The sequence below is a fragment of the Phacochoerus africanus genome, chromosome 6 (genome assembly GCF_016906955.1).
Source record: "Phacochoerus africanus isolate WHEZ1 chromosome 6, ROS_Pafr_v1, whole genome shotgun sequence".
In the NCBI taxonomy this organism is placed as follows: Eukaryota; Metazoa; Chordata; class Mammalia; order Artiodactyla; family Suidae; genus Phacochoerus; species Phacochoerus africanus.
The window spans coordinates 110,705,853-110,766,800 of NC_062549.1; the positions used below are offsets into that span (position 1 = coordinate 110,705,853).

Sequence of the window (60,948 nt, forward strand, 5' to 3'; positions counted from 1 at the left end):
GTGTGGGTGGACTTGGAGGGTAGTGACGCCTGAGGAAGTGACGCCGCTTTGAGACCAAAGGGGTGAGTAGAAATTGAGTAGGATGGTAGGGAGGGAGGGAGGAGAAGAAGAATGTTCTGGCACCGAAAGTGGGTGGAGCATGTGCGAAGGCTCTGAGTCAGGAAGGAGATGGTGAGCTTGAGGAACTGGACAAAATAAAAGCCAAGGTGGGCTTTGTGGGTCAGGCTGAGGATTCCAAACATACCTCCAAGGAATAAGAATCCCTGGGGTCATCCCAGCAGGAGACGCTGATCAGGTCCGCCCCCAGAAGCTGGAAGGACGTGGGGAACAGACTCTGGGCAGGAAGGCCACCAGGAAGCTGATGAAGAGCTTGTCTAGGGCGGAGGGGGTGAAGGGGGCACTGTGGAGAGAAGGGATTGAGTCTGAGAAACAGCAGGGAGGTGATGGGTGAGATTTGGAGGGTGGGGGAGCTTGTGGAGAGAGAGAGAGAGGAGTCAAGGATGAAATACCAGTGAGGTGGTGTCTGGTCTACGTGTAAGTTACGCTCTCGTGGCCAGAGGAAACCAAGCTATGGCCAGATCCAAAGGCAGCTCAGAGCAGGTCACTGGGGATTAGATTGGACGGTGGGTGCCTTTGAGAGAGTCACTTCTCACAGCTTTATATCTTGGTCTGTAACATGGAAACAACCTACTACATACATTGGACAGCTTTACATAGAAGTGAGTGGTGCCTATGATGTGCAGCAAATAAGAGAAACGCATAAAGTACATGGGGTGTTGGCAAAAGCGCTACGAAAAACAAAGTGGAGAGAGGGGACAGCAGAAGGAAGCGGTAACTTTTTAGGGAGGATGTTTAAGGTATACACTCAGAAATGGGGTGATCCACGTCCTGGGGAATCTGAGAGAGGGGCCCCTTATGAAAATGAACATCAAAATAGCTTATTATCTCAAAGGTCACAAAAGTGTGTGGCCACATGAATTGATTTCTAGGCCTTGCAAGGGGCAGGTGTGAGTGAGGCGGGCCCAGAGCATGAGTGTCAAGCATTTCTCAGTAAATTCACCACTGCCCATGAGTAAGGGCGCTGTGGGCGGGCGAGAAGGGGACTGTGGGTATCACCAACAGACCCTGTGTTCTGTGATTTACAGTAAATCATTCAATTACTCTGACCCTCCATTTCCTGATCTTGAAATAGAGAAAATGACATCACGTTCTTACAGGGTGTTAAGGCGTAGGCAAGGCGTATAAAGTCCCTGGCTCATAGTAATAAGCGGTAGCTATTATTTTCGTTTTTATTCCTACCTGACACAGATGGAGAAGCACGGTCCCAGCCTTGGGGAGGGACCAAAGTAAAAAGTGGATTATGAACCCCAACAGCAGGCAGGCCCCCACACGGCCTGTGAATTGGGGTCAGTGGCTCCAGGATGCACACGCTCTGTGTGTGTGTGTGTGTGTGTGTGTGTGTGTGTGTTTTGACCCATGGAACGGGTGTGTGACTCTGGCCCTTATGTGCTAGACTCTGGGGCATAGCCTTATGGAGATCACCCATCCAGTGAAGTCCTAGCTGCCCCTATGCACTTGGATGGGTGACCAGGAGGAGTGGAAAGGGAGGAGGCTGGGCACACGGCTGTCATTGTCTCCCTTGCACAACTCTTACGACTGTCCCCAGAGCCTTCTCCGTCCTGTGTACCATGGTAACGCTTAAGGAAAAACCGCTAGCACTGGGCGCAGAAGAAGAGGCAAGAGTCCCAAACAATAAAATCATTGTCACGGGCATTGAACGAGTTGGTGTGGCATGTGTCTTCAGCATTCTGGGAAAGTCCCTGGCTGACGAACTTGCCCTGGCAGATGTTTTAGAGGAGAAACTCAAAGTAGCAATGATGCCTCTGCAGCAGGAGAGCTTATGTCTTCAGACACCTAGATTTGTGGCAGATACAGAGTGCTCTGTAACCGCCCGTGGTAAGATTGTGACGATAGCCGGTGGAGTCCACCAGCAAGAGGGAAAGCGCCCCCACAGTCTGGGGCAAAGGAATGGGGTCTTCAAATTCACGACTCCTCTGACCACCAAGTACAGTCCCGAAGGCATCAGAATTGTGGTTTCCAACTCAGCGGCTAAGCACACCTATGTCACCTGGAAACGATGACGTCCTGAGGCACCAGGTGATTGACAGCAGATGTCAAATGTGGAGTCTACTAGATTTCATTATTTTATGGCTGAAAACTTGGCATTCATGCCAGCAGCTGCCATGGATGGATTTGGAGAGAACATGGCAACTCGAGTGTGGCTCTTTGGAGTGGAGGGTATGTGGCAGGTGTTTCTCTCCAGGAACTAAATCCAGAAATGAGAACACAACAATGGGGAAAACTGGAAGGAAGTGGGTCAGATGGTGGTTGAAAGTGCCTGTGAAATCACCACCTGGACTCCTGCATGGAATGTGGCTGATCTCATGGAATCCATGGTGAAAAACAGTCTCTCCAGGATTCATCTGGGGTCAGCGATGGTGAAGGGGATGCATGGCATTGAGAATGAGGTCTTTCTGGGCCTTCCTGTATCCTGAAAGCTCAGGGATTAACCAGTGTGTTATTGACCAGAAGCGGAAGGCTGATGAGGTCGCTCAACTCAAGAAAAGTGCAGATACCCTGTGGGACATCCAGAGGACCTAAAGGTCTTGTCACTTCTGGGTCCTAGGCTGTAGAAATTTAAAGATCCCAATGTGGAGTTCCCTGGTGGCTGAGCAGGGTGAAGGATCCGGCATTGCCACTGCTGTGGCTTGGGTCACTGCGGTGGCATGGGTTTCATTCCTCACACAGGAACTTCTGAATGCTGTGGGTGCAGCCAAAAAACAAAACCACGAAAACAAACAAAAACCAACTGCAATGTGCGGGACCATGAGCTTTTAGTTTTCATCCATGTACATGGATCAGTTTGCTTTTCTCTTCCTAGATATGTGAATTTGGGCTCACAGAAGCAAAGCCTAAGCTTGGCTTAGTGTTTGTAATAGGAACCTTTGAACTAGGAATATGAACTAGTGTTTAAAAAAAAAAAAAAAGAAAAGAAAAAGAAAGGAAATGAAATGAAGGAAGGAAGGACTGACGACGGACGGACAGAAGGAAAGGATGGAGGCTGGAAGCCTGGGCAGGTCCGGATTCCAGTCCTGCCTCTGCCTCTGCCACCTTCTGACTATGGCGGGTGGCTTCCCCCAGCTGTCACATAGCAGGACGGTCCGAACACTGCTGCACGGGGGGTTGTGAGGACCCACCGTGCAGGCACGGGCCGGGCAAGAGCCCCCTGTTCCCGCCCTCCTCCTCTTCCCAGACACTGTCCTGTACCAAGAAGGAGCCGAGGCTGTGATGGCCTTGGGCACCTGGTGACTGAAAGTCGTTCCAGGCCCTGGGTGTGTGGCGGCCACAGCAGATGCTCAGCCATCTAACAAAGCCAGCTTGGCTCGTGGTGGGCGCTGGTGACGTTCGATAACCTAAAACAATCAAACCCATAATCAGAGGGTGCAGCGACTTGGCTGCTGTGGGTTTGTGTGCCCACGCACAAGTCACCATCGGCTTGCTTGGCGTGTGCATCGCCCGTTAGCCCTCAAGTTCTGTTGCTAAGAGATTATGAACCAAATGATGTTCCCAAGAAATAACCACTGCAGGATGTTTCAGGGTAGAGCCATAATAACAGCCCAAACAGAGCGGGTATGTTGTTATTGATAAATCCTTACGAAGAGTCAAAGAACGGGGGTGACGCGGGGAGGGGGCGGCCGGGCCATACACATTCTGTAGAAATGACTGGTTTGCCAAAGTTCTGAAGGTTACAAAATAGACTCAGGGACAAAACGTTAAGGGACGTAATATCATGTCTTCATGATTTTGAAAAGTCTTCAATCAACCAAGACGTATTTGTTGGGGGCCTATTATTGGCCCGTTTCAGGCATGTTTCTGACCATCTCAGCCACATTAAGTAGCAGGCAGTGACTAAGTCTGGCATAGCTGTAACCACCCCTGTTTGGCACAGCGCCTGGGTGCCACAACTGATTAAATGATTTACCAGCCGTTTGCAGCCACCTCCACTACTGCTCTGTTGCTCGGGCAACAGAAACCCGTTGCCTAACAGAAGCCCACGTTAGAGCAAGGACAAGAGATTCCATCCACAGGGAAGTTAGCCCACAGGGCACTTGCAAGGAACTGATTGTCATCTGGCGCCTCGGCCAGTTCTGCTCGGGGATTTTCCCGGGAAGATATAGCCACCCGGCCGAGGTCCACACCGAAGCCTCCTGGGTCACCTCCAGGTGATCTCGGTGAGGCAGCTGCATTAATGCAAAGCAACTGTCATCTGTTAAGAAAGGAAATTGCTGCCGGCCTCTTCCCTGACCAGGGAGCTGGGCGGTGGGATGCCAGCCACACCCACCTCCTCCCCTCTGGACCCCCCCACTGGCCCCTCTGCTTGCTCCCTAGCGGCTCCCCTGCCTGCAGTGAGCTTCTGGTCTACCCTTTACCTCACCGGGCAGCTAATCAAGTTGTTGTGTTCTTTCTCACTTTATAGGTGAGGGAGCCAAGGTCAGGGGGACGGAATGGGGTGTCAAAGTCACACAGCTGGAGTTCCCATCGTGGCGCAGTGGTTAATGAATCCGACTAGGAACCATGAGGTTGGGGGTTCAATCCCTGGCCTTGCTCAGTGGGTTAAGGATACAGCGTTGCCCTGAGCTGTGGTGTAGGTTGCAGACGTGGCTCGGATCTCGTGTTGCTGTGGCTCAGGTGTAGGCCGGTGGCTACAGCTCCGATTCAACCCCTAGCCTGGGGACCTCCATATGCCGCGGGAGCAGCCCTAGAAAAGGCAAAAAGACAAAAAAAAAAAAAAAAGTCACACATCTAGTGTCATCCAGCCCCAAATCCCAGGGTCCTCCCCCCTTACCAGCCCCCAAGCAGCCTATGATGCTGGGCAGCCTGTGATGCTTTGCACAGGAAACCGCCCAGTGTTGCAACTGCTCCCAGAAAGGGGTCAGTGTTTCCATGGGCCAAGCCTGGTGACCCTCAGCCACCAGGTGACACTCAGGGCGGGAGGCCAGAACCCCAAACCCTCTGCCTTCCTCTTTCCCTGACAGGGCAAAAGAAGAGATTTCACGAATCAAGCCAATCTTTCAGATCCCAGAAGCTTATTCTGCTTCTCAGCAAGCGACCTCAGGAAGTTACTCGATCCTCTGCAAAACGGTTTCTTTTCTAAAATTAGAAGATTTGTACCAACCTAGTTCAGAGAGTATTTATGAGGAATGCATGAGAGTAAACAGGTAAAAATGGTTGGTGGGAAATGCTTGGTACCTGCTAACAGCAGCAGTGGCAGGAGCTGTGACACTATCATTTTCCCCATCACCATCTTCCCCTTCTGCTCAGGGCCTGGGATGCAAGTGGGCAGAGGTTGGTGTCAGTTGGAGTAACATTATAGCCCCGGGTAGTGACTGGCTTGTGTCATGAGGGCCTCTGGTGCCAAAGGAACTCATCTACTAAGGATTCTGTGGAAGAGCCTTAGTTTTCCAGAAGCTGGGCTCAGGGGATGGAAAAGCAGCTCTGTGGGTTTCCGAGCCTGTCTAAACACATGTGCTTCCAATTGGCGCTCCTGGCCTGGAATTCCCCAGTGCCAAGCCCAGGCCGGTGCCCCCCACCCTGAATCATGCTGGGCCCCTGCCCTGGGCCGGACCCAGGGCCCTCCGTGGTAGGTTGCTTTCTCCTCGCCGTTTCTCAGCCCCATCCCTCGGAGTGGGAAGAGCTGGCCAGGCCAGCCCCAGGCCCCCTCCCAAATCTGTCTGAAAGCCATTACTCTGAGAATCTGAAAGCCCCAGCCCAGAGAAGAGCATCTTAAGGAGGTCTGGGGGGGGTGGGGGGGTGGAGACGAAGGCCGAGGTGGAGGGGGCATGGATTCGCCAGCCCTGCCACTCGGCCCCTGCCCGCGACGCAGCGGCTCCAGTTATCCTGTGGGGTCAGGATGCCGTTTCTGCCGAGTCATCCTTTCCTGCCCAGAGGGATCCTGGCTCACAGCCACATTCCTAGTGGGGTCTGAGCACCACAAGGTACAGAAACTTCCTTTCTCACCAGACCCCCAGCTCTGCAGCCCTGTACACAGGCTGGTCTCTCAGCAGCCTCTGCTGGCAGCAAACACACTCTTCCAGGTCCGTGTGCGTCCCCCTGGATCTCCGGCCCACCCTGGACCCTGAGCTCCAGCAGCAAAGACCGTCCCACAGGGAGGGCAGCAGCTAGTGTGCCCATGCCTGAGGGGAGGGAGGAGGCCAGAGGGCGAGTGAGGAACTATTAAAAATTCCTGCCACTGGGGGTCCAGCATCCCCACTGAGAAAGAGCCTACTGGCCCCAGAGAGGCCTGGGCAGGACCAGATCTCAAGCCAGAGGTGGCAAAAACGTCTAGACTTTAGCCCAAGGGCCCTTGGCGCACCCCCCCCCCCCCACCCAGCAAGTCCAGCACCCCGGATAGTGCAAAACATCAGTGTCCTTGGACAAGCAAGCCAGGTCACACTTCCTGCAGAGCCCTGATTTCAGGAACGTGTTGGAATGCCTGCCGGGAGCCAGGTGCTGTACTAGCCCCTGGCCCCAATGCAGAGGACAAGGTAGATGTGGCCAAATCGCTGATGTCTCTCCCATCTTTTTCAGGCCCACCGCCCTTGCCTGCAGGCCCCTGTTCTCATCACGGCCCGCTTGGGTTACTCGGTTCCCCGCTTCCAGCTCTGCGATCTTGAGCAGGTTACTTCAACTCTCTGGGCCTCCATGGCCTCATCTGGAAAATGGAGCCCAGCTCATACCTACTGTAGGGATATTAAGAGAGGGACACGCGTTGAGGTATGTAAAATATTTAAGACCGTTCCTGGTGTAAAGAGCTCAATGTGTGTGTGTGTGTTCCTGACTCCGAGCGTGGGCTCAGGCTGTCCTCTACCCGGAATGTTGGTCCCCCTTTCTGCAGGGACCTGGAAATCCAGACTTGGCAGAGTTTCTACCAGAGAGGACCAAAGGGGGACCAGCCTCAGCTCAGGCCACCAAAAGTACCGTGGAATATTTTCCTGATTGACAAGGGTTTCCCACAGCCTGCGAGGCAGATGACGGAAGGGGCTCAGGGAGGTAAGACACCTGCCTGAGGTTGCAGCCTTAGTACTGGAGCTGAGTGTGGAGTCTGGATCTCCTTACTGCAGGTGGCATCGTCCCTGCCACAGCCTACAGAGCTGGGGAACTGCAGACACCCTGAGGCTGTCCTCAGAATCTCAAAACTCCCCCAAGGCTCAGTGCCTGGAGGATGGGGCCTTCCTGGCCTCCAGAGACCCTGGGATCAGCAGGCTGGGTCTCCCAGAGCCAGACAGGGCCACAGGACAGGGGGCGCTGGGCTGGCAGAGCCCTGAAGAGGGCCCCGCAGGAAGAGCTCAGCCCAGGAAACTCTGAGCAATGCCGGCAGACCACAGGGCCCCAAGCTTCCTGCCCTCTCCACACAGGCTGCCCTGTCAACGTCAACAGGTTTGTGAAACCCTGCCGGGCGGGCAGTGGGAACTCAAGGGGCCCCAGGGTTCACTGACTGTGGTCACCCTGTTCTTTTGCAGCCCAGGAGAAGGTGGCTTTCTAAAGACAGCCATCCACGCTGTAATGGAATCCAGCTGCTGTGGGAGACGGGCACCTGACAGTAACCCCATCGTGTCAGGCCCCGGGGCCTCCGGACCTTGGGCTCTTCCCTGTAGGCCCAGATTTCCTGGGCCCCTGTGGACACAGGGAACCCCTAGACGCAGACTTAGGGTGGCATCTGTGCATCAAGGACTTCGGAGTGAGAGATCACATGGACCATACACCCAGTTCATAGCTTTGTTAGCTGTGTAACTTTGGGCAGGTTGGTTACCCTCTCTGTGCCTCAGTTTCCTCCTGTGTCAAAGGGTAATAAAAAGCTCCTACCTTGTTTTGAGGATGACATAGAATAATGTACTTGGAAGGTCTGGCACAGTATCTGACACACAATAAGCTCTTGAAAGATAGAAGCTGCTGGTTTAGTAACCACTGCAGTGGCAACAGAAAATTGAAGTGCCAGTGCGATTGCATTTCTTTGATTTTGGAATTGTAATTAATGCCATCCAGACCCAATCGACTACACTTGAAGCAAGTCGATGCCTTCCCCTTGAAGCGTCCTCTCCCTTTGAAATGCCCAAGGACCCCAAATGCTCCGAAGGGGGAGGGGGAAGGGGAGCTTCCTAAAGGGAGCCAGCATCACTGCAACTCTGACTAGTCCCACTGCTGGTTGACACTGTTCCCACATGGTCAGAAGGAGAAGCTGATCCTGTGCCACCCAGGGCGCCGCAGGGCCACATGGATCTTTCAGGGGGGCGACTCCAGGCATGGCCCAGGGTACCCTCGGCCCCCTTCCAGGGTTACTACCCACACTCACGCTGTTCATGTCTGTACGTGCCCGTCCCCATGCTGAGTCCACGGGGCTCCTGGGTCCCTCCCTACAGATTGGGGTTTAGTCCCCTTTCCTTCCCCAGCATCCATGCTGGGGTTGGGACTACTTCTCCTCCCAGACCCTAAAACACAAGCCATCTCATTACTCCTCTGTCTGAAAGTCCCCAGAAAGCCACTCATTTCTGCCACCCTTGGTTAGCCTCAGGGCTGGTTCATCTGCCCACAGACCCCCAAGGTAACCCTCCACAGAACAGGGGAAAAGTGGTCCCCTTGGGGTGTCCTGCCACATCACTTTCCTTTTCAGTAACTAGACAGAGAGGAGAAGCCAAAGTGGAGGCCAGGGCAGCAGTGGAACCTTTTCTGTCTGTGCTCCAGTAGCACCAAATGTGAGCTCCCGTAATGGGGGGCAAGACGGGTGTGTTCTGGCAAATGGCTCCAGAACCTTGAGTTCTTGCCAATATGACCATACGGCCCAATGAATGCTTGTTGACTGACTGACTGACCAACTGAGAGCAAAAAGATTTATCTGAAGGAGGGGATTAAGCAGATGCAGGGTTGGGCAGAAGACAGGGAAACGAACCAGGGAAATCAGAGCAATCGGGTCATGGATGGGTCTGCAGGAAGGGTGAGCAGGAGAAAGAGGATGAATTTCTAGGGCAGCCTAAGAACAAGGGGCAGTCAGGGTGGCCCTAGGTTTGCTAAAAGGCCCGGGAGGCATCTCTGGGAGATCCCTGGACTCCTCCAGGTGCACAGCAGGGGTGGGGAGCGTGATGTCAGGACCTAGTGGAGGCAGCAGCCTCAGAAGGGTCGCTGTGCGGGAGGCACTCCAAGGGGGGTTCAGAGACCCCCATCAAAATAGTACTTCCCAGAGTGCCCATTGTGGCGCAGCGGAAACGAAACTGACTGGTATCCATGAGGATGCGGGTTCAACCCCTGGCCTCGCTCAGTGGGTTAAGAGTCCGGCCTTCCCATGAGCTGTGGTGTAGGTCACAGACGTGGCTTGGATCCTGCATTGTTGGGTTCGGCTCTAAAAAACAAAACAAAACAAAGCAAAAAAAGTGTACCTTCTCTCTCTGAAAGGAACACTGGGAATGGTTCAAATTGTGAACCAATTGCCCAGACTCAGGCTGCTGGAGAGAAAGGCTTCCATTGCCCAGAGGCTGCTCCAACAACCCCTGGGGCCATCTCAGTGCCCTGTGCTGAGATGCTGGCCTCCAGGGATCTCTGAGCCTTGAGCAGCCTGGACCTGAGCCAGGCTCTCTCGTGAACAGCACACATAGGGGGACATGAACAGCCAGAGCTCATTGGACCACTGGAGTCACAGCCTTTAGACCCCAATACCTGGTTCAAACCCCAGCTCTGCCACCTACCAGCTGTGTGTCAAGTACCCTCTCTGAGCCTCAGTCATGCACCTTGCCAACAGCCTGGACCTTGTGGCGCTGCCTGTGAGGCTTTAGTGGGAGGGCGTAAAACACTCAGCACAGAACCCAGCCCAGGGCGCACGGGATAATGGTGCCCCCACGGCACGACGCCAGCCCAGGTGTGCCGAGCACCCAGCTAAGGGTGATGGGACCTCTCCCAGCCTTGTGCCTTTCTGAGAACCTACCTGGGATCTCTCTGTCTCCTCCAGCTGGGGCTTCAGGCCCAACTGGAGGAGGCTGGGCCTCAGCCCGGGAGCACGGGAGGTTTCTCACCGTGGCAGGGAAATTGCTGGCTTGGGGGTGTGGGCAGCCACAGTGACCATCTCTGTGCAGGACGGATGCGGCTTTGCTGACAGAGAGTCTGCGGCCTGGTCATGCCAGCGGGGCAGGTCTGAGGTCAGCAGTGGGGAGCCGGGCTCACCGCTCCCGCCAGGGCCCCCCCCACGGCAGAGCATCTGCTTTCAATCAGCTCCCCCTTGGCCCGGGGAGGGGGCAGGGGGTTCAGACCTCCTCTCCAGGCCCAATTTCTCATCACACAGCATAGACACTGAGGGCAGAGAATCTCCAGGGACCCAGGACAAGGAGAAAAGGACCGGAGATGAGGCTGAGGCTGGTTGTTGTCAGATCATTTAAACCAAATCCTTCGCTAGTGCCCTTTTGCCAGGCCTGGCCTCATCCGGCCCATCGGTCCCTGCCCCCACTCCCACCTCAGTACCCTGTCTCAAGCCCCTGGCTTGTTCTCCACTCCAGAGCTTTGCACTCCCTCCTGGCACCTGCCCTGCCCTGTGCAAGGCTGGCATCCCCATCCTTTTGCATTTCATTTCATTTCAACTGCGTTTTAGGGCCGCACCCATGGCATATGGAAGTTCCCAGACTAGGGGTCCAATTGGAGCTATAGATGCTGGCCTATACCACAGCCACGCCAGATCCAAGCCACACCTTCAACCTACACCACAGCTCATAGCAACACCAGATCCTTAACCCACTGAGCGAGGCCAGGGATGGAACCTGCATCCTCACGGATACTAGTCAGGTTCATTACCGCTGAGCCACAAGAGGAACTCCCCCCATCCTTCAGTTTAAATCTCATTTCTTCAGGAAAGCCTCCCTGACCCTATGTTTGGTCCCCATGAAATGATCTTATAGGGCACAATTCAGTTTGTGCTTATGTATTTATCTGTGTGGCTCTTTCACACCAGCCTCCCCTCTAGACTATAAAGCCTGGGCAGGTAGGACTGCACCCCAAAATCCAGGGCATGGCCCGGCACAGAGTATGTGCTCACTAGATACTCGTTGAATGAATGAATCCATCTTAATTTTCCTAGCAGTTTCCTTCTGCCATCTTCACTTTTTTTTTTTTTTTTTTTTTTTTGCTTTTTAGAGACGCACCCTCAGCGTATGGAGGTTCCCGGGCTAGGGGTCGAATCAGAGCTGCAGCTGCTGGCCTACACCACAGCCACAGCAACGCCAGATCCGAGCCGCATCTGAGACCTACACCACAGCTCACGGCAACACCAGATCCTTAACCCACTGATCAAGGCCAGGGATGGAACCCGCATCCTCATAGTTCCTAGTCCGATTCGTTTCCTCTGTGCCATGACAGGCACTCCCCCATCTTCAATTTTTGATCTCTATTAAATTCCGCAGGACAGTCTATGCTTTTGCCCATTTTACACAGCCAGGGTCAAGGTCACAGGCGAGTTACTGGACCTTGGCTCCTAATCCAGTGCTCCTTCTTCTTCCAGGAGGAGAAGGGAGAGCCATGTGCCATGGACTCAGAGACTGGAGCAGGGGCTGGGTGAGGGCCTGAGGAGGGTGGGGGCACAGCCAGACCCCCTCCAGCAGCCAGGGTCTCCCCCAAATAATGTGTCAGTTGCTCTGAAGCACTCCCCATGTCCAGAGAAAGCGCACCGGCTGCCCCTGGGGCTGTGCTCAGAGGGCCCCCAGCTCTCACTCCCCAGCCCTGAAATGCCCACCACCGCCACCTCAGGCTGGTCCCCCGCCCGCCCCCAAGCCCAAGTGTCATTAAGGTGGTGGGCTTCGCAGTCAACCAGCCTGGGTCAAAACCAAGTGCTGCTACTACTGACAGCTTGCTCACCTCTCGGAGCCTCAGTCTCCTCACCTGTAAATGGTACAGTATCAGAGCTGAACTTGATGGATTGTGGTGAGCCTTCCAGGAGCCTGTGAAGGGCTTGGAATCGGGTCTCTGCCCTCCCACAGCCCTCAATGGCTCACGGGGACCATCTCTCAGGCACTAGGGATTCTGTTGGTGGTGGACAGGCCTCCCGCTCCTGTCCTGGGAGTGGCCTGAGGACAGGGACCAGGTCTCCTGTCAGCACTCCTGGATTCCAGGCTGGGTGCTCAGCTGGATGCATGAATATGGGAGAGTCTGCTGATTTCCTGCTGATAAAAAGCCCCAGGGGGCCTGGGAGAGAGGCCCCTCTCCCACCGGGATCTACCAGCTGGAGGAGTGTGATGGGCACAGCTATGGAGCCAAGGGGCTTCTCAGAGGACCTGTGAGTTGCCAAAGACGTGGAGATAAACTCCAGAAGGGAAATGGGGGGTGGGGGTATGAACAGAGTGGGGGCACAATCCAGAGAAGAAGCTGCGATGGAGGCACTGCCGAGGGCAGATTTGGCCCGAGAGCTGAATGTGGCCCTGGGGCCCAGCGGGACAGGAAAGGGTGCCTGGGAGGGAACAGGACAGGTAGTCTAGACCTCAGGGGGCGGGGTGGGGAAATTGAGGCCCAGGGAGACTTGGGAACCCAGAAAACAAAGACAGCAGCGTGCAACCTCAAATGCTGGCAATACACGTGACTAGGCCGGAGCTCCGCTTCTGAGGGGCCCCTCAGCAGCGCCCCCAGCACAGTGCTGCAGGGGACATGCCGTCCATCAACACTGCGGGAATAAAGAAGGAGCCTTTTCTCTGGGCGTCTTAGGTGGTCTCTCGGCCTCTGCACCCTGCCCTCCTGACCGCATCTCCAAGATGCTCCCCAGGAAGCAGGCTCAGAACGGTCCCTCCCACTCGGACCCTACAGGGTCCTCCGCTCCCACGGCTCCCTAGCAGCCCCGAGCCAAGTGGGAATCGCAGCTCTTTCCTATGTGGCTTGTGCTTGTGTTTCTGTTTTGTTCTGTGTTAAATCTAAATTACTTAATGAACATCTAATAATAAAAGTGTCCACATAAAAATCTGGGTTCCAGCTTCTCTGAAGACCTGGCTGGGGACACGTCGACTGGATCTGCCGGCCCACATCGGGGAGAAGGGCCGCCCTCTGCAGAGCCGCCTCTTCACCGGCATCTTTATGCCCTCTCCTCCCACCAAGACCCTGCGACAGCTGAGGCTGTGACCCCTGCCACAGGTGAAAGTCCAGACCCCTCCGCCAGGCCCCAGAGGGCTCGGGGAAGTGACCCTCGAGAAGAGCATTGGCATCTGTCTGTCCCCACTGCCCTGTCCCCAAGGTCTGGCTGCACCACACTCCCTCTAGTTCTCCCACAGCCCAGGCCCTCTCATGTCTCTGGCACAAGTGGGACCTCAGGCCAAGGTGCCAGTCCCCACCATGGGGACCTTGCTGATGCCCATCCAGTCTTTGTAGGCTCAAGCCACCCTGGTGGTAGCGCCTCCTGCTGCCCATACCAGGCAGAGCAAGCGGCCACCCTGTGTCCCCACAGCCTGAGTACCCAGGCTGTCCAGCACTCATTCCTGCTCTCTGCGCTGCACGGCCAGCTGTGGCTCGGGGGCCGTGGGAATCACGTCTTATTCTCCCTCTATCTCTGGGACCCTCAGGGCTAGTCTCTGACTTAGAGTCCCGTCTCCTGTGCCTGCTCAGTGCACTTCTTGAGGGAATGAATTAAATAGAAGCCCTTAATATCCTGGGTGGCGGGGCCTTTAAAAAAATCCCTGAAACAAGGAGTTCCCGTTGTGGCACAGTGAGTTAAGGACCTGATGTTGTCTCTATGGAGATGTGGGTTCGATCCCTGGCCTCGCCCAGTGGGTTAAGGATCTGGTGTTGCCGTGAGCTGTGGTGTAGGTCTCAGATGCGGCTTGGATCCTGCATGGCTGTGACTGTGGTGTAGACCGGCAGCTGCAGCTCCAATTCGACCCCTAGCCCAGGAAATTCCATAGGCTGCAGGCGCTGCTGCAAAAGGAAAAAAATAAATCCCCAAAACAACACCAAAGAAACTGAGAGGCCCCTGTTGCAGCCTTATCAAGAGCTACATTTCATCACATCTACCCTGGTACACGCACGCTGCCCTGGCAGTTCCAGAACAGACCCTGCCGCAATCGGGCCTGCTCGAGAAAAAGAAGAAAATGGGACAAATGTTATTTTTAAAGACACACACACACACACATATCACTGACACCAGTCACACACATGCACACGCACACACGTGTCCCACACCAACTACCCTCAGGCACGTCCTCTTTCACCTGCAGCTGGAGGCCTCACATGGCCTTCATGTTCTAGGGCTTTCCTGACGCCCCCAAATACCCACCTTCCTACCCCCCAAAATGGTGTGTCCTGCGTTCCCGGTCCAGGCCTACTCTTTGAACCCAGCCTGCTACTTTGATCATGGAGTTGGATAGCCCAGGCCTGGCGCAGGTGGTAGAGACGGGTTGCAGACTTGAGAGCAAAGGGACTTCAAAACCCGCTCATATCGGGTAAGAACCACAGCCTAGATTCAGACTCACAGGGACCTGGGGGCTGGGAGAGGCAGAAGGGCCCCAGGGGAACATCCCCACCCCCTCTGCTGAGCACAGCCCACCAGGGTAACTTCATCATCACAGAAGCCACGGATCGGGGCCCCAGCCGCCATGTGGAAGCAGCCCGCCAAGCCAGCTCCCCACGCAGGCCCCGCTCCTCGACCGTCTGGCTCAGGCTCTGAAGCCCTGTTCTTCACCGCCATGTTCCCGGGGTCATTGCTTCCTGAACACCGGGTTCACCTCTTGGGAAGTGTCAGACCCCAAAAGACAAACAAGCCACAGAGCCGGAGAAGGAAGGATTTATCATCACCCGCTGCAACTAAGAACACCAGGATCTCTCCCAAAGCAGGGTCTCCAGGACGGCGAAACTGGGGACGTTTGAAGCTAAGGGTATATGCATATTCACGAAGGGGCTTGAGCAGAGGAGGCATCGGCAGAGCATTGGGGCAAAGGAGGGCAGAGTCCAGGCTTTAGGTGACTGAGGTCGGGAGGGTCGACTCATCATTCCATCCTCTACCTGGGGGTGGGGGGCTTAGTTCCTGCAGAAATCAAAGACGTGCATCAGATTGCACTGTGTATTCCTTGTTGAGGAACTAAGACTCTGCTTTATCGCTGAGCTGTTGTTTCCTGCCTGCTTTTTCTCTGTTTCTGCATCCCTCACTTCCCTTAAGATTGTGCATTACTGAGACCTATTCAAAGCCAAGCATTAGCCCGGCTTAGATCCCCAATGGCTTAGGTCAAAGATGGCTTCGCTTAGGTCACGAAAGCCATGCCCGGTTCTTTTTCTCCAGGAACCCCTCCCCCACATCCTCACAGGTGGTGACAGGCAGGAAAGGGAACAGAAGCTCATGTACCTACTGCTTCCCGCTGTCCACAGGAGCAGCGTTCAAATTTGTTGTCAGGGCAGGTTTGTATTTTACTCAGACGGATAATCTTCCGCAGCCCAAAGCAAACCGCGCGGAAGAAGGGGCGGTGCTTTCTCAGGGGCTCCTTGGGGACCCAGGCGTCCCTGGCAGAGGGAGTCCCCGAGATGAGGAGATGTGCGGAGAGTGAAGCCGGGCTCTATCTGTGAGCTACCGCCTGGCCCTGATTTCAAGAGGAAACACGGGCTCTTTGGGGTGAGTCACATGCCTCAGGCGTATTTCCAGGACAGAACCCGGTAGGCCTGCCTCTGGCCCTGCCCTGATTCTGCCCTTTCCTAGCCCGGCTGCTCACCAGGCAGAGGGCAGCACTCCCGCCCAGGAGGAGGCAGGGGAACCTGACTCTCCCAGCCCCTGGGGGCGGGGGGCGGTGGGATGCTGGGTTCGGCAGGGTTGTCTGTGCCCCCCGCCCCCAGCACCCACCATGGTGCTGGGACCGGGGGCTTCAGGGTGTCAGCTCAGATTCTTCTTGGCTTCCTCCACCTCTGCTTCCTGCTACCATAGCCAATCCCATTAATCACCTTCGCTCGCCATTCCCCAGGAATGCGGCGGTCTCATAAAAGTCAGGCCTGGGTTAAACAAATAAACCAACCTGGAGGCTTCTAAGTCAGCTGCAAGGCTCCTCCAGGCTTCTTCTCTGCTCTGCCCCAAGCCCTGCTCCCCAACAGGATCGCAGAGCCACCCTTTCGCACACACCCCAGGACTAGGAGGGAACAGCCTCAGCCCCAGGAAGCCATCTCTAGTTAGGGGGAGTGGGTGCCCAGAAGCCGGAAAACCACCTCCCCCTGCCCAGGGCTCCCCTCCCTACCTCCACCACACCCCCCACCCAGCTCCTCCACATTCGGTGTCCAGCACCCCACTCCCCCAACCTGATGCTCTGTCGACCACCTCTCACCCTGCCCAGGGCCCTACACCCTCCCTCGAGGGAATGGGATGTGGCTCTGGGGAGATTCCCCCAAGGAAATGGAGAGGCCAGAGGGATGGGAGCCAGCTGGGAGCCTCTTCCTGCCCCCCCTCCCCATCTCCTCCTCCAGCCCCAGGACGCAGCATGGTAAAGTCCCACTGGGCCTAGCCTACAGGCAGGCTCAGTCCTGCCTCAGAGACTTTTTGCCAAAAGGAAGAGACCCACACCCCTAAGCACCAATAAACAAATGGGAAAATATGCAAACACTCAGCCCACTCACCAGAACACAAGAACCCACAGCTGGGCCGAGGGGTGCGCGCAGGTGCAGACTGCACTGCTGCTCCAGAGAGTGGCCAAAGGGGCCAAAGCCAGGCTGCAGCTATCACGCTAGGGCCCCAGACCCTTGATTCTCCAAGCCACTTAAAATATTTCAGATAGCCAACAGACCACTGACATTTAGCCATAGTAAGGCTTGTGGGATTAACAAAAAGTTGAAAGCTTTGCTTTTGGCTGGAATTACATCAATTCAATGCAGACCATCTCCAGCTGATAAACATTCTGAGGATCTGTGTACTAGAATCAGATTGAGAAGATGGAGAAAGAACTAAAAAATTTACCACTGTTTAACAGTTTTTTCCAAACATGGAGTTTATAGAGGAGGAAATAGTAAAATGGATCTCAGATGCTTCATTTCCTTAATATACAAAGAGTTCCTACAAACCAATGCGAAAAAGATACATAGCCCTCCCTCAAAATGGTCAAAGGCCATTAACACAGGATTCACAAAAAGAGAAGAAAGAAATTCAAATAGCCAATAAGTAGAGGACAAATGCTCAACCTCATTCTTAAAGGCATTTAAAATTTTTAAATGTGATATCATTTTTTTACCTATCAAATCGCAAAGATTTTAAAGTTATGGTAATACTTGTATCAGTGCAGTTACAAGAAAATGGGCATTCTCATGCACTGTTGGTGGAACTGTAAATTGTTAGTGTTTTGGGAAGGCAATTTGGGAACTTACATTCAAATTTTAATCAGCTGGCAATGAATCTGCAAATATACTTGTTTAGCTCAGCACCGTCTGTAATAGTGACAACTAGAAGCAGCTTAAATGACTTTATTTTTTTTTTGTCTTTTGTTGTTGTTGTTGTTGTTGTTGTTATCTCTTGGGCCACTCCCTCGGCATATGGAGGTTCCCAGGCTAGGGGCTGAATCAGAGCTGTAGCCACCGGCCTACGCCAGAGCCACAGCAACGCAGGATCCGAGCCGCGTCTGCAACCTACACCCCAGCTCACGGCAACGCCAGATCGTTAACCCACTGAGCAAGGGCAGGGACCGAACCCGCAACCTCATGGTTCCTAGTCGGATTCGTTAACCACTGCGCCACAACGGGAACTCCTTAAATGACTTTACAGTGGACTTTGCAGTCATTACAAAGAAGGTAGCTCTACAGGTGTCAACATGGAAAAGATGCCCAAGATATGACATTAAAGGCAAAAAAGGTAAGCAGTAAAATACCCTGGCTATGATATGGGTCATTCGTGTTTTTAAAGAAAACATAGTAACTTGTAGCTATATATATTTGTTTATAAGGAACATGCCTTAGGGATAAACAAGAAGTTGTTGTGAGTGGTTCCCTGGGGAATAGGTTGGGGCAAGGAGTAAGGTAGGATGATTTTGATTTGTGCATGCCTTCTTCTGATGTTGTATTATTTATCATAATTTTTAATGATTTTTCTATTGAGGTGTAATTGTCATATATTACTTTCAGGTGTACAATATAATGATTCAATATATGTATATAAACTGATTTTTTTTTTTTTTAGTCTTTTTAAGGCCACACCTGTGGCATATGGAGGTTCCCAGGCTGGGGGTCAAATCGGAGCTGCAGCTGCCGGTCTACACCACAGCCACAGCCACGCTGGATCTGAGTCGAGTCTGCAACCTACACTGCAGCTCAGAGCAACACCAGATCCTCAACGCAGTGATCGAAGCCAGGGATCGAAGTGGCATCCTCATGGATACGAGTCGGGTTTGTTACCACTGAGCCACAACGGGAGCTCCTATAAATTGATTTTTTTCAGGGGCCCTTGGCAAGAAAAAGCTGAAGGCCTCCAGCTTGGGAGCACTGGGTGATTTACCAAGAAGGGGGCACTGGAGGATGGCCGTCCCAGGGTCCAGAGGGGAGAGGAGCCTGGAGGGTCCTTTGCAGAAGAGGGGAGCCCTGCAGGGACAGACCTCTGTCTCAGCTGGAACAGGAGGACCACGGAGGGGGGTCTGCCCGCTCCCCACCTCCATCCCACCACACAGGCAGGGGAGACAAAGGGAGCCCGGACAGAGAGGCCTGCCTGCAAATAACAGCACAAGCCTCAGTGGGGCGGGCTGGTGGGCCCTGGGGTCTGATCCAGCCCCTCCTCCTCTCAGTCCCCCCAGGGCTCCTCCCTCTGTTTGTGCTGAGCCACGCCCACATAAAATCTCTGACCCGCAAGAAGGGCATGTGCACAAGAACTTTTCTCAAAGGAAAAGGAGAAGAAAAAGTGAAAAGGCCGACAGATGGATGGCTGTTTGAGAATAGTCTCTGACCGGAAGCTCTCCCAGCCTGGCTAGAGATGCGGGGGCCAAGGCTGGGGTCCTCGGGGAGATTAGGACTTTTCTGGTCTTTGAGTGATTCCTCCTACCCACCCACCCCCACCTGAACTTGAGCGGGGTCACATGGTCCTTGCCTAGGATGTCAGCTCCCATGTTTCTCACCGGGGCTGTCACTTTGTTTCCCTGATCGTCAGTCTTTTCATCTGTAAAGTGGGGGTCATGGCACCTTGAGGGTTGATGTGAGAATTAGAAACATAACATAAATAAATATTATAAATAAATCATAGAGCACAAAGATCACCATACAAGAAGCATCCGGATAACTAAACTTCTTATGGTAATCATTGTGCAGTACACATGAATCGATTCATTATGCTGTAGATCTTTTTTTTCTTTTTTTCTTTTTTTTTGCTTTTTTAGGGCCCCACTTTCAGCATATGGAGGTTCCCAGGCTAGGGGTCAAATCAAAGCTGTAGCTGCCGGCCTACACCACAGCCACAGCAACGCCAGATCTGAGCCACGTCTGCGACCTACACCACAGCTTACGGCCACGCCGGATCTTTAACCCACTGAGCGAGGCCAGGGATCGAACCCAAAACCCCATGGTTCCTAGTCGGATTCGTTAACCACTGAGCCACAACAGGAACTCTCTGGTGTGGATCTTAAATGTACAGTGTTACCTGTCTAATATATCTCAATAAAACTCTTATCTGTTCATCATTGTCTCTGAACACAGCCTTTGCTCTGCTGTCCAGGATGTCTTTCCTTTTTCTCCATCTGGCAAAAATCTGACTTGTGTTTCAAGGCTTAGGTCCAGTCTCAACCCCTTGGTCAAAACCTCTGCAGCCCTGGATGAGCGGGAGCATCCTCTCCTCCTCAGGGCTTCTGGGCACTGTGTTCGCAGCCCCTCAGCCCTCAGTGGCTAAGTCGTGGGGGTCTTTGGCCCTGTGCACTGGGGCCTCTGGGCTGCAATGCTGCCCTTCCATCTTTGTGTCCCTGTCTCTAGCACAGAGGCCACTGGATAAATCTCTGCCAAAGGCCCACGTGAATGACCTGACAACCTTCTGTCTTAAGGAAGGGAGTGAGTGGGGCGGGGGGACTTCTTTCTCCCTAGATGCCTTTCCAGTTTGGCTTGATTCCAAAGGAGCTGGGGGTGCCCTGAAGGGCCCCATTCAGATACCTCATGATGCTGGGGCTCCCTCATCAGGAGGAAGGGTTACAGGTACCCAAAACAAGGTGTACAGCTGGAGAGCTGGGCTGGGCTGGGGTGCTCCCCTAGAAGGATGAGCACCCAACCCAAGGCTGTCCTGTCAGGTCACAGGAACCTGGCAGCTTCAGTGGCCACCCATTGGCCTTTTGAAGAAAGGAGCCAGCATGTCCCCCCCCACCCCCTGCCAACCCCCCTACCCCGACACACCAACACACACATACAGCTGTGCACAGCTGGCTTGTTCCCTCCCTCTGGGCCCCGGTGCTCCTCCCCACCCCAGACCTGGGCTAAAGAAACATCATGGGTTGGTCCTGCCCCCTGCTGGCGACAAAAGGAATGGTCCCTCAGCCAGTGAGGCTGGGGAAAGTGCAGGGGCGCTGCCTGGCCAATGCTGCTCCCGAAAACAAAGAACACCCGCAGCCCCGGGTCCTTCCCGCTGTCCTGTGGTCTCACTATTCAATCTAACTGTTCGAGTCCAAACCCCTTGGACTGGCAAAGTCCTCCAGGACCTGGTTCCAATGTCCCTTTCCAAACTGACGGCTTCCTACACCCTCCCCCCACCCTGGTCCCAGGTGACGCATCTGTTCTTTGTCCCCAGAACACATTGGCCAGTGTGTCCTGACCTCCAGCCTCCATGCAGACCTTCCCCTTCCAGCAACGCCCTGCCTTTTCTCTTTGCTTCAAGATCCAGGTTAAGGAATTTCCATCGTGGCTCAGCGGAAACGAGCTCGACTAGGAACGATGAGGATGCGGGTTCCATCCCTGGCCTCGCTCAGTGGGTTAAGGATCTGGTATTGCTGTGAGCTGTGGTGTAGGTCGCAGACGTGGCTCGGATCCCACGTTGCTGTGGCTCTGGCGTAGGCTGGCAGTTACAGCTCCGATTCGACCCCTAGCCTGGGAACTTCCAAATGACATGTGGCCATAAAAAGCAAATAATAAGAAGAAGAAGAAGAAGAAGAAGAAAGAAAGAAAGAAACAAAAGCTCCAGTTCAAATCTCACCTCCTGGCTGACTGAACTTGTCCTCATCCAGAGCTCATCCCTGTCCCTGGTGGCGTGTGCCCGCCCTCGTCTCATTAGCAACTAGACTAGAGGATAGTCACATTGGAACATGCATAGGCTCAGGGGTTCAGCACAGGACCCCGCACAGAGCTGGAGCATAATCAGTGCTGGGTGGGGCAGGTGATCAATCCCAGCGCCTCATGTTTCCGTTTCTCCCACCAGCCCCCAGGGCCTTTGGGAGGCTGGCAGTGTCCCTCGGGAGGGGAAGCGGGGCTGGGCTTAAAGTGCAGGTCCCTGGTGATGCTCCAGCCCCCTCGCCCTCACAGCTGTCAGAGAGGCGGGGCTGGGGGGGCTGGGCGGAGGCCCCCTGACATGCAGCTGGACATGGGGGGAATTTGTGTCCAAGGGACGCTGTCCCCATCCTCAGAGCAGGCTCCAGGCCACTCCCTCCTCTCCCAGCCACTTCTGCTCTAACTTCTGGCTCCTGTCTGCCTTCATTCGCTCCCTCCCGCCCGCCCTTAGCCACCCTCTATTAGGTGCCAGGCACTGGCTTGGTTGTGAGTATTACATGGGAAAGACACCAAACCCTGTCCTCAAGTATTTCCTTATCTCGTAGAAGAGAATCACGATCTTTACCAATACCTTGGGTTGAAGTTTCTGACAGAGCGGTAAGACCAAGCATGTTCTGGTGTGCCCTCGTGGCACAGTGGGTTAAGGATCTAGCATCTTCACTGTGGTGGCTCTGGCCGCACAGTTTTGATTCCTGGCCAAGAACTTCTCTGTGCCACAGACATGGCCCAAATAAATAAATAATATTTTAAATATTAAAAAAAATTAATGTAATAGTTTGCATCTACCAACCCTAAACTCCCACTCCCTCCCCTCCTCCCCCTTGGCAACCACAAGTCTGTTCTCTATGTCTGTGGGTCTGTTTCTGTTTGGTAGATAGATTCATGTGTGTCATATTTTAGATTCCACATATAAGTGATATCATATGGTATTTGTCTTTCTCTTTCCGACTTACTTCACATAGTATGAGAGTCTCTAGTTGTGTCCACGTTGCTGCAAATGCCATTATTTTGTTCTTTTTATGGCTGAGTAGTATTCCATTGTATATATGTATCACATCTTCCTAATCCATCTGTTGATGGACATTAAGTTGTTTCCATGTCCTGGCTATTGTGAACAGTGCTGCAATGAACTTAGGGGTGCATGTGCCTTTTGAAATATAGTTTTGTCTGGATATATGCCCAGGAGTGGGATTCCTGGATCATATGGTAGTTCTATATTTAGTTTTCTGAGGAACCTCCATACTGTTTTCCATAGTGGCTGCACCAACGTACATTCCCACCAACAGTGCAGGAGGGTTCCCTTTACTCCATACCCTCTCCAGTGTTTGTTGCTTGTTGACTTGTTAATGATGGCCATTCTGACCTGTGTGAGCTGGTACCTCATTGTAGTTTGGATTTACACTTCTCTAATAATTAGTGACATTGAGCATCTTCTCGTGTGCCTGCTGGCCATTTGTATGTCTTCTTTGGAGAAATGTCTATGTAGATTGTCTGCCCATTTGTCAGTTGGGTTGTTGGGTTTTTTGTTGTTGTGTTGTGTGAGTTGCTTGTATATTTTGGAGATTAAGCAAAAAAAGAAGAGGTGCATCCTCTCCAATCACAACCCCTGAACCAGCTGAGAGGCAAGGGGAATCCAGGGAGCCTTCCAGAACAAGGGCATGTTGGAGGTGAGATCGGAAGGGGGAATAGGCGTTGCCAGGCAAGGAAGGTGAGGCGGCCGAAGGTGCAGCAAGCTCTGAAGCTCCGGATACGTCTTTGCAGATGGGTTTGGGATGGGAAGGGTATGAAGTGAAGAGGAGGCAGAAGGCAGATCTCAAGTGCCTCGGGCAAAGCCAGGGAGCTTGATTTTTTTTTTTTTTTTTTGGTTCCTTTACTGCAATGGGAGTAAGTGAAGGATCTGTAAGCAGAAAAGCGATGTGTGTAAATCTGATGGTTAGAAAGATCTGTTGGGCAGAGGCGGGGAAGCATCGGCAGGGAGAGTCCCTGGGGGAGAAGACAGGTGGGAGGTTCAGGTGTGGTGGCGTAAGGGGTGGGGCTGGGGGTGCCTGAATTAAGGCAGTAACAGCAGGGATGGAAAACCATGAGCAGATTCTGGAGATTTAAACAAGAAAAACCCAGGACTTAGCAACTCCATGTGTGGAGTGGATGGTGGGACCACAGGCTGAGATGAGGATAGCAGAGGAGGAGCAGCTGGGGCGATGGAGAAAACAGGCTCGGCTACAAGCAGGGTGAGTTCAGGATGTTTGGGGGACCTTGGCCAAGCTGACCAAGAGGTGGCCGTGGAGCTGGGTCAGAGGTGCAGAGAGACGGGGCCTGAGCCATCAGGGGGGGCATCTCCTAGATGGTAGCTGAAGCTTTAGGAGGGACTGCATTTGCCCAGGGACAGGGGGTAAGAGAAAGGAGGGAGGTGGAGAGGGAAGATCCTGTTCATTTTAGGGGTTCGAGCTCTGTCGCTGAGGGTCAGGGAGGTAAACTAGAGGCAGTGCAGCTCGTGGAAAGGCATTCACATCAGAGAACGTGGATTCATATTCCAGCTCTTCGGGATATGGAACCATTTCCTTACATCTCCAAGCCTCAGTTTCTCCAGTCATGAAATGGTCTTCATAATACCTACTTTGTAGCATTATTGAAAAATAATACCCATAAAGCACATCCCGTAGCTCCCGGCAAAAATGTTTCAATAAATGAAAGCCATGATTTTTTTTGAGGCAGGGGGGATCTTTTTAGGGCCATACTCACAGCATATGGAAGTTCCCAGGCTAGGGGTCGAATCGGAGCTGCAGCTGCTGGCCTACACCACAGCCACAGCAAAGCGGGATCTGAGCTGCATCTGCGACCTACACCACAGCTCATGGCAACGCCAAATCCTTAACCCACACCCTCATGGATACTGGTCAGGTTCTTAACTTGCTGGGCCACAGCGGGAACTCCCAAATCCACTAGTATAAATGGCAAACACTGAGAGGCTGCAAAGTTTTCAGAATCTTCCACATTTGCTAGTGCTCCTGGCTGGAAGCCCCTTTGGGCCTCTACCTGCCACTTTTCTTACCAGGTAGCTAAGCAAATCCAGGCAGGACAGAGATGTCCCTGAAACCTCCACCTGAGGCCTCTGTCCTCCCCAGGGATAGTGTTCTCTGGATGGACGCCACAGCGGACCCCTCCTGACCCCTGCCTTGCCCTTCAGCGCCTTCCCTGGAACTGCAGCTTGTTGGTGGAAGGGCACAGCAGGGGCCCCAGACTCCACCGTGTCTCCTCCCCACCACGTGAGCTCCCACCCCTCCTCTAGGCAGCCCCGGAGGAGTGAGGGGGATGGGATCAAAAGGAGGGTGAAGGAGTCCGGGAGCCATCAGAACTGAACAGCCCAGCTCCCTCGGTGGGGTAAGCTCCCCAAGCCTGGGACAGGCAGGCAAACTTCATCCAGAGAGGTGGTGGCCCTGGCCTCAGTTTCCTCATCCGCAAAATACCAGGCAAGGACAGCCCCCTCTGAGGTCCCTCCCACCTGGACTGCTCTGATTTCACCCAGGTCCTCGCCTTTCCTGTATGCTACTTACCTGCTTGCCAGCAGAGGGCGCGCACACCTCTTCCCAACCAGTGTGATGCCAGGACCTGGGAGACTGGCCAAGAGTCAGGAAACCTTATTAAACAAACCACCGCTGTGCCAGGCATGTGACACGTTTAGTGCAGCACCTGGCCAGGGCAAGCGTCCAATAAGTAGTAGCCATGGTTGTCTCCATTTCGCAGATGAGGAACTAAGGTTCCAAGAGTTAAGTATGTATGTATGTATGTATGTATGTATGTATGTATGTATGTATGTATTGTGGTTTTAGGGCCACACCCGTGCCATATGGAGGTTCCCAGGCTGGGGTCGAATCAGAGCTGTTGCTGCTGACCTACACCCAGAGCCATAGCAATGCCAGATCTGAGCCACGTCTGCGACCTACGCCACAGCTCACCGCAACACTGGATCCTTGACCTGCTGAGCGAGGCCAGGGATTGAACCTGCCACTTCATGGTTCCTAGTCGGATTCATTTCCACTGTGCCATGATGGGAACTCAAAGTGAGTGTTTGTGACCCTGCGGCCCTTGCTCTGTGCTGTGTAGTGTCCCACGTGGCCTGCATTGCTGGGGAGGCCATGAGGGCTGGTCACTAAAAGGGTCCCAGTAGCAGCTGGATGCTGCAGAGGGAACCTGGCTTCGTGTGGAGGAATAACGTGGGGTGGGAATATGCGGAGGGGGTGCGAGGGCCAAGAAACCAAGGAGAGGCTTCTGGGCTGCTCAGCTGGCTCTGTGCTCCCGCTCTCCCCCCACCGCTCACACACGCCCCGCCTCTGCAAGGCTGGGGAAGGACAGCCTAGCATGTCCGGAGCCTCTCAAGGCCAACCAGGGTACGGCCTGGACCCAGCCCAAGCGCTGGGTGACGTCAATGGGGAGGCCTGAGATTGGTCCCCAAGACAGCCCCAGCCTCTGTGACCTCCAGGGCCATGTGGCACAGAGGGGCGGGCTGAGCCCCCCTGCCGGCCTTCCTGGGGGCCAGGACACTGGTCTCATCCAACAGCCACCCCTGGGCAGGACCGAGTCCCGGGGCTGCAGGAGGGGTACCTCCCCTGGACTTCATTATCTTGTTTTGTTAACTTTAACATTTTGAGGGGGGTGGAGAGGGAGTGGAGAGGCAATGATTATAAAGTAACATGCTCTTTGGGAAAAAGTTGGAAAATGCAGAAAAGCAGGAAGAAGAAACCACATAGAAGGCCCCCCAGAGCCCCAAAGATATGGACATTGTTTCTTTTAGTATCTTTTCTTCAAGTCAAGCTGCATAGGTTCAAAGGACACCCCTGCCGCGTCCGGGCTGTGTGACCTGGGCTGAGCTACCTCTCATCTCTTTGTGTGCGCCTCAGTTTCTTCATCGGTAACTTGGGGATGAAAACAAGAGAACCTACTTCAAAGAATTGTTGTAAGCATTCAGCAGGTGGGTACCGGTCACAGGGTGGATGGTGAATACACGTTTAGATTCACACGGTGACTTTTTTCCTATGTTTAGATTTTCGTGATTACAATTTTTTTTTTTTGTACAGAATTGACTGCTACCATGTTGTAACAAGCTTTATTCACCGAATACTACAACCTGAACATTTTCTCTGTTTAGATTTATGTGATGGCAATGTTTTCTGTTTTGATGTATATGATTCCAAGTTTTGTTGAGATTTTTTTTTCTCTGTTTTCATTTATATGAGGTCAATGTATGTGTGTGTTTAATTCACAAAAGTAGGTGCTGAACCGTGAACTTTCCTGCCCCAAATCACTGTATAGACTTTTACACATGGTTTTGAACGGCTGCATTGAGGTGGCCTTGGGCAGTGGATTGGAATGGAGACAGGAGCAGATGTGCATGATGGGGGCTGATTGAGGCCCCCCCCTCCCCCCCTGCCGGGCACGTCCACGGCAGGCAGCCAGGCCTGGCTCAGGGACAGCAGCTCAGGGCACTGCCCCTCTTGGGACCTTGAGCTGGGCCTATATCAGGCCCCTCCCTTGAGATCCCCAAGGGCAGGCCCCTCTCAAAGGCTCCCCTACCTAGGCTGCCCTCCCCATTCTGGCCCATGCTTGCTCTCTAGTTTCTCTGAAAGCCTGCTCTGAATCACAGTCCAAGGTCCAGGCCTCTGGCAAAGGGCTTTTCAGATGTCCCTGAGGGCCTTTCCTCCAGGGCCATCTGGCAAGAGGAGGCTGGATGACTCTGAAACTGATAGCACTAAAGGCCAGAACCTAACCAGAACACAGGCTGGGACTCGGAACCAGCCCCAACCCAGATTGGACTTGAACCCATGTGTCGGCACTCGAAACCAGCCTAAACCCACGGTTTTAAATGAAATCGTTCCCCCAGTGTCTGGACTCACAGAGGTTCAGGGTCGTCCTGCCTCTGCACAGAAGGGATTCAGTGAGAGACAAAGCAACAGGCAAGAAGGAGGTTTATTAGGATGGGACGCTTGTGAGACATGCGAGCAGGCAGGCAAGGAGGCTCTGCCCTGGGGATCTGGTGGGCTACAGGTTTACCATCCAAGGGGAGGGGGCGGGGGGGGGGGGGGATCGGAAAGGACCACCTCTTCCTCAAACTCCTGCCGCTGGTCTGGATCAGAAGGCAGGCCTCATCCCATCCCCCACCCAACGACCCGAGGCAATTCTGGCACCTCCGTTAGCCCAGCAAGCCTGCCTTGTGCTTATGGCTTTCTCGAATGAACAGTGGTCTCCCCTAGGTTTCCCTCCTTGTTGGTGGTCCCCTACTGGACTTCTACACCCACCTGTGCCTACTCCATCCCTCTCAACTCCCTCCCTGGAGGAGGTGGGATGCAGGATGGAGAGGAGGGAGGAGGAGCTCCTGCGTGTGAGGGTCCTACTGCAGATCCCAGGCTGGATGGAGGCAGAGCCAAGTGCCCAGGAGTAGGGGGAGCCCCCCACCAAGGTCCTCTGGCAAGTAGGAGAAGGTAGGAGAAATAAGGTCGGAGCCCGGGCCCTGGGCCTGGGGTTTAGCAGACGGAGGGTCTGAGGACGAGCTGGCAAATAGGGAAGGGCCTGACATTCCCGTCTCCCAGGCCCTGGAGGGGACAGTTTCCAGGAACCCCTAAGGCCCAGCCTTCTTTCCTGCAAACTTAAGCCTCGGACATCACACTGGCCCCAGAGAACTGACTCTGCCCTCAAATTGCGCCCCCCCCCCCCCCACTGCCTCCTGCTGCCAAATGCTTTTCCTTCCTCTGCCTCTGTGGGGAGGGAGGGGGACGGGGAGACCACAGCAGGACCGCGCCAGGACTCAGGCCAGAGGCTCCGGGCCCTTCTCCCCTGGTGAGGTGGGCCCTCCCCTGTGCCCCAGCCTTGCTCTCTCAGCTGAGTGCTGCTTCTACCCCTGGAACGCAAGCTCCACGAGCATGGATGCCATCACTCTTGTTTACCCCTCTGTCTGGCTCTTAGCAGCAGCCTGTCCTGCGGGCCAGGATGGGTGGCGACAGTGGCAGGGGTGGGGTCTCTTTTTTGTGACTCCCCAGCAGCCCCAGGGCCACGACCACCAGGACTCAGGCCCCAGCCCCTAATCTGACACAGAGGCCGTGCTTCGTCCATGCAGGCTGCCAGCGAGAGCACAGCCTGGAGCCCGCTCTGGCATCCAGGTCTGTGGGCCTGAGGCGTTCCTAGCTGGTACCCCCACCCCTGGAGGGCTTTAAGCCACAGATGGGCTTTGTTCCCCCGATTCCCGAGCCCTGCTCTGCCTCCCTCGCCGCCCTTCGAGAAAGCAGAATTCGTTTCCCAGGGCCCTCCAGAGTTCTCGGCACTGAGCAGGGCCTGCTCGGGAGTTTCCGGGCAGCCTGGGAAGCAGGGGGTCCCCTTGGCCCCTTCAGCTAAAACCTGGGCTCCTGGGTCTGTCTTTACCCCCATTCCTCGTGGCCTCTCTCTATGCCTCGAGAACCAGCAAGTGGCAGGGCCCTCCCGGGAGGTAGGGAGAAAAAACTTCCTTGTCACACCGTTGTGCAAAGCCATTCAGTGACTCCACTTACCACCGGATAGTTAAAGACACACATATCCCCTGTCACCTGCCACCACTGCCCTGCCTCTCTCTCTCTCTCTCTCTCTCTCACACACACACACACACACACACACACACACACACACACACACACACACAGAGTTCAGGGTCTAGCCATGCCCAGTTTCTCACCACTCCGCTTTACCCATCCAGACAGCAGGATCTTTCCTCCCTTCCACCCTCCCCACCCCCAAATGCCTTCATCTCTGGGCCAGACTCCTATGTTATCGTTAAGGCCCAGCTCCATCATCTCCTCCTCTGGGAAGTCTTCCCTGATGTCCCCAGAGTATGGGCCTTTGCCCTTGGGATGTCACCGTGCATATATTTGTCCGCGGGTCCTGTTCTCTCCTGGGCTGTGGCAAAACAAACAAAAAACTAGCCGGGGGTCTCAGGGATTCTAGTCTGATGGGAGACATGTCCCTCCGTGTGACACATGCGGTAGTAGAGGGACATGTGTACAAGGTGTCTGGGAGCCTAGGGCCACAGCGCCCGGTGGTCCCGCGGAGGCAGAGCTTACAGTAGGCACGGAGGATCATAGGCGGTGCCCCTGAGCAGGGAGCACGGCGGGTGGCCTGGTATCAAGGCATGACGCATCGAGGACTCACAAATCATTGTCTAAGCAGAGCGTAAAGTACAAGAGGCAGGGAGTGGGGGGAGATAAGGCCCGTCTCAGAGGCAGGAGCCTCAAGCTCATGAAGCTCCTGCTCCATTAAGTAGGAAATACGGCGTGTTCGCGACATTCAGGAGGGGGTGGACGCGAACCTCTCATCCAGCCACGATTTCATGTGCTGTTGCTAATTTATCAAGGCAATGGTTCAGGACCAAATGAGGCCCAAAGTGGTCCAAGTCCCAGTTTAACAAGTAACACTGGGACATTTTCCAGTTTAACAAATGTAATACTGGAATGGAATACTGGAAGCTTTTAGAAGGAATTCTTTCTAAACCCTTTGAAATTGAATTCCTGGGACTTCTAGCTTTCCTAGAGCTAATAAGGATTTATCCCATAAACTGTTAGATATATTCAAAGTTTTCATAGACATATGCATCTTTTTTTAAAGGGCCATGATAAGGAATTTGGATTTTATCCTGAGAGCAATGAGGAATTAGTGATGAGTTTTATTTTATTTTTAATTATGCTACTTTATTTTATTTTACTTATTTATTTTTAGTAACCACAGCCATGGCATATGGAAGTTCCTCGGCCAGGGACTGCCTCTGAGCCACAGCTGCAGCAACACCCGATCCTTTAACCCACTGCACAGGGCTGGGAATCAACCCCACGTCTCCGCAGCAACCTGAGCTGCTACAGTCAGGTTCGTAACCCACTGCACCACAGTGGAAACTCCTAGTGATGGGTTTTAGAAGAGAGGATGATCAGAGTTCCAGCTAAGGAGGATCCCCCGTCTCTAACGAGGAGAGGGACTAATAAGAACAAGACTGGAGGCAGGGAGGCTGGCGGCTGCGGCGCTGTCACAGGTGGACAATTTGACGAAGGGCTGAGCTCAGGCCGTAGCAGTGAGGTGGGAGGAAGACGGGTCTGTAGGAACTTGCTAAGGTGGGGGGCACGGGGGGGCGGGGGGGGACTCACAGGATGGGTAATGGGCCAGGGATAGGGGCTGAGGGAGGACGCGGGTGGTCCCCGTACCTGGCTTGGACGCTTGGCTGGTGCTGGTGTCTTTGCTGAGCTGGGAGGGTGGGAGGAGGGGCTAAGGGGTTTGGAGGGAGATGCTGAACTCAGCTGATTTCCAGTGTGTCTCCTAGGATGGAGCGTAGTGCCTGGCAGACAGGAAGCCCTCCGTATAGAGAATGAATGACTGTAACAATGAACGGACGAATGAATGAATGAAGTGCCTTGGGCTGCACAGGCTCATCATTCAAGGAGATGCCTCCTGAGTCCCTAATTCCTTCCCCTCCCACCTGTGTCCTGGCTCCGGGTGCCCCAGACAAAGAACTGCTTTGACACTTGAACTTTGTGCAGAAGCATCAGCCTTGGCCCCCCAATCCCTGGGGCCTGGCACCTCCAGCCTTCCCAATTCCCCTCTTCCCTGGAGTGGTTCCACAATGCCTCGTGCTGACGAAGCCCCAGGCCCAGCCCCACCCAAGCTGCAGAGGGCCCCTGCTTGGGGAGGCCCACGCTCCTTCCACCGCTTCCTATCGGACCCTGCAGATGCAGGATGTGGACCCAGGGACAGGCTGGGGGAAGGACAGGGCCTGGCATCAGCTGGGCAGGGACAACAGTCACAGCCGGGCACCCGGGCTGTCCTATCCTAAAAGAGGCTGAAGGACTGAGAGCCTGCGCTCCAGGGAGCAGAACAGCCAGGGAGGTCAGGAGGGCTGGTTCCAGGAGGCCACGGTGGGGGCTGGCTCCGCAGGCACCTGATCCCTGGGCTCCTAAAGCGGCTGCTCTGTGGACCCTCTCAGGTGAGGCAGGCCCCCGGCCAGGGTCCCACCCTGGACTCCAGTCCACCCAGGGCAGTGTTGGCTGGGATGGGGGTGGGGCAGGGGAGCTGGCTGAGGTCTCCTGGGATGGCACAGGAAGCTGAGGCTGACGGGCACAGGCTCTGTTCCCAGACCCCAGGACTCCCCATCGCAGATCCTAACCCTCCCGGGGCCGGAGACCCACCACCCCTCGAACACGGGCACTTCCCTCCCTCCCCTCCTGCTTTGCCCCCGTGGCTTCTGTTTATAACCTGCCTCCCTTGTGGGACTGTGAGCCCCCGAGGGCAGGCAGCCTGGGTGCCAAGCTTTCAAATAACACGAAGTACGAGGCTTGGGACGGGGCGGGCCTCGCTTTCTCATCTCTGCTGAAGCCACCCAGGCTCAGCCAGAGGCCAGAGGGCATGGGGAAGGGTGGGGAGGGAAGGAAATGCCCTTGAGAGGAAGGGAAAGAATGGCGAGGGAGGGGGCTCCCTGTCAGGTCCGAGGGGACAGAAGAAAGGGTGGGATGAGGCGGGCTCTGCCAGGAAGAAATCTCAGCGCTGTGTGTCATGCCCACGGCAGTCCCAGCCCTCAGCGCCCGTCTCCTCCTATGAGATCCACCTGCTGCTCACAGGCACCACCTGGGCACACACGATCACACACTCACATGTGCCGCACGCACCGGCACACACGCCAGCCTTCGGTTGCCCACAGGCTGGGGTCCACCTGCAGCTGCCCCCCACCTGGGCCCTGACCGTAGAAGCTGGACTCGGCGCAGCCCGGGCGCCCTCTTCTTTTGGTTCCCGCCCTCGTGCCTGATGCTGACCTGGGGTCTCAGAGGAGGTACCCAGGAGGCAGGGGGAAGTGGGGCCCACACACTAATGCCAGAGGCAAGCAGAGGAAGAAGCTGGGAAGCAGGGGTCTCTGGTTAAGCCTGGAACACCCATCGGTACAGGCACTGCCACGGGCCCAGGCTTTGGCGCTGGGCAGGTGGTGGCCTAGGAGGCCTCCCTTTCCACCCTCCCCTCACCCCCCTGCCAGAGTCCAAAGAGCACAGGTGTGGCTTCCTCAGGGCCTCACCACCATAAGGCCTGCCTGCTCCATTAGGGCTTGCTGGATCACAGGACCTCTACCTGTGGCCACGCCACTAGCGGAGAAGCCACTGCCTTCCCATCCGGAGCCCCAGACCACCGGCTCAGATACCTGCTCCTTCGGGGGACCAGCCACCAGTCCCCACTGGAACCCAGGTAAGGGCCTGGCCCTCAGGAAGATCAGGGCCCAGCCGAGCCTTGGGGGATCCCAGGGCTTTGGAGGCAACTCAGTGGCTTCCCAGGCCAGGGTCTCCAGCCCATTCTCAGATGTAGCCAGAAGGAGGAAGCCCAAGACAGGCTTGGGGCTCAGCCTCGGGTGAGCCGGCCGGAGAGGAGGGCTCCAGAGTATCTCTGGGCTGCTTCTCTTAGGGTCTGTGATGCAGACATGGACTCTTTCCCTGCTCCCAGCTCCTAAATTTGGGGAAATCGGGCTGCTACAGCCCCCGTTCCCAGGGGCAAGGCAGACCAGAGTCAGCCCCCACTTTCCCCACCACCTCTCATCCCCCCATCGCTCCTCCGCCACCTTGAGGGTCTCCCCATCCCCTGTCTCCTTGGCAGACTCTTGAGTGCAGATGTTTTCCTGGACCTGCCACAGAGACCCACAGGGACCATCCTGGAGTAGATGTGTGTGTGGGGGGGGCACTGGTGGGTAGGGAGAGGTGCCAACCTCAGCAGAGCACAGTTTCTCTGTCTTCTGGATCTAGAAGCAGGAAGTGCTTCAGCCTGAGAGGTGGAGATGCGGGTGGTGGGGGCAGGCTTTGGGAACCCCGTACCCTTGGAGAGGACAGGGATCCTTCCAAACAACGGAAGCAGAAATCCGGCCACCCCTCCATGGTCCCTGAATTGTTTACTAGCAACTGATTTCCCCAACACTGAGTCACCTTATCAGCTCCTCTGCTATTTTCATAGCAGTCCTCGTAATAGGGGTGTGGGCTGTTCTCTGACACTTTGCCCGGGATATTCCAAGGTTTCTGGACAACTCAGATGCACCACGCAGATGCCCAGACACTCACACCACCAACACCCTGGTCATGATGCACACACATCTCGTGAAAGTCACACACGCCCCTGACCCTCACGCTCCACCGACTCCTGCTCCACCCCACACACACTCACGCACCGCATTTACCTCCCTTCCGTGTCAACATAAACATCTTCTAGACCCTCCTTCTGGGCCAGGAGGGCACTGGAGGGTACAGTGGGGACAAGATCAGTCTATCCTCAGGCGGTCACAGCCCGGGGACCGAGGCCCATAACAGTTTGAGCATAGCGTTTGCAGTCAGACCTGGCTGGTTTCATTCTCGATTGAATACTTACTTGTGACTTCAGACCTGTTACCCTCGTTGAGCCGCCACATCCTCACCTGGTAAATGGGCTGATAGCAGGTCCCAGCCAGCAAGGCTGTTTTGAGAATTAACGGAATTGATGGAGGTAAAGTCTGGAGGACAGGACATAGGGACAAGGAAGGAGAAGCCAGGGTAGTGAAAAATAAATGGTACCGTATTCACAAGGCTCACGGCACTCACCAGGGTGACTGCTGTTGGTAGAGAGGAATGCTCAAGGTTCGGCATGGCATTGGGAGGGTGGGCAGGGTGGAAGGGGGTAGTCACGGAGGGCTTCACTGAGGAGGTGATCCTTGAACTGGAATTGATTTATTTAGTTTTTTATTGAGTTAACCTTGGTTTATAACATTATGTGTTTCATGTGTACCATGTATTTCTACTTCTATATACACAACCGTGGGCTCACCACCAAAAATTTGATTTCCATCCATCACCACACAGTTAACCTTTACTCATGTCACCCTCTCTCCTGTCCCCTCTGATAACCTCTGTTCTCTATCTACATTTTGGTTTGGTTTATTTATTTATTTATTTATTTTTAGCTATTTATTTATTTATTTTTTGTCTTTTTGCCATTTCTTGGGCCGCTCCCGCGGCATATGGAGGTTCCCAGGCTAAGGGTCAAATCGGAGCTGTAGCCACCAGCCTACGCCAGAGCCACAGCAATGCAGGATCCGAGCCACATCTGCAACCTACACCACAGCTCATGGCAACGCCGGATCGTTAACCCACTGAGCAAGGGCAGGGACCGAGCCCTCAACCTCATGGTTCCTAGTTGGATTCGTTAACCACTGCACCACGACAGGAACTCCTCTTCATTTATTTTTGTTTGTTTGCTTTTTTTTTTTTTGTCTTTTTGCCTTTTCTAGGGCCGCTTCCCGTGGCATATGGAGGTTCCCAGGCCAGGGGTCGAATCGGAGCCGTAGCCACCGGCCTACGCCAGAGCCACAGCAACGCAGGATCCAAGCCGCGTCTGCAACCTACACCACAGCTCACGGCAATGCCAGATCCTCAACCCACTGAGCAAGGCCAGGGATCGAACCCGCAACCCCATGGTTCCTAGTCGGATTCGTTAACCACTGAGCCATGATGGGAACTCCTCTTTGTTTCTTATATTCCACCTATGAGTGGAATCCTCTGATGTCTGTCTTTCTCTGCCTGGCTTATTTCATTTAGCATAATACCCTCAAGGTATTATGTTGCACATGGCTAGGTTTCATCTTTTTTATGGCTGCCTAGTATTCCACTGTATACACCACATCTCCTTTATCCATTCATCTGTGGAAGGGCACTTACAGTGTTTGCATGTCTTGGCTCTTGTAAATAAGGCCAGAATGACTATAGGGAGCACACATATCTTTTCCAACCAGTATTTTCATATTCTTTGGATAAATAACCAGAAGTGGGATTGCTAGATAATGTGTTAGTTGTATTCTTATTTTTTGAGGTGTTTCCATACTGCTTTCCACAGTGGCTGAGGCATTTTACATTCCCACCAACTGCACACAAGTGTTCCCTTTTCTTCACGTCCTCACAAACATTTGTTATTTCTTGCCTTTTTGATAATAGACATTCTGACAGGTGTGAGGTGATACCTCCTATGACTTGCATTTCCCTAGTAATTAGTGCCCATGACCATCTGTGTATTTTCTCTGGAAAACTGTCTATTCCCTGGGGCTGGGATTCAGAAGTGAGGCTGGGGCGGGACTCCGGGCAGAGAATTCAGAATATGTAAAGGCAAAGAGACAGAGATTTGGTAAGATATTCAGGGAAGTGCAGATCACTGGCGCAACCTGCAGAGCCCCACAATAAATGTGCATGTACACACACACACACACCCCTCCTGAGCGGATCCCCAGTGTAAGAGCCAACACTGGCCTTCTCCCAATTCGCAGAATTGAAACAGGTGTGGATGAGAGGATTGCTTTGGTAAGGAAAGCTGCTGAACCTCGTGCTTTGCCTGCAGAAGCTAGGCACACCCATCCAGCATCTATTACACTCAGGCCAGGATGGGATCTGGTTCCACGTGTCTGTCCATGCAGCTTTCCTGGGCCTGTTAGAATGATCTAATAGAGGCTGGGAGTGTGCCTGGACCTCTGAGGCCCAGCTCAGGCGTAGGGCTCCTCAGCGCAGAGCACAGCTGGAGATGGATCCAGAAAGGCCCCTGCAGCCAGGGGCTTTGGGTCTGGTCCTAGAAGCCCCAGATCCGAGCTTGGTCCAAGTCTCAGGTCTGGGTCGGGGATGGGCTGTGACAGCTGCTCTCCTGCCCGGCTCTGCCCTGGTGTCCCTCTCCCCAGCCCTGACAGCTGTCTCTTCCCTCCAGTTTGGGTTCTAGGGCGTCATCTCAGCAGCGTCAACATGTCCCGGCCCAGCAGCAGAGCCATTTACCGTAAGCTGTCCCCCTGTGTCCTCTCCCCTGCCCTTCGCTGAGCTCCCCAAACCCCTGCCCTCCGCTCTCTCCCTCCCCATGCCCACCACCCCCATGGCTGTGTATCTCTCACCTCCTTCTCCCGCCCCCACCCTCTTGCTCTGTGTCTTGGCAGTGCACCGGAAGGAGTATGTGCAGAATCTCACCTCAGAGCCCACCCACCTGCAGCACAGGGTAGAGGTGAGTAACCCAGGGGCCCCGACAATTTGCTGATCCAACCCGAGTTTTCCCACGCACCTGCCGCCCTGACAAAAAACAGACGTCTTAGACAAGTCTCTGCCATGGAAGTCCACAGCCTGCCCCAGCCAGATCAGGGGGCTCGGGTCCAGCAAGGCTCACTGAGCATCTGCTAAGAGCGGGTGAGGACGAGGACAGGGCCGGGCGCTGGGCATCGGCAAGGGCGGCGGGGCTAACGGTTGAGTCAGTGGACATCCTATTTCCGGGCAGGAACAAATAGCAGAGGGATGGGTCAGGAGGTACCTGCCTCCACCCCACCCTACCCCACCCCGTCTCCGGGCCCACTTCCTGCCCCAGGGAACTGCTCTTTGCCCAGGATCTGGCACAACTAGTGGAAGGAATATGTGAGGTCAGTGGTCCCTTGGAGGACTTGAAAGGACCACTGTGGGGAGGGTCTGGGATTGAGCTTCTGAGGCAGGAATGCATGGCATGGAGGCTGGGACGGGGGCTCTGGCCCTGCCTGGGGGGATGACATGGGCACTGCCCAACCTAGCTGCTGGAAGAGTTGTTGAGCTCAGACGGGCGGGGTGGGGCAGGAAGAGCAGACACCGGGTCAGGCTGAAGGTCTGGGGTAGAAACCGCCCCTGGGCAGCAGCAGATTCAGAGCCTCATGGAAAAGCAGGGAGGGATGCTGGAGCAACAGCGTAGAGGCTCCAGAGGCGGCAGAGTCAGGCTTCCCCAGCCAGCTTGGTTGGGACCAGGAGCGGTGGGCTTTGGGGAGGGGGTAGGGGTTGGGAACTGGCTTCGTTTAGGTCCAGCAAGCAAAAGCAAGAGGAGGCATGTCGAGGATGCCAGGGTGTTTGCTCGTGACGTCAGGGGCCCCTGAACATGCTGCCTGGTGAACTGGGAGAGGAGCTGGGAGCTAGGCAGGAGGCGGGGTGGTGGAATCAAGGGGCAGGAGGCTGACAGGATGGCACCCCCCACAACAAGATCCTGGAGAGGAGGGCGAGGGGCAGGACCATGAGAGCGATGGTGGCGTTTGGATGGGAGAAGGAAGGGGTCTCCTTGGGGGGCAAGAATGACAGCAAAGCCCTGCTGGAATGATCAGATTAGCAAGGAGACTGAGGTCCGTGTGGACCTCTCAGGGCAGGCTTGACCTTTTCCTGAGAGCCTGGGAGGTGATGGCTTAGCAGAAGTGGGACAGGCATTCTGGGCACGGGGAACAGCATGAGCAAAGGCACGGAGATACAAATGCTAGGTCAGGGAGGAGAAGGACCAGGCTGGGGTGGTAATTCCCAAATAGCGCAAACAATGCTAAGGACAGAATCTGAGCATCCTCTATCCCATCCAGAGGAGTTCAGACTTATTTGTTGGGTAGTGGGAGCCAACATCTGCCCCATCCGGTCCCCTCAGCTGGCTGGACTCTTCCCCGCCGACCACCTTTTTTTTGTTTTTTTTTGGCCACCCCACGCATATGGAATTCCCAGGCCAGGGATCAGATCCAGGGATCAGACAAGGGTTTTTAAAGACACCACCAATCCGGTTGTGCCACAGTGGGAACTCCTGGCCTGGACTCTTAAAGGCCATGACTGTCCTGCCTCCAGACTCCTAAGCCCCTTCCTACAGCCCATCGGACCCCAACTGAGGGGCTCCATCGTTGCCTGACTGCCTCTGGCCTTCACAGTGGCCCTTGAGGGCTGCTTTATGGGGACTGCCTGGGACCTCCTCATAAGGAAGCCAGGGACGTGTCTTCCTCCTCTGCTGCCTGTCCCCACCCCCACCCGTGATGCCCTCTCCAGACCTTCTCCCAGTCCTCGGCCTCCTCTCTCCTCAGCACCTGATGACATGTAAGCTGGGGACACAGAGAGTCCAGGAGCCCAAGGATGCCCTGCAGAAGCTGCACGAGATGGACACTCAGGGCCGGGTGTGGAGCCAGGACTTGCTCCTGCAGGTCCGTGATGGCTGGCTCCAGCTGCTGGACATCGAGACCAAGGTCAGCGTCCCATCATTCCCCACAAGGGGTCACGGCTAACCTAGGCTGTGGGAAAGGCACTGGGCATGGACAGCAAATCCCTCCTTGTCCTACATGGCAGCCGCCCCCCCCCCCCCAATATGTACCCACGACTAGGAAGGAGCCAGGGACAGGGGCACAGGGGTCAGGGGAGATGACACCCCTTCAGGTGGCCACTAGAAGGGTGAGGCAACCCAGGGCAGGAGCTCCCGGGGAACAGCTGGCTCTTAGGGACCTCACAGCCAACCTCTCTGCCTGGCTCAGGAGGAGCTGGAGTCTTACCGCCTGGACAGCATCAAGGTCATGGATGTGGCACTTGACACCTGCTCCTACAACTCTGTCCTGTCCATCACAGTGCAGGATTCAGGCCTGCGAGGCGTTAGCACCCTGCTCTTCCAGTGCCCGGAAGTGGGGGTGAGTGGGTGTGGGAGCCAATGACCAGCACCCCTTCCCCACCCCCACCCCCCTACCCCTGCCACAGCCTGCCTGCTTGCTGCTTCCTGCAGGCAGAGCGACTGAAGACCAGCCTGCAGAAGGCTCTGGAGGAGGACTTAGAGCAAAGGTAGGCAGCCTCTGCCCCAGCCCACCTGCCTGAGCTCAGGGCTCAGAGCTCAGGCCTGCGTGGGCCAGACTCTGTTCCACATCTATGGGAGCCCGGGAGCCTGTGGCCCAGTAACACATGCATTGACCTGGGAACGGGCCAGGCTGGAACTGGGGTGCAGCTGGGCGTGGGAAAGGCTGTGGGGCTGGGCCCAGAGAACACTGGAGGCTGTCCCCAGAGACGGACATGGGACCAAGAGGTCTCGGAGGGCAGAGATGAGTGAGGCAGCAAGAGTCAGGGAAGGGTTCAGATGGAGACCAGGGAATAGAACTAGGGGGGCTCCTGGAGAGAGATGGGCACCTTGGGTCATGGGGCAGATGGGTGGGCAGAGCTTCTGTGCCAAGAACCCTGTCAAAGCTGTTTCCCCACCATGTGCTCGGCAGATCCCGATTTGGAGCCCTCCACGCAGACCAGGACAGATGGAGGGGGCCTCCCCTGGAAAGGCCACTCCCTAAGGAGCAAGCACCCCCTTTTGAGCGGGGACCCCCTCCAGAACAGCCCCACTGGATGGCCCCAGAGCAGAGTAAGTTCGGGCATGAGGACCAGTGGGAGGCGAGGGTTCTGATCAAAGATGAAAGAGCGTCTGGGCCACGGTCCCCTCCCATTGCAGACACACCACCGTCCCCAAAGCCCCTGCCGCACCCCTCCAGCATCCACGAGCGGAGCGCCTTCACTCCGCCTCCTTCGAGGCGGCCTCCATCCCCCGAGAACCCTGAATGGGATGAGGTAACAGCAGATCGGCTCGGGCTTGTGGATGCTTTGGGGCCTGGCTGAAGGGAGGACACCAATTGTCCCCCTGACCCCAAGGAACCAGGTCCCAGGATGGCCAAGGCTGGCCTTGGGCTGAGGGGGGACATGGAGTCTTGGTCAGACCCTGGGCCTTGCTGTGGCGGGTGTGGGGGTGCTGGAAGTGCCGGGGCTCGAGCTGCCCACTCAGGCCCCAAGGTGTTTGGGGTCCAGGAGGTGCTGAACCACGTCCTAAAAGACATCGAGCTGTTCGTGGGAAAGCTGAAGGAGGCCCAGGCCCTGTCAAAGACCAGCCGTAAGAAGAAGAGATGGCGCAAGAAGACGAAAAAGGGAGGTGAGTGCTGGGGCCTGCGGGACAGGAGTCGGGGTTGGAATTACCTGGGTCCCGCTACCTCCCCTCCTCTCTCTCCAGGGGTGACAGAAGCACATTACATCGACTGCTTCCAGAAGATCAAGTACAGCTTCAACCTCCTGGTATGTGGCTCCCCGCACGTTCCCCAGCTCTTCCCCCCAGCCCCCCGCTCCAGCAATCCCCCCTCCCCGGTCTCACAGACACCCCAGGCTTCTCCCCACTTTAGGGACTTTTGGAGAATGCCAGGCTCCCTGCCAAGGCCCGGAACAATTATGGGCCCCTGGGGTCCTGGTGAAGGTGGGGTGAAGGGATGGGTGGTGACAGGCATCCCTCTGTGTCCCCAGGGGAAGCTGGCCATCAGGCTGCAGGAGACAAGTGCCCCTGAGTTTATACACATCCTCTTCCAAACTCTGGACTTCGTGAGTCAGGGGAGGGCAGGGTGGTACAGAGGGAAATGCTGAAGTTAAGATGGGACAGAGGCCAGGGTGGGCAGCAGGGGGCAGAGGGGGGCTGTGGGTCTGCCTCTTGTTCACCCCAGCACACCCTTGTCCTTGACCCCAAGACACCAGCCTCACTCAGCCGATGAGATGGGCTGGGGTAGGAGACCGGGACACCAGCGGGGGCAGGAAGGAGCAGGCCTGGGACAACGTGGCATTGCCAAAGTGGGAAACCAGGGACCCCGGGCCCTTTCCCACTCCCATCTGGTCCTGTGGGAGCCCAGGCTTCCTGACACCTTCTGTCGCTCCCCTAGATCATAGCCCAGTGCCCTGAGCCTGACCTGGCAGCCCAAGTGATCTCACCTCTCCTCACCACCAAAGCCATTGACCTCTTGCAGTCCTGTCTAAGCCCATTGGAGAACAGCCTCTGGAAGGGCCTGGGCAAGGCCTGGACCACCAGCCAGTAAGTGATGACAAGGCCTGAATGAGTTGGGGGCAAGTGGCATGGGGCACGGGGCAGGACACTGGAAGAGGTAGGCTCTATGTTATATCTTAAAAAAAAACCCAGAGGAATTCCTGCTGTGGCGCAGTGAGTTAATGAGCAGCTTGTCCCGGTGGTGGTGCGGGTTTGATCCCTGGCCTGGCGCAGTGGGTTAGGGATCTGATGTAGCTGCAGCTGTGGCTCAGATTCCATCCCTGACCTGAGACCTTCCATATGCCCAGTTATGGCCAAAAAAGGAAAAAACAAACAAATTCTATACCTATTAAACTGGAAAAACAAAACAAACAAACAAAAATCCATACCCAGTCCTCCGTCTCCCCAGCCCCTGGTAACCTCTACTTTACAAAATATCTCAAAACAAACTGGGAGAATCTATGTGGAGTTTTAAGTTATACTCAATTATATACATTCAATTGTACACATACAAGTTATATACAAACAATGGGGGAGGGGGAGGAAACACCACTTCGCATCACCCACCACCGAAGGGAAAGCATTAGCTCAGAAAAGAAAAAAAAGACCAATTCTTCCCAAGAAAAGAGAGTTGGCAATCTTCTACTAAACTTTTTCTCATTTTTGTCAAGATCAAAGTGAAAAAGTTGTCTCAATCCAGGCTAGATTTTAAGAATTACATGTAAGAGATGCTACAAATGTAACATCCATGAGTCACAACTGGGAGTTCCCATGGTGGCTCAGCAAGTTAAGAATCTGACTAGTATTCAGGAGGACACAGGTTCGATCCCTGGCTCAGTTGGTTAAGGATCTGGTATTGCTGGGAGCTTCGGGGTAGGTTGCAGACGTGGCTCAGATCTGGCACGGCTGTGGCTGTGGCTGTGACCTAGGACAGCATATGCAAAAAAAAGAAGAAAAAAAAAGAGTCGTAACCAACCAGCCCAGCTGAGCAGCTAAGACAGAGCTAGCTAAGAGCTAACCCTCTTTCTGAGCAGTTGGGCAGCGAGGCCAAACAGATGATAGCCGTTGGGGGTCAGGTGGGGTGGGGTGTCCAGCTTGAATATGCTGAGCTGAGGTGTCAGGGGAACTTTCTTTTTTTTCTTTTTTTTTTTTTTTTTCTGTCTTTTTGCCATTTCTTGGGCCGCTCCCGTGGCATATGGAGGTTCCCAGGCTAGGAGTCAAATCGGAGCTGTAGCCACCAGCCTACGCCAGAGCCACAGCAACGTGGGATCCAAGCCACATCTGCAACCTACACCACAGCTCACGGCAACACCGGATCCTTAACCCACTGAGCAAGGCCAGGCATCGAACCCGCAACCTCATGGTTCCTAGTCGGATTCATTAACCACTGAGCCACAACGGGAACTCCTCAGGGGAACTTTCCATAGAGACAAGGGTGGAGGCTGTCAACAGGGTGGAGCTCCCCTCTCCTAGGGGAGAGGCTGGCTACATGGGCTGGAGGACAGTCAGCACAGAGGTGACAGCTGGGCCCAGAGGCAAGTGTCGCAGTGGGAGCCCCAGAGCTCACTTTAACAAGCGTGGTCTGCTCTCCCCAGGAGAGATGGGCCTGAGGAAACTTCTGGGCCACAGGAAACAGGGTTAAGACAGGAAAGAGAAATCCCATAGCATTAAAAGGAGAAACAACAAAAGCAGGTGCATAAGAACCAAAGGAGAAGAGGGCTTTACAAAGAGACATCAACTGGGAAATAAGCCAGGCATCTAGCCTACTGAGCCCCATTAAAGGGTTTTTGTGTCCAGTTTATCCAAAGACATAAATTATAATGTAATGTCATCTGTTCCTTTTATTGTGGGAGGATGTACACAGGATAAAATGTATTTGAACCATTTTTAGGTGTATAATTCAATGGCATTAGGTACATGCATGGTGTTGTGCAACCACCCCCACTATCCATTTCCAGAACTTTCCAACATCCCAAACAGAAACTCTGTACCCACTAGACAATTAACCAAAACTCTCTACCCATTCCTCTTTTCCCAGCCCCTCGTAACTTATAATTTCTGTCTCTGTTTATTATTTTAAATATAATATTACGTCAGATGTGCCTAAGAGGTTTTCTCATTTCATAAAATAACCAAAAATGAATGAATGAAACAAAAGACAGAAACACAGAAAACAGAATAGTCCAACAGATGTAAAAACCCTCCAAAAAGTTGCACTTTGGGCAGATTGTATTCAAATGGCTTGATTTTAGGTAAACTGACTGAGATTTGTAAACAACGGCTAAATTCTGTGGAAATCCAGGATATAGACCATACAAGGCCATTTGGATTTAGCAATCGGGAGATTATCAGGACTTTAGAAGAACCAGTTTCAACAGAGAAATGGCAGAGGTAAAAGTCAGGTTGCAAGGAATCAGGAAAGAACCAGAGATACAAAAATGTAGGCAGGGCATATGGCCGCATCCTCAAACAATTTCACAAAGATAAGGTAATAGAATGACAGCTTATTCTAAAGGGTCAAGCAGAGGTGAAGCACTTTTTTAGGGCAAAGAAAAGGAGCCAATTAAAAAGGAGCCAATTTAGGAGTTCTCTTTGTGGCTCAGCCGTTAACAAACCCCACTAGCATCCATGAGGACACAGATTTGATCCCTGGCCTCACTCGGTGGGTTAAGGATCCAGCGTTGCCGTGAGCTGTGGTGTAGGTCACAGATGCAGCTTGGATCCCGAGTTGCTGTGGTGTAGGCCGGCAGCTGTAGCGCCAATTCGACTCCTAGCCTGGGAACCTCCATATGCTGCAGGTACAGCCCTACAAAGCGGAAAAAAAAAAAAAAAAAAAAAAAAGAACCAATTTAAAAGGCCAGGTATTCAGAAAGGGGGACAATTTATTTGTTCCTCTTGCATAAGTATCTACTAGCTGCATCCTCTGTCACATGCACTGAACTCAAAATGCAGCTCCCAAGGAGTTCAACGCAGTAAGAAAACCAGACATGTGAGAATCACCTGCAATTCAGCCTGAGCGGGGCCATAATCCAGGGTGAGGGAGGTCAGCAGCAGTGCAGAATAGAAGACTTTCACCTCCACCTCCACAGGGCAGGGAGGGGACTTCCTCGAGGCCGGGAGCTGGCAATCCAGGGGGAGGGAAGAGGAGTATAACCCACGCAGGGCAAGCCTGGAGGCCACAAACAGCATCGTTCTTCCTGGGTCCTGGGCAATGGCTGAGCAGGGAGGCTGAGAGGCAAGTTCCAGCCCCCACCCTAGATAGAGCCAGGTGCAGCACTCTGCTGAGCTCACAATGGGAAGTCCGTACCCTAGCGGGCTAGAAAGAAAGAGGTCTGCTCCCCCACAACGGGGAAAAACACCTTGGGTCTTCCAGAACCCCCCAACAGTGAGATAAAGTACCCGGTGCAGTTGCGATGGCGTGGATGTAACTGCACTTTCACAGGCAGAGGGGAGTCTGGCCCGCAGATAGCTGCCCCATGGGATTTGTTCAGGCTGATCTGTTGGCTCCAGGGTGGGTGTCCTGGGCCCTGTCCTCCATCACCTCGCAGATATCCCGGGTGAGGCCCTGTCACTTCCACCCTGGCACAGAGTGGACTCAGCTTTGTTCTCTCCCCAGGGCCAACTGGACGGGCAGTGAGCCCCTGCCCTACCAACCCACGTTCTATGATGGTTGGCAGCTTCCAGAACTTACCTACCAGGTAAGGGGAACGAAGCACCGAGGCCTGTTTAAAGCCCTGGTCTCTGGCTAGTTCCTGCCCTCCTAGTCCAAACCACAGCCCCCAGGCGGTAGGTGGGTTCCGTGTGGTGGGCAGAGGGGGGAGGGGCTGTGAGGCAGCCGAGCACAGGTGGGTCCGTGGTCTCCACCCCAGCTCCCTATCGCTGTGCTTCCTGCTCTGCCCCTACAGGCGCTCTCAAGATACCAAGACACCACTTCCCTCCGGTAGGTATCCCTGGGCTGAGCCGGGACCATACGGTCCTGGGGAGGACGGGACAGGGCTGGTCCTGTGGGTCTGTGGGTTCTGCATCTCACTGACCTCTGGGCTCTCTTTTGGCCAGACCTGTACATGAACAAGCACATCCTCCCCCTACCGGGGTGACCCCCAGACTCCAGTCCCTTCTTTTTTCACTACTCCCCACACGAATCTGACTTCCCAGAGCGTGGCTAGAAGTGCTTAAAGGAGACCTCACATATAGAAAATTCTACTGCTGGGAGACTCCTCAGAAATCAACAACATCTCAGACCCTTTCTGCCTGTAGAAACCTGCACCCTGAGCCCACTGAACAATCACCTGCCCTTAAATTCTGTAGACTCAAAAGCCACAGCCAGACTCCAGGCAGGAGCTATCTCTGGGCCTCTGGGGCTGAGACAGGGGCCCGATCTCTGAGGCTCCATGCTCCAGCCATCCTCACTCTGTCTCTAGGAGAAGCCCTAGTTTAGGGAGCACTTTACACTTCGCTCAAGAGGAGGCATACAACCACAGCCCCAAACTGGGGCCCTCCAGACCTGGATCTGTCAAGCCGGGCCTGCAAATGCAAGTCCTATATGAGTTTGAAGCTAGGAACTCACAGGAACTGACTGTGGTCCAGGGAGAGGTGCTGGAGGTAAGGCACAGGCTTGAGCCAGAAAAGAAGGTGGTGGTTGGTGGGAGCTACTAGTGGCCTGGGGTGGGTGGTCCAGGTATGGGACTGCCAGGGTGGGGGGGCCTAGCGAGGGAGAAGCAACATTGGAAAAGGCCAGGAGGGAGAAAACCTTCGAGGGGAGAGGGGAGGCTGGCTGGACAGAGGCTCGGGTCACTGATTTAGCGACTCTTGGCAGATTCTGGACCAGAGCAAGCGGTGGTGGCTGGTGAAGAATGAGATGGGACGGAGCGGCTACATCCCCAGCAACATCCTGGAGCCCCTCCAGTCGGGGGCTCCCAGGAGCCAGAACGGGTCGCCCTCTCGGGTACTGCTCAGCCCAGACTTTTCAGGAGCTATAAAGCCTGAGTCAGAGGTGGGGGCAGGGGGGATTCGGTGACAGAGGAGACGGTCCTGGTTTAATCAGTATTACGGCATGCTTCCTGTGTGCCGAGTCTGTCGTGGGGCCAGAGCAGAGAACAAGCCTTGTGCCCGCCGCATGAGCAGCATGGAGTGAGATAAGTGATGGGATGACAGCCCAGAGAAGGGACCCAGAGGATGGCGGGCTCCCAGGGGTCATGGCCTCTGACCCCCAGTTCCTGATTCTAGGCTCCAATGCTTCGACTTAGCTCCAGGCCTGAGGAGGTCACAGCGTGGCTGCAGGCAGAGAACTTCTCTACTGTGTGAGTGCCTAGCCCCATGTGGTCCGTGGGGAGAACCCTTGCAAAGGGCTCGGATAATAACCAGGGAAGCTCAGAGACCCGGAACCTCCAACCTGGCCTGCACAGTGCAAGACAGACCCACGGGGGCTGCCCAGTGGCAGCGCCGCCTCTGCCCAGTTAAAGGGAGCAGAAGAAGGGGTCAGTCATGCCTCTGTTGGAGCCCCCTGAGGAGCCCCTGATAGGGGGCAGGCAGCAGGATCGGGGGACTGGGGAAGAACCTCAGCAGCCAGCCGCCCCTCCCACCACCAGCGGCTCTTCCTTGATGCCTCTCCCTTCAAGGCCAGGGGCTCTGAACTTGGTTTAAGCCAATATGTGTATCTTCCTCCCTCACCTCCAGATAGCCTTTCCATGGATTTCCCCCATCAGCCCAGCCTCCAAGCCCAAACAGCCTCTGTTCCACCCAGATACCCAGGCCCAGGTCCCTCTGCCCCACCACTGACGGTTTCTGCTCTTTTTGTTCCCAGCACCGTGAGGACCCTCGGCTCCCTGACAGGGAGCCAGCTGCTTCACATGAGACCTGGGGAGCTACAGATGCTGTGTCCACAGGAGGCCCCACGGGTCCTGGCACGGCTGGAGGCCGTCAGAAGGATGCTGGGGGTGAGGACACCCTGGGGTCCTGACCCCTGCTGGAAACGCGGGGTGCTCCCCGAGTAAGACTGAGAGTGCCAAGCAGACAAGCCAGCAGGCCCAGCTCTGGGGTGGCACTCAGTGTGGCAGGTCTAGGCACAGGACGGTCCCCCAGGAGCTTGACTTCAAGTGCTCAGGGACGCTTTGAGGCTCCCAGCTGGTTGTGGACATGAGCTCTGGGGTCCCTCACCTGGCACCTTGCCTCACCCCCATCTTTTCCTTCCTCAGATAAGCCCTTAGGCACCAACTCAGACACCTCCAAGACCAAGGCTCTCTCACAAGCAAGGCGGCGGATCCGAGATTCTTTAGGGCTCCGAGAGTTCCCCTTTCAGGTTCCCTGGCTGCATACCCCAGCTCACATGGCAAAGAGGATGAGCAAGCCCATAGGATGAGACAGATGGTGCCCCTTCTCACTGTGTTGAGAGCCGCTCTCTCCAGTTAACACCTGTTTATTGGATCTCTTTCCTGAGCCTGGAGCACTTATGCCCAGAGCTGTCAGGACTCTGTTTAGTGCCTCTCCTCCCCAATAAAATTATGTCCAAGCTTGTCGTGTGCCTCTCTTGCATCTTCCTTTGGTCCTGATGGAGGCCAAAGGCAGGAAGCCAGGAAGAGCTGGGCCACTGGACATGAAACAGCAGCAGCCCTACACCCACCACCAGGCCCGACTGAGTGTGAGCGAGAATTCACTGGAGATGAGAGTCCTGAGAACTACCGACCGAGCTCTCCTTACTTTTTAAACAAACTCCAAAATAAGGCTATACTTGATATCTCTATTCTTCTGTGTATATTTCCCCCAGGACATCCCAAGGCATCAGCACAGCTGAGGACACAATACTTCACAGGAGCAAAGAGTTCTGGGGCGGCCAGGGGTAGGTTTTGATCAGCCATACTGATGATCCAGAAAAGCACAAAAAAGTATGCCGTGATCCAGGCTCTACTTGGCAACTTTCTCTTTTAATGCTTTTGTACTCTCTTGTTTTTTGTTTGGTTTGTTTTGTTTGCTTTTTAGGGCCACACCTGCACAGCATGTGTAAGTTCCCAGGCTAGGGGTTGAATCAGAGCTACTGGCCTATTACCACAGCCACAGCAACTCAGGATCTGAGCCACATCTGCAACCTAAACCACAGCTCACGGCAACGCTTAACCAGTGATCGAGGTCAGGGATCGAACCTGCATCCTCATGGATACTCATTGGATTTGTTTCTGCTGTGCCGCAATGGGAACTCCCTGTACCCCCTTGTCGAGTGAGCTAAAGTTGAGCCCAGTGGCAGAGCCTAGGGAACCTGGGACTGGAACATTAGACTGGCGGTGTGAACTCTGGCAAGTCATTTAGCTCCCTGGGTCCCAGTTTTCTCAAGATTAAGTGAAGAGTCTGGACTGCCTGTGGCTTCTAATATTTAGTATACAAAGCCTATAGCCTTCTTTAATCTCACAACTGTCACAGACTTTCCTCCCTACATAACAGGTTGCACTTCCATTGATTTAGTCTTATAGATAAGGCTTGATATACCTATGAATTAAGGGCTCCTTAAGGATTCTTTTTTTTTTTTTTTAATCTTTTTGCCTTTTCTAGGGCCACTCCTGCAGCACATGGAGGTTCCCAGGCTAGGGGTCTAATCGGAGCTGTAGCCCCCGGCCTATGCCAGAGCCACAGCAATGCAGGATCTGAGCCTCGTCTGCAACCTACACCACAGCTCACGGCAACATCGGATCCTTAACCCCCTGAGCAAGGCCAGGGATCGAACCCGCAACCTCGTGGTTTCCAGTTGGATTCGTTAGCCACTGAGCCACGATGGGAACTCCAGGGCTCCTTAAGGATTCTTAAGATGTTCCCTTAAGTTTCTCTTAGTTGAACTTGACTATGACCGTAACACTGCCTGGGCCCTAGAATATCCAAATTTTCCAACTGCCTACATCATTCCCTCAAGTACCTGGCCTCAGAAAATCATCTTTCTAGCTAAAACACTAAATAGGACAACAAATATTTTCCCTCACCAAACAGAACAAAGGTGAGACCCTTAATGTCTGACTGTCAAGGGCAAAAGCTAACCAGAAAGGGAGTTCCCATTTTGGCTCAGCGGTAACTAACGTGAATAATATCCATGAGGACGTAGGTTCAATCCCTGGCCTTGCTCAATCCCTGGGTTAAAGATCCAGGATTGCCATGAGCTGCAATGAAAATTGAAGACACGGCTCCGATCCCTAGCTGCCACAGCTGTGGTGTAGGCTGGTGGCTACAGCTCCAATTTGACCCCTAGCATGGGAACTTCCATTTGCCATGGATGTGGACCTAAAAAAAAAAGAAAAGAAAAGAAAAAAAAAGGTAACCAGAAAAGTTCATTCGGGGGGATGGGGAAAGGAGATATTGATATATTGCCTTCTGAGGCTTCATGGAGATGAAGGAGTCCTGGAAACAGGGAAACCCTTCAGGACCAGGAAAAAGTGATTTAGCCGGGTGCCCTCCAGATTTCCTAGCAAAGACTGAGATGAGGCGAGGCCATCTGGATATCCAAATGCTGAGGAACCAGCACAAGCTGTGCTATTAGACAGACCTAGATTCAAATCCCAGGCCACCCATGGGAACTTGAGCTTAGAAAGGCAGCTCAACCAACCTCTCCAGGCCTCTATAATCTTCTTCTACAAAATGGGGAAGAAGTTGGTGTGAAGCTTAAATTGAACAAATTAAGCTAACATACATGAAGTACCCAGACTATTGCCTAGGATACCATAGACGTTCAATAAGTATTAGTTGTGTACCCCAAGTTAATTTGTGACTGGCCTGTTATCTTGGGAGGAGGAACCCAGACATCCCCTCAGCTGGCACATGCCATCTGCATGCTCCTGGAGTGCACTGATAGATCTGTCCCTATGCATTTGTGCTTTTGTCCTTTCTTCTTTTAGTGAAATGTCCTTTTAAAAAGTCCCAACTTTGCCTCAGCCAAACTAAGGGGAAAATGTCATTTCTTGTACGCAGGCAAGGGGGTTGCGGCTCTGTGTCCTTAGCAGCTGTGCTGTGGAAGCCACACCAGAAATCCACTGAGTAGCCTTGGGCTCCTCCCCAGCCACCCTCAACAAGGGCAGAGATTCCCTGGCGGGCAGCAGCCGTAGCCTCCTGGTACTTGCCCATCTCCCCCAGATCCCTCCACCCCCGCCCGATAAATATTAATGGCGTGAATTCCATTCTCCCACGGTAATCAGGGCCCTCACCACGTGCGCTATCAGCGCTCACCTCACTCTAACCGGCACTATTAAACACAGCACGGCTTCACTAGTGGAGAGTGCAGAGCCCCAAATCCAAGTCTTCTAGCTATGCCCTCCCTTTCTGGCTTTTGCCCATGGAGCAGGGGCGGGAGGACGGGCGGTGTGGGTAGTTTCCCGCCCCAAGCCGCTCCAACTCGCCCCAACCGGTCCCAACTGCAAGGTCTGCAGAAGTCAAGCCTGCGCGTGGCCCTGAGAACAGGCGGAGGGAGGGGACGAGGAAGGTGGGGCGGAGTCAGGGAGCCCACGTTGGCCACGCCCACTTACGTAGGGTATAAAGGCCCGCTTTTCCGCTCACCACCTCCAGTCCTCGAAGGCACGCAAGCGAAGTCACCATGCTGTCGACCAAGTCTATGGTTCTGGGTTACTGGGATATTCGCGGGGTGAGTGCCGTCTCTACCACTGGGCCACTTGGTCTGGGAGACGGACGCGGAGGTGCTCATCATCAGCGGTCTCCGAGAGAAAGGTCTCTACTCGGGACCCAAACGCCGCGACGCGCAACGTTGCGCGGCCGAGCCCAGCCGAGCTCCTGGGCCGCGGAAACCGACTCCTGCCTCATCTCTGGGATCCCCGGCCCGGGGGAGGGAGGCTGAGGGCAGCAAGCCGCCCGGGTCGGTCTCGGGGGCCGCTTAACGACCGCCTCGGCGGGATGCAGGCCTTCAGCAGCCCTGGGCCGAGGGGAATGGGGACGTTGGCGGGCGGGGGGTGTGCGGAGGCGGGTGGGAACAGCGCAGGCGCTGAAGCGGGGGCCTTTCCCCCCCCTCAGCTGGCGCATGCCATCCGCATGCTCTTGGAGTTCACTGATACATCCTATGAAGAGAAACGGTACATCTGCGGGGAAGGTAATGCCCCTCTGGGTGCCCAAGCGACGCCGCGCTGAGCCGGGCAGGTCCTCCAAGTGTCCCTATTTTCTTGTGCCCTGAGGGGTGGAGTCCCGCCAAGGTCCGGTAGGACTAAGGACCCAGTCATTTGGGAGCTGTCTGCTGAGTCCTATGTGGGGAGAAAGGCGGGAGTTCTTGCTGTGCCTTAGCCCAGCCCTATCTTAGCACTGAAAGGTTAAGCTTTGGGGCCTGGGTTTGGGAGGTTATTGGAGTTAGGATGTGTCTTTAAATCTTTATTCTACTCAGGTGGGCTTTTAAGGAGCTTGGATCTCACCTCATTCCCTCTGTTACAGCTCCTGACTATGATAGAAGCCAGTGGCTGGATGTGAAATACAAACTAGACCTGGACTTTCCTAACGTAGGTGGCTTTAGGGGCAGAAGGGAAGGCCTTTGACTCTATTCTTGCTCTTTTCCTCTCTACTCTTGGGGGGGGGGGTCTAGAATAAGGGCTCTTAACTTGAGAATAGATAGAATGCAGGGGAGCTTAGAGGGAAAAAATGACATTTCCACTGACAAAAAGTTATCAATTGCTTGTTATGAATATAGCCAATAAGTGGACCTTGGGTATTAGCCATGCCCGTGACTTTGCCACTAGCAGAAATCAGATATTTTCAAATTATATTACATATGTTGCAGATAATTGTAAATAAATATTATTTCCATTTATCATACTTTGAAACTGTGATGGGTGTTACATCTTCTTGTCATTTCTCTTACAATTTTGTTCTTTGAGTGTTGTATAAATTGTGCAATCTGCTTTATGCACTTCAAAGCCTTATTCTAAGAAAGGGTCCATGACATGCACGTGTGCATACGCCCCCCCGAATTAAGCACCCTTGTCTGGAATCAGGTGAGGACCCATTGGCTACCTTCTACTTATTTTCTTCTCTCCTAACACATCTCCTCTCTACTGTTCCCCTTCCTTCAAGTCTCATCTTCTCCAGGAGAGAGAGAGAGACAGGGAGGCCAGAGCAAGTCAGGTCATTCATTTGGTCTGTCCGTTTCTTTCCAGCTGCCCTATCTCATGGACGGGAAGAACAAGCTCACCCAGAGCAATGCCATCTTGCGCTACATCGCCCGCAAGCACAACATGTGTGAGTGGGGTAGGGCTGATGAGATGAGGGCTGCTCACCTGGGAGAGGATGAGGCCGCAGGTGATTTCTCGTCATTTGGCCTGCAGGTGGGGAGACTGAAGAAGAAAAGATTCGAGTGGACATCATGGAGAACCAAATAATGGATTTTCGCATGCAGCTGATAAGACTCTGCTACAGTCCTGATCACGTGAGTGTCCTCCTCCGGTGAAAGACATGAAGAAGAAGGAGCGTTTAGGAACCCAAGCTGCTCTGTTCCGCAGCTGCTTCCTTCCCACCAAGTTTGTCAGAATGGGAAACAACTCTTATTTGGGGCTGGGGGGAGGGGTTGTTTGTCGTATAACTGAGGTTAGCCCCTCTTCCTTTCCGTCCCGCCACCCCTGCCTTCGGGCAGTGAGAGGAAAACACTGGAGAAGGGGCCACAAAGTGTGTGTCACTGGCCCACGCTCTTACTGGCCTGTGGATGATGACAGCTTGTTCTACCTTCCCTCTTACCTGCCTCTCTCCCAGGAAAAGCTGAAGCCTCAGTACTTGGAACAGCTACCTGGACAGCTGAAACAGTTCTCCTTGTTCCTGGGGAAATACTCATGGTTTGCAGGGGAAAAGGTAGGAAGAAAGGAAAGGAAGGCGATCTCTCTCTGTCTCTGCAGGTGTTAATGAGCTCCTCATGCCTGACTCTCTCTCTGTCCCTGCAGCTCACGTTTGTGGATTTCCTTACCTACGACGTCTTAGATCAGAACCGTATCTTTGAGCCCAGGTGCCTGGATGAATTTCCAAATCTGAAGGCTTTCATGTGCCGTTTTGAGGTGATGCTCCCTGCACCTTTCTCTCACCAAAATGCAGGCTCCCCTGCGCCCCCAGGGCCCCCCTTGTGGCAGATTGCCCAATACCAATTGAGTTCGCCCAACACCAGCTTTTGCCTAAAGGATCAGTGATTGGGCACCTGTAAACCTTTAAGCCTTGGAAAGGCCCAGGCTTCCATACCTTGAAGGCACTGTCTACAAGAAGTAGCAGGGGTAGGGGGTGCATGTTGCTATTTTGGAATGGCTCTGTTCCACTGGGTTAGAGTCTTTCTAAGGTTTGGTGTGCCTTCCCTTCAGGCTTTGGAGAAAATAGCTGCCTACATGCAGTCTGACCGCTTCCTCAAGATGCCCATCAACAACAAGATGGCCCAGTGGGGCAACAAGAGACTATACTGAGCACCAGGCGGACTTGCACTGCTTGTTTTGTTCCACCCTGTCCCTTGGGGACTGTACTCTCTCTTCTCTGCTCCTTTCAATAAATAGCACTTAGGCTCCTGGTGTCCAGCTGGATTTGTCTTGGGAGTAAAGGCCGAAGGAGGTGAAGGACATGTGAATTCCATCACTGCCACACTGATATTCCCCACCCCACACCTGGTTCATGGGCTGGAGGTTCTTGCCCAGCCCTTGAGAGTGAGTACTAGAAAGGAAGGTGAGCTTGCACAGCTGTAGAGAAGAGGTGTGTGGAATGAAACCGGCTACCAAGCTAAACTTCGTGGTACTGTGGGCTCAGCAGAACTGGAGCTCAGAAACAGACCCTTATGTATGTGATGAAGATATTTCAAATTGGTGGACTAACCAGTATACAGGATTTGGACAGTTACTTAGCAATTAAAAATAACAGACCCAGTCCTCATACCAAATTGATTTATCTCATTCTAAAATTAACATACTAAAATTAAAATTAACATGAGGAGTTTAAGGCCTAAAGTTAAACACAAAGCCATAGAAGTATTAATGAAAAATGTATGAATATTTATGTTCATAGGGTAGGAAAAGTTTCTCTAAGCCATTTTAAAAAGCCATAAATGAGAGTTCCCATGGTGGTACAGTGGGTTAAGAATCTGACTGCAGAGGCTCAGGTCACTGAGGAGGTACAGGTTTGAATCCATGGCCAGGCGTAGTGGGTTAAGGATCCAGTGTTGCCACAGCTGTGCCTGGGAACTTCTGTATGCCTCGGATGTGGCCATAAAATTTTTTTTTCAGAAGGAAAGATTGACATGTTGAACATTATTTCAAAGTCTAAAGATTTTTTTATGACAAGGAACAACTAAGCAAAATTAAATGGCAAGTGAGATAAAAGACCAATATAGAGACTATATAAAGAGCTCTCATCATTAAGGTAACTCAGGCTTTTTTTGTTTTTAATTGAATATAACTCTCTGTGCTATACAGTAGGTCCTTATTTATGTATAGTAGTTTGTATCTGCTAATCCAAATTACTAATTTAACCATAAGTTTGTTTTTTATATGTGTGTGTGTCTATTTTGTAAGTTCATTTGTATCTTTTTTTTTAGATTCCATGTGTAAGTGATATATTTGTCTTTCTCTATCTGATTTCACTTGGCATGATAATCTCTAGGTTCATTCATGTTGCCGCAAATGGCATTATTTCATTCTTTTTTATGGCTGAATAATATTCCACTGTATTTATGTACCACATCTTCTTTATCCATTCATCTGTTGATGGACATTTAGGTTGCTTCGATGTCTTGGCTATTGTAAATAGTGCTGCTGTGAACATTGTGGTGCATGTATCTTTTTGAATTAGAGTTTTCATCTTTTCCAGATGTATGCCCAGGAATGGGATTGCAGGATCATATGGTAACTCTAGTTTTTTTTTTTGCTATTTCTTGGGCCGCTCCCGCGGCATATGGAGGTTCCCAGGCCAGGGGTCAAATCGGAACTGTAGCCACCGGCCTACACCAGAGCCACAGCAATACAGGATCCGAGCCGTGTCTGCAACCTACACCACAGCTCACGGCAACGCTGGATCGTCAACCCACTGAGCAAGGGCAGGGACCGAACCCGCAACCTCATGGTTCCTAGTCAGATTCTTAACCACTGCGCCACAACGGGAACTCCTAACTCTAGTCTTTTAAGGAATCTTCAGACTATTCTGCATAGTGGTTGTACCAATTTATATTCCCACCAACAGTGTAGGAGGGTTCTCTTTTCTTCACACTCTCTCCAGCAGTTATTATTTGTAGACTTTTTGATGGTGGCAATTCTAACTTGGAAGCAACTCAGTTTTTTAAAAATGGTCAAAAATCTGTGAATAAATGATTTATGTAAATAGAAGTATTGATGGCCAAAAAAGAAGAAAAAGTTAAAAAGATGTTTATAATCCAAGAATTACAAATTATACCAATAAGAGACCATTTTTCCATCTATCAGATGAACACATTTAAAATTTATAACGTGTTGGCAAAGCTTGGAGAAATAAGGATTTCTTTCTGGTGAACTTGTAAATTGGTATAGCTACTTTGGAGGACAGTTTGTCAATATCTTCTAAAATTCAAATCATATCCTGTGACCCAACAATGATGACCTTGCTTCCTCAAACCTAGTGAGTGAAACCTAGTCTCCTGGAAGTAAGAACACTACAGTCCTATGTCATGTAATCAAGGAAGCGACATGCCATCACCTTTGCTGTATTTTATTAGAAGAAATCACAGGTCTCGCCCACACTCAAAGGGAGAGGATTCCCAAGAGCGTGAGTACCAGAAGGTGGGATTACCGGGCCATTTAGAGTCTGTTCACCACAGGGAAGAGGCATGGAAATGGGAAATTGGCCCTGCAGTCCCTTGAGAAGAGAATCCTGGGGAAAACTGATGACAGAGCGTCATGGCAATTGCAAAGGAGAGGTTTAAAAAGCATGGAGTATTTTTTCCACATGAATTCCAGATAAACTGTAGAAAAATCACGTTCCAACTTTTTCTAGTTACTATGTTAGGGAAAATCCACTTAACAGTTACCCAAAATCAAGAAAGCTGGAAAGGGAGTTCCTGTTGTGGCTCATCAGAAATGAATCTAGCATCCACGAGGACTCAGGTTCCATCCATGGCCTCACTCAGTGGGTTAAGGATCCGGTGTTGCCATGAGCTGTGGTGTAGGTCACAGACAGGGCTCAGATCTGGTGTTGGCTGTGCCTGTGGTGTAGGCTAGTGGCCACAGCTCTGATCCGACCCCTAGCCTGGGAATTTCTATATGCCTAGGATACAGCCCTAAAAAGAAAAAAGACCAAAAAAAAAAAAAAAAAGAAAAAAAAAAAGCAGGGAAGGCATCTCTGAGGAGCAGATTCATTCCACACCAAGACTTGGCTTCCCCATGTCCCAACCACACCTGATGCTAGTTCTGTGATGGGCAAGAAGAGAATGATGTCACAATGGCTGCCTGAAAGCAAAGAAGGGGTGTAGATGCCCTGACATCCCAGAGGCACACAGGCCACACATAGGTTGCAAGGCTGGTATACCAGTGATGGGTTTGTGCAAGCAGCATCAATAAGAACTTTTCAAAACAAAACTCGTGATAGGTGCATTAAATTTGGTGGAGCAGCTCCCCAAAAAGAAGGAAACTCGTTTCATTGTTGAAGATTGAGCAACTGGATTAGGGCCTTTCCAGTTCAGAAGGAAATAGCTTATGCAATTCAAGCAAAAGTTGTAGAGTTATTTTATTGGTGGGGTGGGCAGATGAGGGACTCCAATGTGTGTGGACATGGATCTTTAAGGGCTTACGGAAACACCTGGACTTGGTACAGAAATTACACATTCCTTATCCTTCTGCGGTGAGCCACCTGGATACAACAAATTTAGGGGGTCTAGATGGATGGTAGGGAAAAGAGAAGGAAAAGATATTTAACTAATGATTTTCCTAATATACAAGTTTGTTCTTACCCTTCCCCTGCTTGAATAGGACTAAGTGGCTTCTTAGGCCTTGAGAAAAAGACAGTCTCCTCGAGGGTACTAAATCCTTCATAGCCTGACCTCTGCTTCCCTTGCAGCTACATCTCTTGGCAGGTGCCCTAGAGCACTAGGTCCAGCCTTCCTGAATTCCCTAGACTCTAGAGTCAGGCTGCCTGGGTTCAGATCCTGGCTTGGCCACAGTAATCTCTGGCCTCCTGTGCCTCTGTGCCTTCTCTGACAAATGAACCCCCCCTCCCTAGGACTTTGTAAGGAATAAGCTGGTATTTCTACAGCACTTTAGAAGGACCATTGTTAGATAAATTTATAAATTAGCCCAGTGCACCATGTTCTCTTTGATCTTCCTGCTTTTGGACTTGCTGTCCTCTGCCTGGAATGCTTTTGCTCTGGCCAACTAAGCCCGCCTGATGCCTCTTCATCCTCTAAGGTAAGCTGAGAAGCCCCTGCCCGGGGGAGTCACAGTTCAGAACCCCGTGGGAAGCATAAGTGATGGCCACCAGAGATTTCTCTTTGCTCTCCTCTGGGAGAAGCTTCGCTACCCTTTTGAACTTACGTGTAATGTTCTGACTTGCTTTGGCGAAGTTACACATGTCATTTGTGGACATTACACAGTTTTCCAAGCAGGAGTGTTAAGAGCCAGTGCGGGAGTGGCCATATCTGTTTGGACCACTGTCATGATTGGGAGGAGGAGCCCAGCAGAAAATCCATGAGAACCAGGGCCTGTTGCCCACAGCTGACATGGAGCATGAGCAGGAAATTAATGTGCATTAAGCCTCTGAGATTTAGTTTCTCCTGACAGACATTCCTCTACTTCCCCCAGCTAATTTAATGCACTGGTTTTATTTTTATTTCTTTTGGTTTTGGGGGCGCCGTACCTGTGGCACATGGAAGTTCCCAGGCTAGGGGTCAAATGGGAGCTACAGCTGCCAGTCTACGCCACAGGCACAGCAACGCTGGATCCTTAACCCACTGATCAAGGCCAGGGATCAAACCCACATCCTCAAGGATCCTGGTCGGGTTTGTTAACCGCTGAGCCACAAAGGGAATTCCGTCAAATGCCAATTTTAAATCTGTTCCTGTGGGATTTGGCGTTTGTCTCTGTCAGTACGCACTGAACTCTAATTGCTGGTTTAAGGGTCTGTCTCTCTGCCAGTAAACCATACATTGCCCGAGGGCAGGAACTGTGTCCTAAGCAATGTTTTTGTATCTGGAGCTTGTGTAGAGCCCAACACAAAGTAGGCACCCTATAATGCATATTCCTTCCTTCTGATGAGAACTGGCGGGAGAAAAGAAGAATTTACTTCAGAAAAGTGCTTAATGACCTCAAGGAATTTTAAAAATTCCTCTCTGTTCTGACTGGGAGCAGAACACAATAGGTAATGGCCTCTTCTTAAAGCAGATGGCAGAAGTGCTTGGAGTTAGCACAGAAGTTCAGGTTCAAAGAGATCCCAGGATAGCAAAGAACTCTGAGGCTGGAGGGGGGTGAAGAGATTTCATGGTCCAGTTTGCTTCCTGCTTAAGCCAGATCGGAATGAAACATTGCCAAAACCCAGTGAGCATGAGCTCTTAGTGTTCTTTGGGGATTTTTAATAGAGATAATTATAGGTGCCTCGCCCATGAGATTTAATCCGGAAGAAAAGATTCAATAGATGTGTGTATGTTGGAATTTCAAATGAATAGCTGTTGCTCTGTGGAGGACTTGTGGACATGGAGACAGAGGACCCATCTGAGGTTATTGTCATTAAAAGAGGGCGTTTACAATGGTGGGGGGGCGGGTGCAAATAGAACAAACAGGGTAATGTTTATGCCCATGAGAAGTTGGAAGGACAATGAGAATAGGTCTGTACGTCATCTTCTGGGGTGTATAATGTTTCTAACAGTACTAACAGATTTTTTTTTTTTTTGGGAACTGTAACTGAAACCATATCTGCTTCCTTCCAAAATTACGTTTTGAGTGGGAAAAGTAGGATGCAGGAAACACAGCTTGGCTCTTGGGCCTTTTGGACAGAACTGTGCTTTATCAGGGGATTGTGGAGCTGCCCCACCAAGGGGAGTCTGCTGGGGAAAAGCCAGATCTGACTACGTGGGGCTGTGACAGTGGGTATGTTCAGGAGGAACATGGGATCCACCAGGACTGGACCCTCCTCTTCTCTGCTTCCAAGCCATGAGTTACCATGTAGGGCAGGCTGATTTCTTTGTGTCAGTCATCAGTCAAGTGGTAGAACAATAAAGCGGGATGACAGTGAACCTGAAAGGGGGGGGGTCATCAGAAGGATGGAGGCAAGGGCTGATCCAGGCAGTAACTTTAATTTGCAAACATCTGTATTTAGTATAAAAGCTTGGTTATGCAGTATCTCTTTGGAATCCTCTCCCCAAGGAAGGGTGTCCTATAAGCACTGACGATAAATGCAGAACAGCTTATCTGCACGTCGGAGTGCAGGCTGTTTTCTGTGACATTCCAGAGCTCACCTTCCTTTCCCTTTTTTCACCTCCCTTTCTAATACTATTTCATGTAGGGTGAATTGGGAGTCACCGACATTTGCTCTAGTCTGTCCTTTTCAAAAATATCAATCTGAATGTTACCCACAGATGCCGAACTTGGAATTGGATGCAGTAGTTAATGGCACTTTGGGTTATTCCTCTGTGGGGAGAACAGAGAAAAAGGATGGGGGCGTTTTTGCCCAGGGATGGTTGCATTCTGTTAGGCAGGAGCATCTTATGGTGGTGGCTGTAGTGATGACTATTTGAAATGCACATGTGGACAAGAATACATCTCTGTTAGACCTCTATCCTCTGTATCTTTTAAACATCCTTCCTATAGGTCAGGAATTTCTCAAACCTCCCAAGGTAGAAGCCTGCCGGTTGACTCTCAATACCCATCTTCCCATTTTCTGTTGTCACAGATTCTCCACTTCTGTTGGACATGTTACATCCCAGGCAAAGGATGTCATTTCCAAAATGATTAACTTCTGGAGTTCCTGTTATGGCTGATCGGTAACAAATTCGAAGAGTATCCATGAGGAGGCAGGTTCAATCCCTGGCCTGGCTCAGTGGGTTAAGGATCCGGTGTTGTGGTGAGCTGTGGTGTAGGTCAGAGACACAGCTCAGATCCTGCGTTGCTATGGCTTTGGTGTAGGCTGGCAGCTATAGGTCCAATTCGACCCCTAGCCTGGGAACTTCTATATGTTGCCCTAAAGACAAAGATTAAGTTCTAGTCAATGAGATATAAATTGAAGTGTATATTACTTCCAGGAAGTCTCAATAAGAGGGAACTTCTGTGCTAACTCCATTCCACTTTCGTCCTCCTGCTGTCTGGAACACAGATGTGACAGGGCTTTAAGCAGCCATTTTGTGTCTACGAGGTGATGTAAAAAATGGAAAACACCTGCCAAGGATGATGAAGCATAAAGTTTTTAAAGTCAGGTCATTAAGGTTACTATGAAGGTAACATTCCCAGTGCTTAACTATCTATCTGCACATCTTTTTTTTTTCAAATGAGGAATAAACATATGTCCTATTTAAGCCACTGTTATTATTTAGCTATAAATACAGCAGAACTTAATCCTAACTAATTCACTTGTTCTTCCAGGCCTGTGACCCAGGCTCTGATAACTGCACTCAGCAGTGCGGAATCTCAGTTCTAAGAAGCAGGCCCTGAGAATTTGTTATCTGGCGAGGGGAATGGTAGAGGGATCAGGATTTTGGAGGCAGCAGTAATGAGACATTCACATCTTTGCCACGTGTCGCTGGTTGGAGTTTCACTGTCTGTGTCCAGCAGTGGCTGTGGGGTTGTCTCTAGGACAGTCCCATATGTGGTGAGGCACACTTCCTGGCTACCCAGCTGCCAAGGCCACCTTTCTGGCCCTCCCAGGGATTCAGTGAGCTACCCAATACCTCTAGAAATTTTTTTTCCTGTTTTAGTAGCAACAAGGTCTATGTGAAGATAAAGGCCTTATCTTTAATACTTTAGTCTCTGTCCTCCTTGCCTGAAAATACTGGCTTAAACCTAAGGTTTCTCCTTGTCTTCGATTTAACGTTTATCCTCACTTTCCTGGGTGTGGGAGAGACTGCAGACAGTCACCAATGCTATTCTCCTGTTGAAATATGTATCTACCCTGGGGACTAGGTAAAGCCACACAACTGATCACAAATGGAATGTGATTAATTGTGATGTTTGCAACTTCTGCCTCACTTGTATGATGGAAAGT

At 52.9% G+C, this 60,948-nt stretch overlaps 2 protein-coding genes and 1 pseudogene across 3 annotated transcripts; all 3 read left to right on the plus strand.

Moving 5' to 3' along the window:
* The first annotated feature begins 1,688 nt into the window (after nt 1-1,688).
* Nucleotides 1,689-2,693, plus strand: LOC125128944 (L-lactate dehydrogenase B chain-like; annotated as a pseudogene).
* Nucleotides 2,694-25,768: 23,075 nt separating this feature from the next.
* Nucleotides 25,769-47,335, plus strand: EPS8L3 (EPS8 like 3). 2 transcript variants are annotated; one of them, XM_047785084.1, is made up of 19 exons: nt 25,769-26,206; nt 35,977-36,042; nt 36,197-36,261; nt 38,093-38,251; nt 38,534-38,683; nt 38,776-38,831; nt 39,254-39,393; nt 39,481-39,596; nt 39,831-39,951; nt 40,030-40,091; nt 40,314-40,388; nt 40,721-40,869; nt 44,438-44,519; nt 44,727-44,761; nt 45,243-45,423; nt 45,638-45,766; nt 46,048-46,121; nt 46,625-46,757; nt 47,016-47,335. In XM_047785084.1, exons 1-19 carry the CDS (start codon nt 26,158-26,160, stop codon nt 47,025-47,027), a joined length of 1,854 nt encoding a protein of 617 aa, XP_047641040.1. In that variant the 5' UTR covers nt 25,769-26,157; the 3' UTR covers nt 47,028-47,335. The 2 variants fall into 2 exon arrangements, with proteins under 2 accessions (XP_047641040.1, XP_047641043.1); XM_047785087.1 differs by lacking the exon at nt 25,769-26,206 and adding an exon at nt 32,014-32,466.
* Nucleotides 47,336-50,337: 3,002 nt separating this feature from the next.
* On the plus strand, nt 50,338-53,318 carry LOC125129881 (glutathione S-transferase Mu 5). The gene is made up of 8 exons (XM_047785088.1): nt 50,338-50,428; nt 50,812-50,887; nt 51,220-51,284; nt 51,939-52,020; nt 52,107-52,207; nt 52,528-52,623; nt 52,713-52,823; nt 53,118-53,318. The coding sequence occupies exons 1-8, from the start codon at nt 50,381-50,383 to the stop codon at nt 53,214-53,216; spliced, it is 678 nt and encodes a 225-aa protein (XP_047641044.1). The 5' UTR covers nt 50,338-50,380; the 3' UTR covers nt 53,217-53,318.
* Nucleotides 53,319-60,948: the final 7,630 nt, after the last annotated feature.

Bases quoted from the DNA above. Each gene is read 5' to 3' on its own strand.
- EPS8L3 (XM_047785084.1), top strand. From the start codon at position 26,158: ATGAAAACAAGAGAACCTACTTCAAAGAATTGTTGTAAGCATTCAGCA. The intron at 36,043-36,196 runs GTAAGCTGTCCC...GTGTCTTGGCAG, and splicing joins CAGCAGCAGAGCCATTTACC to TGCACCGGAAGGAGTATGTG. The intron at 39,597-39,830 runs GTAACAGCAGAT...TTTGGGGTCCAG, and splicing joins AGAACCCTGAATGGGATGAG to GAGGTGCTGAACCACGTCCT.
- LOC125129881 (XM_047785088.1), top strand. From the start codon at position 50,381: ATGCTGTCGACCAAGTCTATGGTTCTGGGTTACTGGGATATTCGCGGG. The intron at 52,208-52,527 runs GTGAGTGTCCTC...CCTCTCTCCCAG, and splicing joins TCTGCTACAGTCCTGATCAC to GAAAAGCTGAAGCCTCAGTA. The intron at 52,624-52,712 runs GTAGGAAGAAAG...CTGTCCCTGCAG, and splicing joins CATGGTTTGCAGGGGAAAAG to CTCACGTTTGTGGATTTCCT.